This window comes from Triticum aestivum, chromosome 2B (assembly GCF_018294505.1).
Source record: "Triticum aestivum cultivar Chinese Spring chromosome 2B, IWGSC CS RefSeq v2.1, whole genome shotgun sequence".
NCBI classification, from domain to species: Eukaryota; Viridiplantae; Streptophyta; class Magnoliopsida; order Poales; family Poaceae; genus Triticum; species Triticum aestivum.
This window is the reverse complement of record NC_057798.1, coordinates 434551704-434623792: the sequence shown is the minus strand read 5'-3', so window position 1 is coordinate 434623792 and position 72089 is coordinate 434551704.

Here is a 72089-nt window from a genome sequence, read left to right as displayed (position 1 = left end):
ATCTCTATGAGATCTCACTATTGCAAGTGATCATGAAGGGATTGACTACCCCTTTATCGCGTTGGGTGCAAGTGTTTGATTGTTTGTGCAGGTATTGGTGATTTGTGCATTGTTCTCCTACTAGATTGATACCTTGGTTCTCAAACTGAGGGAAATACTTATCTCTACTTTGCTGCATCACCATTTACTCTTCAAGGGAAAAACGAATGCAAGATCAAGAAGTAGCACATGGTAGAGTCGACAGTGGCCTTTAAGGCGAGATGCCCCTCCAAGATCTGGTGGTTGGCAGGCATGGCAGCCATCACGACCTCATCCACATGTGCGGACACAGTTTGCTTCCCCGTTGCCAGATGCTCCCGAGCTCCTCGCTATACTGCGTGTAAAATGGCCGTGGGCGGCGCTTATTTGGAGGATGGGGCAGTGATTTGGTCGGAAGGTGTCTCACCGTCAGTCGGGGCATGTGGGATGGAGAAGGAGGAGGAAGACAGGGATGGGGGTGAATTACTTAACTATATCAACGAGGCCGTGCAGCAAGAAGAAGGGTCGCCGGTGAGGAGGCAGCACTGCAAGTAAGCAGTGAAGGTTTGAACTTGGAAAGGAAGGAGGAACAGTGGAAATGTGGCTTTTGGCCCGGGGAGGGGGCGGAGAGCTAGATATTTCCACGGTTGCCGAAACTTTTCGCTCAGTGCCGCGAGAAAATGGCGCAAAGTGTGGTTGAAGCGCGGGCGATGGACTGTAGACGACGAACCTTCTGGCATAGGCCATACAAGAGGGTGTGCCAAGATATTTTATATCGCATTACACACAATTCTTGCTAGTAAACTGTTTGTAGCGTGCCTTATTTTTTCATTCTGATTTGAAAGACAAAATGATATTACGGAGGGAAAGGACAATGTTCGAATTGCTAGAACGTTTATTTACAGTGAACATGCAACTATATGAGTGTCATGTTAAAATTTTGTATTATTCAGGGTTTGTTTGGCCTTTTTTATACATTAATTTAGTTTCTAGGCATTTAATGTGCATAATTCAAATTTGAACTACAAGCACATGCTCCAGTGTAATGAAATGAGTTTAAAAACATATATGTGTCCTTGGGTGAATGTTTAGGTCCCATGCAAGAAATGGGAATGAATTTCAAACACCTCGGCATCGTGGCTTGGCCGGAAACATTGAGATACTTGGTTTTTAAATTCCTATAAATCCAAAAATTGCCTAAAAATCATAAAACTTGGCATGGTATCATGAAATGGCACCAACATGTTGTGGTAAAAAATTTGTCCGATTTGGATGGTATAAGCTTCTTACAAAATAGAGCTTCTCTCAAGAAGCCTCATGGTTCCAAGAGGGGACGTGTCACCTCTATGTGCAAAATGACATACACCGCCTCTTCTTGCCTTGATTTATTTACAGAGGAAACATAGACGAATAGGAGTATCATGCTAATTTTTTGAACTAATCTGGGTTTGTCTGGCCTATTTTATACATAATTGAGTTTTCTAGGCATTTAGTGTGCATAATTCAAATTTGAACCACAAGCACACGCTCTAGCGCACCAAAATGAGTAATTATATATGTGTCCTTGGGTGAATGTTTAGGTCCGATGCAAGAAATGGGAATGAATTCCAAACACCTCGGCATCATGGCTCGGCCAAAAAAATTGAGATACTTGGTTTTTAAATTCCTGTAAATCCAAAAATCGCCTGAAAATCAAAAAAATCGGCATGGTATCATGAAATGGCACCAACAATGCTATGGTAAATTTTTTGTTTGACTTGGGACAAGTTTTGGTATAAGCTTCTTACAAAACGGAGCTTCTCTCAAGAAGCCTCATGGTTCCGAGAGGGGACGTGTCACCTGTGTTTGCGAAACGACATACACCGCCTCTTCCCGCCTTGTTTTTTTATAGAGGCAACATAGACCAATAGGAGTATCATGCTAATTTTTGGAATTAATCGGGGTTCGTCTGACCTTTTTTATACATTAATTGAGTTTTGTATGCATTTAATGTGCATAATTGAAATTTGAACTACATGCACATGCTCTAGTGCCCCAAAGTTGGTTGAAAAATCATATGTGTGTCCTTCAGTGAATTATTAGGTCCCATGCAAGAAATCGGGAATGAATTTCAAACATCTAGGCGTTGTGGCTCGGTCGGAAACATTGAGAAACTTGGTTTTTTAAATTCCTATAAATCCAAAACTCACCTAAAAATCATGAAACTTAGCATGGTCTCATGACATGGCACCAACATGTTGTGGTAAAAATTTCGTCTGATTTGGTATAAGTTTTGTTATAAGCTTCTTGCAAGCCGGAGCTTCTGTCAAGAAGGCTCATGGTTCCGAGAGGGAACCTGTCACCTCTGTGTGCGAAACAACATACGTTGCCACTTCCCACCTTGATTATTTTTATAGAGGCAACATATACCAATAGGAGTTCCGTGCTAAATTTTGGAATTATTCAGGGTTTTTGCCTTTTTTATACATTATTTGAGTTTTCTAGGAACTTAATGTGCATAATTCAAGTTCGAGCTACATGCACATGCTCCAGTGCACCAAAATGGGTTGAAAAATCATATATGTGTCCTTGGGTGAATGTTTAGGTCCCATGCAAGAAACAGGAATAAATTTCAAACATCTGGGTGTCGTGGCTCGGCCAAAAACATTGAGAAACTTGGTTTTTGAATTCCTATAAATCCAAAACTCGCCTAAAAATCATGAAACTCGGCATGTTGCCTTCACATGGCACCAACATGTTGTGGTAAATTTTTTGTCCGATTTGCAAAGACACACACATTAATAAGCAACAAAGTCATTTTGGAACAAGAGTTGCCACGTTACAATCGGAAACATAAGTATTATTGAAACCGTGGGCGTTCTACTAACCATTTACGTGCCACCACAGGTCCCCTTTTTTTGTTGGCTAGGAGGCGCCGTGCGCGGTAGCTATTGAGGACGGGAGTGATATGTCTCCGGCGTATCTACTTTTCCTAACGCTTTTCCTCTTATTTTGGACTCTAATTTGCATGATTTGAAGGAAACTAACCTGGACCAACGCTGTTTTCAGCATAACTACCATGGTGTTGTTGTTTTTTTGCAGAAATAAAAGTTCTCAGAATGGAACGAAATTTTTTGGAGAATTATTTTAGAATATATAAAAAATATTGGAGCCAAGAACCACCGGAGGAGGGCCCTGGGAGAGCACAGCCCACAAGAGGGCCCCCCTCCAGGCGCGCCCAGGTGGGTTGTGCTCTCCCAGGGGCCCCATCCGGTGGTTCTTGGCTCCAATATTTTTTATATATTCTTAAATAATTCTCCAAAAAATTCGCCCACTTGGTGTCCCCGCAGACCCTGACTCCAACTCTATAAAATCCTATTTTTGGAGAAAAAATTCAGGGAGAAAGAATTATCGCGTTTCACAAGAAGGAGCGACCGCCACCTCCTGTTCTTCATCGGGAGGGCAGATCTGGAGTCCGTTTGGGGCTCCGGAGAGGGGGGTCTTTGATCTTCATCATTCCCAACCCTTCTCCATCGCCAATTCCATGATTCTGCCCACCGGGAGTGAGTAATTCCTTCGTAGGCTCTCTGGTCGGTGAGGAGTTGGATGAGATTCATCATGTAATCGAGTTAATTCTGTCAGGGCTTAATGCCTATGACTTTGGGACTGCGAGTTAATTCTAGTATCCATTATGTTCTGAGATTGATGTTGCTATGACTTTGCCATGCTTAATGCCTATCACTTTGGGACTGCGTGTCATGATTTCAGATCTGAACCGTTTATGTTATCACCATTATACCTATGTTCTTGATCCAATCTTGCAAGTTATAGTCACCTATTACGTGTTATGATCCGTAAACCCCGGAGTGACAGTATTCAGGATACTTTCCGGTGATGACCGTAGTTTGAGGAGTTCATGTATTCACTATGTGCTAATGCTTTGTTCCGTTCTCTATTAAAAGGAGGCCTTAATATCTGTTAGTTTCCATATGGACCCCGCTGCCACGGGAGGGTAGGACAAAAGATGTCATGCAAGTTCTTTCCATAAACATGTATGACTATTTACGGAATACATGCCTACATTATATTTATGAACTGGAGGTAGTTTTGTATCGCCCTAGGTTATGACTATTGTATGATGAATATCATCCAATGAATTCACCGATCCAATGCCTACAAATTTTCCACATATTGTTTCTGCTATGTTACTATTGTTATTGTTGCTGTCACAACTGCTACAAAACCATTGCTATCACTGTTACCGTTACTACTACTGTTACCACTGCTATCAAAGTTATCATATTAATGTGCTACCGATCATATTGCTGTAGATAATTAATCTCCAGGTGTGGTTGAATTGACAACTCAGCTGCTAATACTTGCAAATATTCTTTGGCTCCCCTTGTGTCGAATCAATATTTGGGTTGAATACTGTACCCTCGAAAACTGTTGCGATCCATGTACTTGTGGGTTATCAAGACCTTTTTCTGGCGCCGTTGCTAGGGAGAATAGCTACATTTGTTGAGTCACTTGGGATTATTATGTATTTATCTTTATGAAGAATCTAAAGGATACAAAAACCAAGATCGTTCCCTCTAGGATGAGGGGAGGTAAGGAACTGCCATCACACTCTACACTTGATTCACCTTCTGTTTTGAGTAGACTTGCAACACCACAACATGCTATTAGTCCTGATATGTCGCAAGTTATTGATGATGCTACTTCTATGAATGCTACTCATGATGATGCTATTACCTTGCTTGACGATGGTGTGCCACTAGGTGATTTTCTTGATGAACAAATTGCTAGAGCTAAAGAGAATGAAACTACTGAAACCGATGAGATCATTGAAACTGCTAAAATACTCGAAACTGGAAGTCTTGAAACACCTATTATACCTAGCCCTGATACGTCTCCAACGTATCTATAATTTATGAAGCATTCATGCTATAGTATTATCTGTTTTGGATGTTTATGGGCTTTACTAAGCACTTTTCTATTATTTTTGGGACTAACCTATTAACCAGAGGCCCAGCCCAAATTGTTGTTTTCTTGCCTATTTCAGTGTTTCGAAGAAAAGGAATATCAAATGGAGTCCAGACGGAATGAAACCTCCGAGAAAGTTATTTTTGGAACGAAAGCAATCCAGGGGACTTGGAGTGCACGTAAGGGAAGCTTCGAGGTGTCCACGAGGCAGGGAGGCGCGCCCACCTCCCCTGGGCGCGCCCCCACCCTCGTGGGCCCCTCTTGGCTCCCCTGACCGACTTCTTTCGCCTATATATCTCCATATACCCTAAAAACATTGGGGACAAGAATAGATCGGGAGTTCCGCCGCCGCAAGCCTTTGTAGCCACCAAAAACCAATCGGGACCCTGTTTCGGCAACCTGCCGGAGGGGGGATCCCTCACCGATGGCCATCTTCATCATCCCGGCGCTCTGCATGATGAGGAGGGAGTAGTTCACCCTCGGGGCTGAGGGCATGTACCAGTAGCTATGTGTTTGATCTCTCTCTCTCTCTCTCTCGTGTTCTTAACTCGGCACAATCTTGATGTATAGCGAGCTTTGCTATTATAGTTGGATCTTATGATGTTTCTCCCCCTCTACTCTCTTGTAATGAATTGAGTTTCCCTTTGAAGTTGTCTTGTCGGATTGAGTCTTTAAGGATTTGAGAACACTTGATGTATGTCTTGCCGTGCTTATCTGCGGTGACAATGGGATATTCACGTGATCTACTTGATGTATGTTTTGGTGATCAACTTGTGGGTTCAATGAACTTATGCATAGGGGTTGGCACACGTTTTCGTCTTGACTCTCCAGTAGAAACTTTGGGGCACTCTTTGAAGTACTTTGTGTTGGTTGAATAGATGAATCTGAGATTGTGTGATGCATATCGTATAATCATGCCCACGGATACTTGAGGTGACATTGGAGTATCTAGGTGACATTAGGGTTTTGGTTGATTTGTGTGTTAAGGTGTTATTCTAGTACGAACTCTATGATAGATCGAACGGAAAGAATAGCTTGATGTTATACGGACTCTTGAATAGACCGATCATCTTTTCGTTTGTTCTCTGCTATTAGTGACTTTGGAGTGACTCTTTGTTGCATGTTAAGGGATAGTTATATGATCTAATTATGTTATTATTGTTGAGAGAACTTGCACTAGTGAAAGTATGAACCTTAGGCCTTGTTTCCTACCATTGTAATACCGTTTGAGCTCACTTTTATCATTATTTACCTTGCTGTTTTTATAATTTCATATTACAAAAACCTATATCTACCATCCATATTGCACTTGTATCACCATCTCTTCGCCGAACTAGTGCACCTATACAATTTACCATTGTATTGGGTGTGTTGGGGACACAAGAGACTCTTTGTTATTTGGTTGTAGGGTTGCTTGAGAGAGACCATCTTCATCCTATGCCTCCCACGGATTGATAAACCTTAGGTCATCCACTTGAGGGAAATATGCTACTGTCCTACAAACCTCTGCACTTGGAGGCCCAACAACGTCTACAAGAAGAAGGTTGCATAGTAGACATCAGCCCTCCTAGATATGAAATGCCTATGATACCTGAAGGTTATGTTATGGATGAAGAGACCACTAGGGATTTTCTTGCTTGCAATGATAGGGATGATCTTAAGAAATTATTATGGAAATTGAAAGAGAAATCTTTGAATGCTAGAATGAAATGTGATCCCAAGTTTGCTACTTCACCTATCCTTGTTGATGATAAGGATTATGAATTCTCTGTCGACCTAAGTTGATTACTTTGGTTGAATCTGATCCTTTCCATGGTTATGAAACTGAAACTGTTGTGGCACACCTTACTAAATTAAATGATATAGCCACCCTGTTTGCTCATGATGATAAGATTCGCTACTACAATATCCTCAAATTATTTCCGTTCTCATTAAAGAGTGATGCTAAGATATGGTATAATACTCTTGCTCCTGGTTGTGTGCGTAGTCCCCAACATATGATTTATTACTTCTCTGGAAAAATATTTTCCTGCTCATAAGAAACAAGTTGCCTTATAGGAAATATTTAATTTTGTGCAAATTGAAGAAGAGAGTCTCCCACAAGCTTGGGGGAAGCTTCTCCAATTGCTTAATGCTTTGCCTAATCATCCCCTTAAGAAAAATGAAATACTTGATATCTTCTATAATGGACTAACCGATGCTTCTAGAGATTTCCAAGATAGTTGTGCTGGTTGTGTTTTCAGGGAACGAACTGTTGAAAAAGCTGAGGAATTATTCAATAACATATTGAAAAATTATGATGATTGGACTCTTCCTGAACCACCGCATAAACCCACTCTGAAGAAGAGGGGTATCTAATATCTCAGTCCTGAAGATATGCAAGAGGCAAAGAAATCTATGAAGGAAAAAGGTATTAAGGCGAAGGACATTAAAAATTTACCTCCTATTGAAGAAATACATGGACTTGATACACCACCCCCAAGGTGGTAGAGGTAAACTCCTTAATGAAATTGGATGAAAGGAACAACCCTTATAATATGCATCCTAGTCAATGCCTTTTTGAGTTTTACATTAGAAAGCAAGATCACTTCAATGAAAATGTTATGACACAATTGAAATACAACTCTGATATGATTGCTCTTTTGAGTGACTTGTTATTTAGAATCTCTAATGATGTTAGAGGTGTAGGAAAACAAGCTTCTATGGTTCATACTCAACTAGAACAAGTTGCTAAATCTCAAAGAGAGTTGCTAGAAGAAATGAATAATAATATCAATGATCATGCTATAAGAGTAGTGACTAGAGGAGGTAGAATGACTTAGGAACCACTTTATCCTGATGGACACCCTAAAATAATTGAAAAAGACTCTCAAAGAGTTAACACTAATGCACCTAGTCCTTCTAAAAATAAAAAGAAAAATGATAGGACTTTGCATACCTCTAGTGATCCTAAAATAGAAAAATCTCCTGAAGATAACAATGATGTTTCTATCTCTGATGCTGAAACTCAACCTGGTAATGTCGGTGTACTAGATTAGGGGTACCCTAGTACCCCGAACTTGTGCACGGGCAGTTGCAGCACCCCGCGGCAAAGGCTTGCCGGGTGATCGCCAAGATCCCCCAAGGTTCCCTTGGAGCCATCCAAGAACAAAGTATTTAAGCTAAGGAGACAAGACCCCGGCAAGGGGAGCTTGCCGGGAAGGCCAACCAAGGCGCTCCAATGAACTTGCCACAACGCGCCACGCGCTCCGGCAAGGCAACAAGGCCCCGGCAAGAGGAGCTTGCCGGGAAGACAAACCAAGGCACCTCGAAGCCCGGTGAGCGACAAGCTTCCGGACCCGACAAGATAACAATAGCGGCAAGGCGCTTGCCGCGGCAGGCGGCCACTCTGCGTCCACGCTCCAGCGCATCCACCAACGTGTCGCTCTGGGGGCCTCTCCGGACGTGCGTGGCGGGAGGCTGTGCAGCCAGCGGTGCGCAGTGGCATGCAAAGCTGACAAGATCGCCATCATGGCGAACGGTGGCGCCCCTAACGGTCCTTTTCTGCACTGTTCGGGCGACTCAGACGGGCATTTAATGCCCTTGTCCCCTACCGTCAGGGTTAGGTAGGGTGCACTGTACAAGCAACTGTATCAACTACCTCGCTTTTTACGTTTTTACCCTCCTCTGCGTTGCCACCTGTCGGTGACCCCTTTAGCGTATAAAAGGAGGCCCATGCGCAACGTAGAGAGGGTCGGCTGATAGGTTCGGAGCCTCAGGCAGTTTGCTTCGATCCATTGGTAGCCCAGAGAACATCACACTCTCACTTTGGAGAGCAAGAACACCAGATAATACAACCAGACAAGCAGCAGTAGGAGTGTTATCTCTCCGGAGAGCTCCGAAGCTGGGTAAACTGCTCGTGTGCCTCGCCTCGATCTGCTCTTCATGCGATCTCCGCCCCCCGCCGAACCGAAAGGGGCGCGGTCCGCCGGCCCCATAGGTGTTCGAGGATCAGTTTCCCCGACAGGTAATGAACATTCATCTAGTGATAATGAAAAAGATAATGAGGATGTTCATGAAGACACTCAACCAAACAATGATAAAGAACCAGATAATGATGTTGAGATAGAACCAGCTGTTGATCTTGATAAACCATAACCTAAAAATAAAAGATGTGATAAAAGAGACTTTGTTGCTAGAAAACTGTCACAGCCTGTTTTTTGGCCCTTTCTTTTTCTTTTGATTTTTTGAGTATTTTACTTGAGTTTTATTTTTCTGTGACTAAGTGTTCTGGTAACTAGAGAAGATGACCTCTTCTTCCCTTCCAAAGTGGCTTGTCATCCTCCAATCCATCCCTCGACCCTGTCATTTTCATTCTAGCCCAATCCCAATATTCTTTTTATTGGGAATATTCCTTTTCTATTAAAGGAATTACCCTTTTTGCCCTAGGTTGTGATGCAACCAATATTTCCATCACTCCTAAAATTCCCAAATAATTCTCATAAATTGTTTGGGTCATATCTTCATCAAATATGGCAAAACATTTCATTGCCATGTTCAAAAATATTCCACCAATAATTCTTTTCATATTCTGCCCTAAATGGCACATTATGAAGCAAATGCTATTTATCTTTGCCCAATTGACCCCAAACGTTTTGGACATATTTTCATGTCCAAATAATTGCCCTGTGCCAAAATTCAACTTCATTTCCTTAGCCAATCTTCCTCAGTGATTTTTCAAAGTTCCTATCTAAGGGAAGCCTTTGTGAAGGAAGTGCTAGCTAGGGTTATCCAAATGAGTTGAAATTTTGCACACTCCTTCATGTGCTCATATCATTGCCCTCCTCCAATTTTTAGCCCTATCCCATCATCTATGTGAGCATAGGACCAAATCTTTGTTTCTGGCAATATTTTCAGGTTATGAAGCAAGTATAATTTTTAATGCTTCATTAATTCTGATAAATTACCAAAACATTCTCCTACCCATATACCATCTCTCCACAAAATTTGGGATCATTCCCTTATGCCTTTTTCCCTGCAAATGTTTTACAAGTTTCTGGTCGGTGGGGATGTTTGTGAAGCAAGTACTATTTTGGCATGTCCATTTGGTATGAAACTCTTACAACATCTTCATATGACCAAAGAACTCTGCCTTGCCTACTTTCAGCTCAAGTGGCCACTCCGAGTGAGTGATTCTTCATCATTTCTAAATCTGGTCAGCAGGGTACTTTCTACAGCAACTACTAGCTAAACCCCTCCCCTTGAGCTGAAACCTTGCTATCTTAGTCACCTTAGTGAGTGATCAAACCTGGTCAAAGATCAGACTTAATCTCCAAGCGTGTGAGCCACAACAAACTTCAAACAGCTTGTTGTTCCTTTGTTTTCTTGCTACCTGTGATCACTCCAGTGAGCACTATGCTTGACTCTCTCTTCCTTGGCATCTATCTCTGCCTCCCTTGTCTCCTAGACATAAATTGGCCGACCATCCTGCACTGTGTGCACCAGTGCACATGGTGACCATCGCCTTGGCACACTATGGACGCGAGCTGAGCATCATTTTCTTGGGTTCCTCCTATGTTCATCGGTTTCGCGCGCCTAGCTGTATCCAATAGTTTCCCTGTGATCCCCTGCATCACCCTGCGTAGCTGCCCCGTCCGGACTTGCCCTGGTTTCATCGCTTTTGAGCTCGCCTGTGCCACTAACCTCTCCTGCTCCTCCTTGTCCGGTGCCCGGAGCTCTCTCGAGTCTTCCCAAGCTCGCTCGAGGCCTCCCGCATCCCCGTGAAGCTCCTGGACAAGTCTCCTCTCCCTCCCCGTGCTTATGCTCGCGCCAGCGCGATGTGACATGCGTTACCGCGACCGCGTCCGAGCACCGCGTCGCCCCGCCTATAAATGGCCCTCTCCGAACCATTCCTAGCACTCCATCGCCTCCTCCTCCTTGTAGTACCCCTCAGTAGCATCTTCCCCAAGCTTGAGAGCGTCTCCTTCCCGCCCATTGCCGCATCGGTCGCTTCCTCGGTCGTCCTAAAGTTCGGCGAACCAAGCATTTTCCCTCTGTTCTATCACCACCCGAGCACTCCTCGGACCTCCACGAATCTCCTCGTACCACCACTTCCTCCCAGGAGTGTCCAGAAGCGCGGCGGCAAGATCTGGCGAAGCATCCTGCACCTAGCTGGATGTAGAGCCTGTTCCCGGGGCCAGCGGTGCTGTCACATCGGGCGGAAATGGCCGGAGCCGGCCGGAGCCGGCCGGCCCGTCGCTGGCAACGCGCTTGGCCTTGCCTCTTCTGTGCCCGCGTCTGGAGGAAGAAGAGAAGGATGGGAGAGACAGAGGTCAGTCGTGGGCCCCACTTGTAAGCCTCACGGCATTCACCCCGCCCCAGGCCCGCGGGTGTTAAGTGGAAGCATAGTTTGGGTTTCACGCTTTCATTTTAGTGAAAGGGCAAACTACTACGGCTTTGGCCAGAAATGCGTTTGGACTGTCCCAAAATCGCATTACCTGGAATGCGCCTTCTGTTTGATCCTGCCAGCCGAAACCCTTAGGTTGTGAACGTTCGTCAGATAGCAGCAGAAAATAATACTTTTTGTTTCTTTTTGTGCCTAACAAACAAACGGTCGTAACTCCTTGCTCGAGACTCCGATTGAGGTGAATCCAATGCCCACATCTTTGTCTCGTCGAGCCCGTTCTGTTCCCATCATTTTCACTATGGTTTGACATATGAAAAATGACCATTTTCCCCTTGCACCTAATCAGCCCCCTCCAAGAGAGAATCTTTTCCGGCGAATCTTTCCGCGGCTTCACCGCACTTCTTCCTGGAGCTTTCTTCATCCACATGAAAGCCACAACCACCATTTGCATGATAGCCATGCAGTAGCATTGGTTTTCAACTTGAATCTTTAATAACTGTTTGTTTGTTTCGTTACTGCTATCATTATTTCAGTTGTGCTTATGGATCGGTGGTTACCGTCATGCCATGTTTTCTTGCATGCTGTAATCATGTTCTACCTGCTAGTATTACTTTCATATTGGCCATGCTTGGTAGTAGTACATGTTGGGTTGGTGTTGTTCTTCGGTGCATCACTATTGTCGGTTGCCGAGTACCGTTGGTATGCATTGTTCCTTTGCTGTTAGTTGGTTAAGTGCTTATGCGGTAATGTTATCGATGTGCTCTTGCATGGTATTTATTATTGATGCTAGTGGTCATGTTATGCTATGAGTAGTGTTATACTTGTGATATTCATGCTTTTCATTAGGCCACGCTCATCTGGATAAATGATTCATTGTTGCTATGCTTAAGGTTTATGTGGCACATCCATGTTTATGTTGATATCATCCTCATGCAATGTAGTTGCATCATGTTATTTTATTATGACTCAGCTTATTGCATTCAAGTTTTAATCGGACTTAAATGAATTTGAACAACTGTTGGTTGAGTCATGGTGCCACCATACCGAGCTGACCAGTGCAACCATATTTGCCTTTATGGGAAGGTCTTAACTGGGTCTGTTGTCATGCCTTTCGCTAGTGCCTCCAATGAGGGAAGGTTATGGGAGCATGCTACCCTGATCAGGTAGACGGACATAAGCCTTGTGAGACCGAGTTTGGTTATGTGCACATGTCCCTGTTTGGGACCGTTTATTGTTTTGCCACGATGGTGGCCGTTGAAGCATTTGGTAGGCACGGGGCCACCCATGACTTAGCCCACAGGGGAGTTGGTCGGAGTGTTCGGGAGAGTGTCATGGTAGTAGAGCGGTTTTGTCAGAATGCCATTGGTCCTCCCAAATGGGTATGCGAGGCCCTGGGTTCCATGGTGTGGGTACAGTGTGCTAACCTCTGCAGAGTGTGTGTTACATCTATCAATAGCCGCGCCCGTGGATAAGGGCCCAGTTCATAGTTGGTCACACTATGGGTCAACAGTAATAATAATGATGTGCTTAGTAACAACCCCGGTCCAAGGATGAAAGAAGTTGGTTGATCTTTATGTGATCGTGAGAGGATCACTGTGCTATCGAGGATACCGAGTTGATGGATATTTGTGTTGTTGTGCGAGAATCACGGGTAAAGGTCAAGCTCCTTGTGGTCATGTAATGATTACTACAGTATTGTAATACCAAGATTGATTGGATTCAGAGATGATCGTGTGATGTCCAAGGTTGGTAAGTGATGCATGTGATGGTTACGAGGTAACCCGAGCAGAGTAAGTTGGTGCAGGATAGTGTCATCATGTTGCATGCTAGTTTCATCTTGATCTTATGTTCATGCCATGCTCATATTTTTTTGACTGGGAACTGTGGGGCAAAACCCCTACAACATATCAAAAGCTTTATTAAGAAGAGGTAACAAGTACAAGGCAGAGATTACAAGGGGTAATCAAACAAACTAACCTAAAGAAGAAAGAAACAAAAGGTTACAAAAGAGGGCCTCAAGGGGGTAGAAAAGAAACCCGTCTCAGGAGCTCATCCTTGTATGCAGCTTTCACTCTGTATTGCATAAGACTGATATCATGAATGAAAGAACATCTCCATTTATTAAAATTGGCCCTCTCACTCCTGAAGACTTTAGCATTTCTAATGATCCAGATATTCCAACAAGCAATAAATACCACTTCAGTGAAGAAGGGTTTGTCAAAACTCCTTCTGGCATGGATAACCAAATCAGTCATGGAATCACCAGAAGACCAATCAATTTGCAGATAATTCCACACTCTGACACTGAAATTGTAGTTAAAAAACAGATGGTCTCTGGTTCCCATAGCTTGCAAAAGGCGAAGCACGCAATTCACTCCATCATCCAGATGCCTTTGCCTCCTGTCCACCATATCCTTTGTGTTTAATCTGTCCATAATGAGCATCCAAGCAAACACCTTGATTTTCATGGTACAAGAGGATTTCCAAATCCAAGAGATCAAGGGATTAAAGGATTCAGAAGCAAATGTATATGATTAAAACATCTAGGGTTTGTACTCCTTGGAAGAGCCTTTCCAGAACCAAACATCCTTGGACCCAGGGGTTCTATTGTGGCTATTCATCAGAGACTGCAGGAGGACCAAGTCATCAAAAGCTTGGGCAGACAGAGGAAAATGGAAATGCCGGAAGAGGTCCTGAGAGCCAAAAAACTCATTAACAGTGATCCATGGGTCCTTGGCATAAGAAAAAAGCCTAGGAAATCTGGATTGAAGAGTAGATGCCTCTTACCAAGCTTCCAATGATCAGACCACATACGAGCAGTGTCTCCTTCATCTATCTGGACCCAGGAGCAATCTTGGAAGCTTTGCATAACTTTGCAGATATCTCTCCAGTAGAAGCAACCACAATTAGAGGTTCCCTGGGGCACCCTATCATGGTCATAAGAATCCCATATTAAGGACACCCAAGGTAGATCTTTCCTGTTTAAAAAGTTGTGGGCATGTTTGAGAAGAAGAGCCACATTCTGTACTCCAAGGCTGAGAATGCCAAGACCTCCCCTATTTTTTGGTCTACAAATAAGTTCCCAAGCAGCAAGGGATGGAGAAGGCTCATCTCTGTGCTTCCTCCAGAGGCATTGCCTCTGAATCCTTTCCAGTTGCTTTAAAATTCCCGCAGGGATAGCAATGCTGCAGAGGGAAAAAATGGGCATGGAAGACAAGGCAGAGTTTAAAAACTGTAATCTTTCTCCTTAGTTTAAGGAGGAGCTAGCAGTCATTCTCCTCCCCATGCAGTCCACCAAGGGCATAAAATCAACCATTTTTAGCCTCGTTGTTCCCACAGGCAGCCCAAGATAAGTAAAAGGCATTTTCCCAAATTGACAGCTAAAAGCAGCAGCTAATTCTATCATCTGAGCAGAGTCCACATTGATTGGTATAATAAAGGATTTGTTATAGTTCACATCAAGACTAGTGGACTGAGAGAAAACCATAAGCATGTCCTTCAGAGCAACAAGTTGGTCTTTGTCAGCAGGTAAAATGATCAGGGTGTCATCTACATACCAAATCACAAGGTAATCCTGGTCATGACAAGGAATAGGTAGATGAAGGATGCCTCTTCTAAACATGTCATTAATTACAGTCTGCAAAAGGTCAGCAGCCAGGACAAATAGAAGAGGAGAGACAGGATCCCCCTGCCTAACTCCCTTTTTGTAGATGAATTTCCTTCCAGGAACACCATTAAGAAAAACAGAGGAGGTGCCAGTAGACAAGAGCTGCTTCATCCAAAGTATCCACTTCTCATTGAAACCCTTATATCTCAAAATTTGAATGATAGCCTCATGCTCCAGGGAGTCAAAAGCCTTATCAAAATCCAGCTTAAGAATTACAATTGGTCTCTTGGATTGGTGGCACTGGTGCAGATACTCAAAAGTCCAACCAATGCAATCCTGGATTGTTCTGCTTTTTATGAAACCATACTGATTCTTGTGAACACACCATAATCACATCTTGGAACCTATTAGCTGCCATCTTGGAGAGAAACTTCAGACCCATTCCAGTTAAGGAGCTAGGTCTAAAGTCACCCACTTCTTCAGGTGAGAGTTTTTTGGGCACCAGAGTGATATATGAGTCATTGATATTTTCCAACTTAGCAGAACCATCAAAGAAAGCCTTGCCAGCTCATAAAAATCTTTAGAGATTATGTGCCAGCACTTCTTGAAGAATAGACCATTAAAACCATCAGGACCTGGGGCTTCATCCACAGGCATATGCTTCACAACATTGTCCATTTCATCCTTCTCAAAAGGCCCAGTTAAGTTATCAAGACCCTCCGCAGGAGTGATGAGAGAAGAGAGGTCAAATCCCATCACAATTCCCCTTGAAGAACCCATTCTGTTTTTAAAACAATTCCAGATATTTCTTCCATTTGTGAGTGCTCAATCACCACAGTCCCATCAAATAATTTCAGACTTGCAATAGAATTCCTCATGTGTCTCTCAGTAGCCATTGAATGAAAGAACTTTGTATTTTCACCCCCCACTTTAATGTACCTAATATTACATCTTTTCTTCCAATAAAGGAATTGGAGGTGCAGCAACTTTTCCACTTGGGCCTTAACCACTCTTCTGAAATTTTACTCATGTCTGTAGAGAGATGTGTATTCTTCAAGCTCATCTAAAAGCAGGATTAAATGATTGCATTTACATACCAAGGTTTTCAATTTAGAAATATTCGTTTGCCACCTCTTAAGACACAATCTCAAGGTCTTAAATTTGTCTGCAATCCTAGCAGCGACGTGGCCCTTCCAGGATTGTTTTTGCCAAGATGAATCAACACAATCCATGTAACCATCCAACTCTAACCAATAATTCTCAAACCTAAAGAGGTTTGATTTAGGGATGGATGTTTTGATGGTAACCACACAAGGGACATGGTTAGATGCAGTTTTGGCAAGAGGCAACACCTCAGTCATAGGATAGTCAGATATCCAGTCTACAGAAGTGAAAAACCAGTCGAGTTGCTCAAGGAGTGGAATATCCTGCATGTTTGACCATGTATAAGATCTACCTTTGATAGGTAGTTCCAAAAGTCCCAAGTGTCCAATTATCTCATTGAAGATGAACATGTCATTCAAATCACTACCAGGTAAGTTTCTATTACCCAAGGATCTCAAAAAATTAAAATCCCCTAACAGTAACCAATTCTCTTCCACCGGAATATGTAGATTATATAGCCAATTGACAAAATTATCCCTGGCTATTGTTCTAGCGGTACCATGTTCATTTTGTTCATGCCATAATTTATCTGATAATATCATGTAAATCCTTGTGAATCTGTAATTGCCATGTTGTTGTTTGTCTTGATTGCTCTAGTTGCCGTGAGCTTGCAAGTACATTCAATGTACTGACCTGGCGTGTCATGCTAGTTTGCAGGTCATGCCGGGATTGATTGCTTGTTTGTCGTGGATTCCTTGTTTGCGAGCTAGGATAAGCGTTCTAGCCAGAGTCCCTATGGAGTGGAGTTCACCACCACTGGCGTTGTTCCGCTGCCAGTAATTATTCTGTTGCTTTGTGTTGTTCTGCAGCCTGGATAGAGCAACCGTGGTAGGCATAGTGTCACCGTGCCAATGTAATTCCCTTGCACCCAATATAGATTGTAATAAAGAGCTAATTTGGTCTATGCTAAGCAGTTTCGTATTCCAGAAGACTTCTGCTCGATCTCTGGGCTGGAATACGGTGCGTTCGATTTCTCTGAGCCGGGGTGCCACAATGCTTGGTATCAAAGCAGGTCTGGCTGTAGGATGCCCTAGACCGCACGAACGTCAGAATGCGGTAGTATCGAGCCCTGTTGGTTTTTTGCACTTGATTGCTGCATTTGTTTGTTGCATAGCATGCATATAGATTAGTATCTTGTCACTGACGGTTAATCTTTGAGTGTAGGTGGTTTTGGCTTTGTTCCATGACCTGCACCCTCCTTCTTTGCATGCCCGCCCTTTGGTGTTCGGTGTCATCTCTGTCCCAGCAGAGTGATGCCCTGGTACCCAGTGTTCCAGACACCATTTGCAGAAGTTATGCTCAGGTATCGCGTCGATATCTTTCCGCCACCCACTCATATTATTTCGTTGATAGATATGTCTCTATACCGAATCATTCCATGCATCTCGTCCCTTTGGCAACCCTTACTGATATTTGTTATCTGGAAAGGGCAATGCCATCAAGCCCTTTTTTCCATAGCTATCTGGCCCTGTCATTCCATTCTTTGGACATGTACGGTTCCCTTCGTACGCTTGATGATGATGTGTTCATGACCTTTGTGTTCTGCTACTTGATCACCACGTCCGTCCTCGCCTCTGTATCCATCCAGTTGCAACCGGAGTCCAACCAGCACGTGGTGTAGCCTTGATTACACCAATTCCTTCCGCACATGGATTTCACTTCGTGCACACCGCCACAGCATACTAGATTGTAATCTCGGAGCTTCCACGAGATTTATGTGCTTAGGTGTGCATGCATATAATTGTTGTGAATAGCAGTAATGTGTGATGTTGCTTGATTAGATTATTAAGATTATTTGTGTGCTTTTGTTTTTGACGTTTCTATTGCTTCTTTCTTTGGGCCTTCAGTGCTACATATTTTCCCCTTGTTAAAGTTGCTCGTCAACCGACACCGGACCCGAAGGATCAGTAAGGAATGCATATGTTTGGAAGTTCAGTTAAACAGAATGGAATTATCAGCAGACTGCAGTGAAATTGGGAATATCTTGTCTGATTGCAAAAGAAATCCTGGATGGACTGTCAGTATCAAGATTTCATTAGCGTGCACTCCTCACAACAGTATGGATAATCAAGTTTTCCTTGGTGTGCACCCTTCATAGCATAAGTGATCAAATCAGCAAGAAGATAAATGTGTGCATGATCGACCATATATTATCAGTCAAAGGATGGTTCAGATGCAAGGTTTGATTCTTCTATGAGGATAATTTTGAAACATGATATACCTGGAAGCAAGCGAGAATATGCCCTGTATTCAATACTCAGAAAGGAGGATAGTCCAGCAAACCCCGTTTCATACAAGCAATCAACAGCAGAAATATTAAGGTGGCATATATATGTGGTAATCGGTCCGGATATCACAATGATAAGCTTCTGGTGTAAGCAACCCAGTCTTCCCTTGCAAGCTAGCAGAGAAGCTTCCAAGACAAGATTCCTCGATATGATACATGGATAAATTCCCGTGCAAGGTACTCTGTCTTCTTCAGTAAGCAACTGCGAAAGCTTCCGGCATAAGGTACCAAGTCCTTCCCCAGCAACTCTTTAAGGGGGGAAGCTTCGGAAGCACGCTAAACAGTTTTCCTCAGCAAGATACTCTCGATGGCTTCTAGCATAAGCCATCCAACCCCCTTAGTACGAAATTGGTACAAGCTATGAATTGATAGATTATGGCAGTGCATCCCTAGAATCAGATCCGCAACAGTTTGGTCAGAAGCAAGAATCAGTCAGAACACATGTCTGCCTCGGGAATCAGATTCTCATATATATGCGGTAAGCATACCACCAAGGTCTTGCAAGTCACTCGGACGAGGATCTGACAACCACGTGAGGATTTTTAAGATAAGAAAGCCAGTATACACCATAGTGTGACAAATGATTATGAAGATTGACAACATCAGTGAGCTCAATATAAGTACCTGTGAACCTGGAATATGATCCTGATGAGCCCTTGTCTTCTTTCTCCAGTAACGGCACCACGCTTGTGATCTGAGCTGTTTTTGGCCCTCCGAGGTGGATGCCGATTTTATTTTTCTCTATTCAACAACTGTCACGAGTTTTGAGCTGATTTCCGGCCGTCTCGTATAGATGTTGAGTTTCTTTTTGTGATAGTGGCCCTACGCCTTGAGCTGCTTTTCGGCTATCTTAGGGAGCTGCCACTTTCTTATTATCGACCCGGTCTCATGCTCCAAGTTGTCTTTTTGCCGTCTTGAGCCATGGTTGAGCTATTTCGGTAATGTCCCAGATCTGAGTTGTAAAGACCATTCTGGTGGCTACTGATTTATTTGCCAATTTCTTGCAAGGGTTCGGATGATCATTTCCCTACAATCATAACTTGAGAGGTGATGAACTTGCAATTTAATCAATATTACCCTATCAGAAGATGAGAATAAGAGTACGTCTGTCAGAGTATTGCACCCGACAGAACCTATGGTCACACGGAGAAACAATATGACGCCGCTCCTTCAGCCAAGGATCCAGACAAGGAAAACAGTAATGAAGGAGCAAGACCGGTGATGCAGGTATGAAAATTGTTGCAAGACCCACATGGTCCCGATATCCCGGACATTCTGAGTCAGTATTGATCACCATGGATATTCACCTAAGGGGTCTGCTCAATTTTGGTAAGGACCCCATATACAGACAACCCGCTCAGCCAACAACACGTGCTCAAATTTATTAGTATCGAATATTTGAGTCTGTCAAGTCAGACCGAAAGTTAATTCAACAGTTTGATTCTAAAGACTATGGTAAAGCATCACACAGCCTACTATCCCCATGGATAACCCGATAGGATGAGCAATCAGAATGTTGAATGACAATCTCGAAGCATGAGCCCTGAAATATGAGAATCACCAAAGGATAGCCTGTCATGAACCAAAATTCTTCTGCAAGATTCACAGTCAGTCAAATCTGCCGATACTATCATATAAAGCAGTTCCTGATACGTCTCCAACATATCTATAATTTTTTATTGTTCCATGCTATTATATTATCTGTTTTGTATGTTTAATAGGCTTTTCTATGCTATTTTATATTATTTTTGGGACCAACCTATTAACCGATGGCCCAGTGCCAGTTTCTATTTTTTTGCCTTATTTAGAGTTTCATAGAAAAGGAATACCAAACGGAGTCCAAACGGAATGAAATCTTCGCGATGATCTTTCTTGGACCGAAACAAAACCAAAAGACTTGGAGATGAAGTCGGAGACGCAACGAGGAAGCCACGAGGCAGGAGGGCGCGCCTAGGGGGGTAGGGCGGCCCCCCACCCTTGTGGGCCCCTCGTAGCTCCCCTGACCTAGTTCCTTTGCCTATATATACTCTTATACCCTGAAAACATCCAAGAGAGCAACAAAACCACTTTTCCACCGCCACAAACTTATGTACCCGTGAGATCCCATCTAGGGACATTTCTCGGCGTCCTATCGGAGGGGATTCGATCACAAAGGGCTTCTACATCAACACCATTACCTCTCCGATGAAGCATGAGTAGTTTACCATAGACCTTCGGGTCCATAGTTATTATCTAGATGGCTTCTTCTCTCTCTTTGATTCTCAATACCATGTTCTCCTCAATGTTCATGGAGATCCATTCGATGTAATATTCTTTTGGTGTGTTTGCCGAGATCTGACGAATTGTGGATTTATGATTAGACTATCTATGAATATTATTTGGTTCTTCACTCAATTCTTATATGCATGATTTGATATCTTTGCAAGTTTCTTCGAATTATCGGTTTAGTTTGGCCTACTAGATGGATCTTTGTTTTAATGGGAGAAGTGCTTAGCTTTGGGTTCAATCTTGCGGTGTACTTTCCCAGTGATAGTAGGGGTAGCAAGGCATGTATTGTATTGTTGCCATCGAGGATAAAAAGATGGGTTTTTCATCATATTTCTTGAGTTAATTCCTCTACATCATGTCATCTTACTTAATGCGTTACTCCGTTCTTTATGAACTTAATACTCTAGATGCATGCTGGATAGAGGTCGATGTGTGGAGTAATAGTAGTAGATGCAGGCAGGAGTCGGTCTACTTGACATGGACATGATGCCTATGTTCATGATCATTGCCTTAGAGATCATCATAACTATGCGCTTTTCTATCAATTGCTCGGCAGTAATTTGTTCACCCATCGTAATCTTTGCTATATCGAGAGAAGTCACTAGTGAAACATATGGCCCCCGGGTCTCTTTTCCATTATATTGAATCTCGTTTACATCTTACTAGTTTCTGATCTACTATTTTGTAATCTTTTACTTTCTGATCTATAAACTAATAATACCAAAAATATTTACTTTACCGTTTTTCAATCTCTATTAGATCTCACTTTTGCAAGTGACCGTGAAGGGATTGAAAACCCCTTTATTGCGTTGGGTGCAAGTTGTTGATTGTTTGTGCATGTATTTGGTGACTTGTGCGTTGTCTCCTACTGGATTGATACCTTGGTTCTCAAAACTAAGTGAAATACTTATGCTACTTTGCTACATCACCCTTTCCTCTTCAAGGGAAAACCAATGCAAGATCAAGAGGTACCAGTGCCCCTTCATGCGGGCCATGGCAGGCGACAATCAAATATTTGGTATGAATCTGATACTCAAGACAGTGGAGCCAGTCAGGACGATTCAAAAATTCCCGCGATGAGTCAGGATCTATCAGAAAAATGGTTATGCCTCAACTCACTATTTGGAACCCGAAGGACATGCATTTAGTGGAGGAACCCAATGCAAGGAGTCAGAGCTTGGGTGTTCATCAGGAAAATCTGATCACAACTTCATGAAAGGTTGTAGTGTTAGATGGCACACTCATCAGAAATCACTCTCAGACTGGTGAGACAGGCATATATTTTAGTCATGATAATCTACCACAGTCAGCTAAGTTAGCAGATATGAGAATAATTGGAGCCTGTATAAGCATGAACAAGCAAGGTAAGATCTGTCAGAACGTGGATACAGTAAAACAAACCACCCTAGAGCCAGTCAGATAAAGATTTAGTGGTAACAACAATAAAGGAAAAAATGATACCCAATTTAGAAACAATTTCCTTAAGTTCGTATATTCATACTTGTTCCCTAAGTAACAAAATCTCGATGAGAGATTTATTTAAGAGGGAAGGTTTGTCACACCCTGATTTTTGGCCCTTTCTTTTTCTTTCGATTTTCTGAGTATTTTGCTTGAGTTTTCTTTTTCCGTGACTACGTGGTCTGGAAACTGGACAAGATGACATTTTCTTCCCTTCTAAAGTGGCTTGTCATCCTCCAATCCATCCCTAGACCTTGTCATTTTCATTCTAGCCCAAATCCCAATATTCTTTTTATTGGGAATATTCCTTTTCTATTAAAGGAATTACCCTTTTTGCCCTAGGTTATGAAGCGACCTATATTTCCATCACTCCTAAAATTCCCAAATAATTCTCATAAATTGTTTGGGTCATATCTTCATCAAATATGGCAAAAACAATTCATTGCCATGTTCATAAATATTCCACCAATAATTCTTTTCCTATTTTGCCCTAAATGGCACATTGTGAAGCAAGTGCTATTTATCTTTGCCCAATTGACCCCAAACTTCTTGGACATCTTTTCCTGTCCAAATAATTGCCCTGTGCCAAAATTGAACTTCATTTGCTTAGCCAATCTTCCTTGATGATTTTTCAAAGTTCTTGTCTAAGGGAAGCCTTTGTGAAGGAAGTGCTAGCTAGGGTTATCCAAATGAGTTGAAATTTTGCACACTCCTTCATATGCTCATATCATTGCCCTCCTTAAATTTGTAGCCCTATCCCATCATCTATGTGAGCACATGACCAAACCTTTGTTTCTGGCAATATTTTCAAGTTATGAAGCAAGTATAATTTTTAATGCTTCATTAATTCTGATAAACTACCAAAACATTCTCCTACCCATATAACATCTCTCCACAAAATTTGGGATCATTCCCTTAAGCCTTTTTCCCTTCAAATTTTTTGCAAGTTTCTGGTCAGTGGGGATGTTTGTGAAGCAAGTACTATTTTGGCATGTCCATTTGGTATGAAACTTCTACAGCATCTTCATATGACCAAATATCTCTGCCTTGCCCAATTTTAGCTCAAGTGGCCACTCCTAGTGAGTGATTCTTCATCATTTCTAAATCTGGTCAGTATGGTACTTTCTACAGTAACTACTAGCTAAACCCCTCCCCTTGAGCTGAAACCTTGCTATCTTAGTCACCTTAGTGAGTGATCAAACCCGGTCAAAGATTAGCCTTAATCTCCAAGCGTGTGAGCCACAGCAAACTCCAAACAACTTGCTGTTCCTTTGTTTTCTTGCTACCTATGATCACTCCAGTGAGCACTATGCTTGGCTCTCTCTTCCTTGGCATCTATCTCTACCTGCCTTGTCTCCTAGACATAGATTGGCTGACCATCGTGCACTGTGTGCACTAGTGCACGTGGTGACCACCACCCTGGCATGCCATGGACGCGAGCTGAGCGTCGTTTGCTCGGGCCCCTCCTTTATTCATCGGTTTCGCATGCCTAGCCATGTCCAATAGTTTCCCCGTGATCCCCTGGGTCACCCTGCGTAGCTGCCCAGTCCGGCTCGCCCTGGTTGCATCGCTTTCAAGCTCGCCCGTGCCAGTAACCTCTCATGCTCCTTCCCTGGTGCTCGGAGCTCTCCCGAGTCTTCCCGAGGTTGCTCGAGGCCTCCCGCGTCCCCGTGAAGCTCCTGGAAAAGTCTCCTCTCCCTCCCTATGCCTATGCTCGCGCCAGCGCGATGGCACACGCGTCACCACGGCCGCGTCTGAGCAGCACGTCGCCCTGCCTATAAATGACCCTCCCCGAGCCATTCCTAGCACTCCATCGCCTCCTCCTCCTCCCAGTACCCCTCTGTAGCCTCTTACCCAAGCTTTAGAGCCTATCCTTCCCACCCATTGCCGCCTCAGCCGTCTTAAATTCTGGTGAACCAAGCATTTACCCTCCATTCTATCACCACATGAGCACTCCTCGGACCTCCACGAATCTCCTCATACCCCCACTTCCTCCTCGGAGTGTCTAGAAGCGCGACGGAAAGATCTAGCCAATGGCCTCCGCCGCAGACCTCCGAGCCGCTGTTGCCATGTTCCCCCTCGGCGCGCGTGCTACACCTAGCTGGATGCAGAGCCCCTTCCCGGAGCCAGCAGTGCTCTCACCTCAGGCAGAGATGGCCGGAGCCGGTCGGCCCGTCGCCGGCAACGCGCCTGGCCTCGCCTCCTCTGTGCCCGCGTCAGGTGGAAGAAGAGAAGGACGGGAGAGAGAGAGAGGTTAGCCGTGGGCCCCGTTGGTAAGCCTCATGGAGTTGACCCCACCACAGGCCCGCGGGTTTTAAGTGGAAGCGTAGTTTGGGTTTCACGCTTTCGTTTCAGTGAGGGCGCAAACTGCTACGGCTTTGGCCAGAAATGCGTTTTCACTGTCCCGAAAGCTTATTACCTGGAATGCGCCTTCTGTTTGACCCCGCCAGCCGAAACCCTTAGTTTGTGAACGTTCGTCGGTTAGCAGCAGAAAAGAATACTTTTTGTTTCTTTCTCTGCCTAACGAACGAACGACCGTAACTTTTTGCTCGAGATTCCGATTGAGGTTAATCCAACGCCCATGTCTTTGTCTCATCGAGCCCGTTCTGTTTCCATCATTTTCACTATGGCCTGACATACTAGAAATGGACATTTTCCCCTTGCCTCTAATCAGCCCCCTCCGAGAGAGAATCTTTTCCAACGAATCTTTCTGGCTTCACTGCACTTCTTCCTGGAGCTTTCTTCATCCCCAGGCAAGCCACAACCACCATTTGCATGATAGCCATGAAGTAGCATTGGTTTTCAACTTGAATCTTCAATAACTGTCTATTTGTTTTGCTACTGCTGTCATTATTTCGGTTATGCATATGGATCGGTGGTTACCGTCATGCCATGTTTTCTTGCATGCTGTTATCATGTTCTACCTGCTAGTATTACTTTCATATTGGCCATGCTTGGTAGTGGTACATGTTGGGTTGGTCATGTTCTTCGGTGCATGACTATTGTCGGTTGCCGAGTACCGTTGGTATGCATGGTTCCTTTGCTGTTAGTTGGTTAAGTGCTTACGCGGTAATGTTATCAATGTGTTCTTGCATGGTATTTATTGTTGATGCTAGTGGTCATGTTATGCTATGAGTAGTGTTATAATTGTGATATTCATGCTCTTAATTATGCCACGCTCATCTGGATAAATGATTCATTATTGCTATGCTTAAAGTTTATGTGGCACATCCATGTTTATGTTGATATCATGCTTATGCATTGTAGTTGCATCATGTTGTTTTATTATGACTCAGCTTATTGCATTCAAGTTTTAACCGGACTTAAATGAACTTGAGTAACTGTTGGTTCAGTCATGGTGCCACCATATCGAGCTGACCAGTGCAACCACATTTGCCTTTATGGGAAGGTCTTAACTGGGTCTGTTGTCTTACCTCTCACTGGTGCCTCCAACGAGGGAAGGTTATGGGCGTGCTCTACCCTGATCAGGTAGGCGGACATAAGCCTTGTGAGCCCGAGTTTGGTTATGTGCACATGTCCCCGTTTGGGACCGTTTATTGTTTTGCCACGATGGTGGTCGTTGATGCCTTTGGTCAGAGTGGACGGGAGAGTGTAGTAGAGCGGTTTTGTCAAGACGCCGTTGGTCCACCCGAATAGGAGTGTGAGACCTTGGGTTCCGTGGTGTGGGTACAGTGTGCTAACCTCTGCAGAGTGTGTGTTAAATCTATCGATAGCCTCACCGCGGATAAGGGCCCAGTTCGTAGTTGGTCACACTATGGGTCAACACTAATAATAATGATGTGCTTAGTAACAACCCTGGTCCAAGGATAAAAGAAGTTAGTTGATCTTTATGTGATCATGAGAGGATCACCGTGGTATCGAGGATGCCGAGTTGATGGATATTTGTCTTGTTGTGCGAGAATCACGGGTAAAGGTCAAGCTCCTTGTGGTCATGTAATGATTACTATGGTATTGTACTACCAAGCTTGATTGGATTCAGAGATGATCGTGTGATGTCTGAGGTTGGTAAGTGATACATGTGATGGTTACGAGGTAACCCGAGCAGAGTAAGTTGGTGCAGGATAGTGCCATCATGTTGCATGCTAGTTTCATCTTGATCTTATGTTCATGCCATGCTCATATTGTTCTAGCGGTACCACTTTCATTTTGTTCATGCTATAATTGATCACATAATATCATGTAAATCCTTGTGAATCTGTAATTTCCATGCTATTGTTTGTCTTGATTGCTTCTGCTTGCTGTGAGCTTGCAAGTACATTCAATGTACTGACCTGGCGTGTCATGCCAGTTTGCAGGTCATGCCGGTATTGATAAGCGTTCCACCCAGAGTCCCTGCGGAGTGGAGTTCACCACCACCGTTGTTGTTTCGCTGCCAATAATTATTCCTCTGCTTCATGTTGTTCTGCTGCTTGCATAGAGCAACCGTGGCAAGCATAGTGTCGCTGTGCCAATGTAATTACCTTGTAGCCAATATAGATTGTAATAAAGAGCCAATTTGTTCTATGCTAAGTAGTGCCGTATTCCAGAAGACTTCTCCTCGATCTCTGGGCTAGAATACAGGGCGTTCCGATTTCTCTGAGCCGGGGTTCCACAAAAACATGGTAAAGAAAGAGAACCATGGGCTCAAAAACCCATGCCCTTTCCACTTAAATCAACTTAGAAGAAAGATGATGAAGAATTTGAACACTTTGCTGAAATGCATAGGCCAGTATTTTGCGCACTCACTTGACTGATATTTTAAAGATGGCCCCTTATGAAAAATACATGAAAGACATCATCTGTAATAAAAGAAAGATACCTGAAGCTGAAATCTCCACCATGCTTGCTAATTATTCTTTTAAGGATGGAGTGCCTAAAAAACTTGGAGATCCGGGAATACCAACTATACCTTGCTCCACCAAAAGAAACTATGTTAAAAGTGCTTTGTGTGATTTAGGAGCCGGTGTTAGTTATGCCTTTCTCCTAATATAAAAGACTTGATTTGAATAAACTCACACCTACTGAAATATCTTTGCAAATGGATGACAAATGAACTTCTATACCTATCGGTATTTGTGAGGATGTGCCTGTTGTTGTTGCAAATGTCACCATCTTAACTGGTTTGTTATACTTGAGATGCCCGAGGACGACAACATGTCGATTATCCTTGGTAGACCCTTTTTGAATACTACAGGGGCTATTATTGATTGCAATAAAAGTGATACGTCTCCGTCATATCTATAATTTTTGATTGTTCCATGCCAATATTCTACAACTTCTACATACTTTTGGCAACTTTTTATACTATTTTTGGGACTAACATATTAATCTAGTGCCCAGTGCTAGTTCCTGTTTGTTGCATTTTTTTCCATAGAAAATCCATATCAAACGGATTCCAAATGCGTAAACTTACGGATATTTTTTTGTAATATATGTGATTTTGGGAAAAATAATCAACGTGAGACGATGCCCGTGGGGGCCACAAGGCAGGGGGCATGCCCCAGGGGGTAGGGCGCGCCCTGGGCCCTTGTAGCCACCCCGTAAGGCGGTTGGTGACCTTATTTCGCTGGAAAGCTAATATCTGGATAAAAATCGTGTTAAAATTTCAGCCCAATCAGGGTTACAGATCTCTGGGAATTTAGGAAACGGTGAAAGGCCAGAATCTAGGAACACAGAAACAAAAGGAAACATGGAGAGAGAGAGAGAGATCCAATCTCGGAGGGGCTCTCGCCCCTCCGCCGCCATGGAGGCCATGTACCAGAGGGGAAACCCTTCTCCCATATAGGAGGAAGGTCAAGGAAGAAGAAGAAGGAGGGGGCTCTCTCCCCCTCTCTCTCGGTGGCACCAGAACGCCGCTGGGGCCATCATCGTGACGGCGATCTACACCAACAACTTCACCGCCGTCATCACCAACTCTCTCCCCCTCCATGCAGGGGTGTAATGATACGTCTCCAGCGTATCTATAATTTTTTATTGTTCCATGCTGTTATATTATCATCCTTGGATGTTTCACAATCATTTTATATCAACTTTATATCATTTTGGGACTAACATATTGACATAGTGCCAAGTGCCAGTTGTTGTTTTCTGCTTGTTTTTTACATCGCAGGAAATCAATATCAAACGGAGTCCAAATGCAACGAAACTTTTTGTGGATTTTTTTGCACCAGAAGACATCCACTGGGCCAAAGAAGCACCGAAGAGAGGGGGGGGGGGTGAGGTGAGCACAAGACACCTGGGCGCGCCTGGAGGCCCAGGCGCGCCCTGGTGGGTTGTGTCCACCTTGGTGGCCTCCCGCATCGCCTCTTTGCTCTATAAATACCCCAATATTCCAGAATCTCTAGGGGAGTCGACGAAAATCAATTACAACCGCCGCAAGTCCCAGAACCACCAGATCCAATCTAAACACCATCACAGAGGGGTTCATTATCCTCATTGGTGCCTCTCCAATGATGTGTGAGTAGTTCATTGTAGACCTACGGGTCCGTAGTTAGTAGCTAGATGGCTTCCCCCCTCTCTCTCTCTCTCTCTCGATTGTCAGTACAATGGTCTCTTAGATATCTATTTGATGTAACTCTTTTTGCGGTGTGTTTGTTGAGATCCGACGGACTTCGAGTTTATGATCAGATTATGTTTTTATCCATGGAAGTTATTTGAGTCTTCTTGATCTCTTGTATGCATGACTACTTATAGCCTTGTATTTCTTCTCCGAATCTTTGGTTTATTTAGGCCAACTAGATTGATTTTTCTTGCCATGGGAAGAGGTGCTTTGTGATGGGTTCGATCTTATGGTGCTTGATCCCAGTGACAAAAGGGGAACCAACACGTATGTATCGTTGCTATTAAGGATAACAAGACGGGGTCTATTTCTATATAAATAGATTTTGTCTACATCATGTCATCGTTCTTATTGCATTACTTCATTTTTTTCATGAACTTAATACACTAGATGCATGCTGGACAGCAGTCGATGTGTGGAGTAATAGTAATAGATGCAGGCAGGAGTTGGTCTACTAATCTTGGATGTTATGCCTATATAATGATCATTGCCTGGATATCGTCATGATTATTTGAAGTTCTATCAATTGCCCAACGGTAATTTGTTTACCCACTATATGCTATTTTTCTCAAGAGAAACCACTAGTGAAATCTACGCCCCCCAGGTCTCTTCTTATCATATTTGCCTTCGAGATCTATTTTTATTTGCTTTTATTTCCAGTTCTATTAATCCAAAAATACAAAAATACCTTGCTGCAATTTTTAGTAATTTATTTTATCTCGCGTTCCCGCGAGATCTATTTATCCAATCTACTATAATTTTATCCATCTTTCTACCCATGCGGGATTGACAACCCCCCTCTTACGCCGGGTTGCAAGTATTTGTTCTTTGTGTGTAGGAGTTGTTTACGTGGTATTGCATGGTTCTCCTACTGGTTCGATAACCTTGGTCTTATCACTGAGGGAAATACCTACCATAGCTGTATTGCATCATCCCTTCCTCTTTGGGGAAATACCGACGTAGTTCAAGAAACATCAAAAGGAATTTCTGGCGCCATTGCCGGGGAGACATCATCAACATCTACCATGTTCCTAATCACAAATCTCATCTCCTTGCAATTTTCATTATTTTCCATTTGCCTCTCATTTTGCTCTCTCCCACTTCATAAAAAATTTCCATTTTATTCGCCCTCTTTTTCGTTTGCCTTTTTCTCGTCAGATCTCATGTTTGCTTGTGTGGCCATGTGCCTTCTATTTGCTTGCATCTTCGCTTGCTAAAAATCTATTGATATGGATCCTCATCCACTTGCTAATATTTTCAAGAGATCCATTTATGATGAACCAATTGCTAGCGAATTGAGTTCACTAGATTATCTTTATGAAGTTTTGCTTGAGATTTATTAATCTAAAAATTGTGATGAAGTGTTGAAGGAAGAAATTGATGAAGTGATTCATGATAGCTCCTTGAATGAAAAGCATGATTGCGTTGATGTTATTATAAATTCTATTAATGTCCACTATGTTAATGATATGGAAAACCACAATCTTGGGGATGCTAATTTTACTATGTCCGCTACTTATTCTAATGATCATGATTGGGGTGATTCTTCTTATGATCTTGAAAATTTATTTAAGCCTCATGATGAATATGATATTGATAATAGTGTTGGCAATAATATTGAAAGTGGGTTTGGAAGAGTGACAACTCCAGGTAATAATAGCCCCACTACTTTGGAGAATGATCAATCTTATGAAATATTTGATAAAAGTGGGCTTGGAGAGGTCATGACTTTATTTGATGATAACCCCAGTATTTTGGAAGAATGACAACTTTGCATGCATGTGGACCGTGAAGAGAATATTTTATGTGATAGTTATATTGTTGAATTTGATAATGATCCTACATGTAATTATTATGAGAGAGGAAAATATGGTTGTAGAAACTTTCATGTTACTAAACTACCTCTTGCTATGTTGAGATTGGTATTGTTCCTTTCTTCTTCCTTGCATATGTTAGTTTTTGCTTGCCTTGATCATTCACTTGCTTATAAAATACCTATGCATAGGAAGTATGTTATACATAAATATGTTGGTCACATGTTTTATGATGCTCTCTTTGTGTTTCAATAATTATATTTCATGTGAGCATCAATAAAATATTATGCCTAGCTAGGGGCGTAAAACGATAATGCTCGTTGGGAGGCAACCCAACTTGTATCTTTTTTCTTTTTGGTTTTATTGTTGTTTTAAATAAATTACCCAATTATGCATCTTCTTAGATGTGTTTTGTGGTTTGAATTAGTGTTTGTGCCAAGCAAAGCCTTTGGGATGATTTGGGTGATAGTTGATTTGATCTTGCTGAAAAACAGAAACTTTTATGCTCAGTAAAAAATCCCATTTTATTTTACACAAGAGAGCTTTTGGTTTGATTCGTTTTGTAGACGATTTATATACAAATTGCCCACGTTTTCCTAATTTTTCAGAATTTTTGGAGTTACAGAAGTATATGAAGTTCCCTGATTACTACAGACTGTTCTCTTTTTGACAGATTCTATTTTTGTTGTGTTATGTGCTTGTTTTGATGATTCTATGGTTTCCTTTAAGAGTTTTTTCCATGGAAAAGTTAAAATACAGTATATATAATACAATAAAAAATATGAATGGGTTTGCAATAGTACTTAAAGTAGTGATTTGCTTTCTTATACTAACGGATCTCATGATGGTTTTGTTGAGTTTTGTGTGATTGAAGTTTTCAGGTTTTGGGTGAGATCGCGATGGATGACGAAATAAGGATTACCAAAAGGCTAAGCTTGGGGATGCCCGAGGAACCCCAAGATAATAAAGAAGTATGAAGCAACTAAGCTTGGGGATGCCCCCGAGTGGCATCCCCTCTTTCTTCCTACAACCACAGGTATTTTACTTGGAGCTATATTTTTATTCGTCGCATATTATGAGTTTTGCTTGGAGTGTCTTGTATGATATGAGTCTTTACTTGTTTTGCTATGTGTTTTAAGTCATCAATCCTTTCTGGACACACCTAGTTGAGGGAGTCAAAATTATGCTATGACTTGTTAGAATTGCTCTCTATGCTTCACTTGAATCTTTATGAGCTATGGAATTGCTCAAGAGCTTCACTTATATCTTTTTGAGTATGGTGTGCTTTGCTATTTTTGAAGAAATGCTCTCATGCCTCACTTAGATTTATTTGAGAGTTAGTAAAAAATTTAAGAAATTTTCTCTTGCTTCACTTAAATCATTTTGAGAGAAGAAAATTTTTATGCTCATGATCTTCACTTAAATTTGTTTGAGCTATCAAAAGCAACATATGAAATTAGTCCCAAAGTGATAGATATTTAAGAGGGATATAATAAAAACTTTCATGAAGACAATTGGACAAAATAAACTTGATTCTTTGCAATAGTTTTGAGATATGATGATAGTGACATGTGAGTCATGTTGATGAGTAATTATGCTTTAGTAAGAATATCAGTGTTAAGGTTTGTGATTCCCTATGCAAGCATGAAAGTCAATAGTTATGCATTTGAAATTACATCCTACTTGTGATGCATTATTCGGTGTTAGTTATGCTTAATTCTCGCTTATGAGATTTTTCGTTTCTTGGTTGGATGCTTCCCAATCTTTTGCTAGCCTTCATTTGCACTAAGTATGATCACTACTTGTGCAGACAAAATCCTTTAAATCAGTTTTTGCCACATGAGCCCACTATACCTACCTATATGTGGTATTCTCTTACCGTTCTAAGCAAATTTGTATGTGCCATCTCTAAATTTCAAAATAAATTTCTCTTTTGTGTGCTTGTACCGCTCATGAAACAGTAGGGGGTGGCTGATATATTTCCATGCTAGATATGTTATTCTCAAGATGAGTGTTTATTCACTTGTCATTGCACGAGAGTACCGCAAAGGTATTAGGGATGCCCAGTCCCGAAATAAAATATGAATTTACTTTATGTTGTCAAATAATAAATTCCTTGGAAAGTGTTGGTATGGAAGGCACCCGTGGATACGGTTAGCCATGGAAAGTGAAAGTATGGTGGAAAAAGGAATAAACTTTATTTTCTGTTTGGGAACCACCTATGATATATCTAGCATGGAAAGTATTGGGAACTACTCGATCATTTTCGTCTACAGGAAAAGCATGCCACCCAAAAAAATTATCTACTTTTTTCGCTTTGAGCTCTGGCACCTCTACAAATCCCTACTTCCCTCTGCGAAGGGCCTTTCTTTTACTTTATGCAATTTTTATTTTACTTGAGTCTCCATCTTCTCTTATAAAGCACCAACTAACACTAATGTAGGATGCTTCTAACGCGACACTACGATCAGAGACCCTTCGAGAAACTATGTGTGATGCAATAATCGCAAACGGTGGTGTCAGAGAACCGTCTAAAATGTGAAAAACGTCCGTGATGACGGATGCATCAAACACGGTTCGAATTTTAGTTGCGTGTGCTATGAGGGGCATACGGTTGATCCAGCAGAAATGTTTGCGATGAGGAAGAACAACAAAAATAGGCAGCCATATGAATGTGTGTGCGATATATGGCATACAGTTCCCTCCGATGAACTGTGTGCTATTAGGGAATGCAATAGAAACGGTCAGCCATATCAAGGTGTGTGTGATATATGGCATACGGTTCACTCGGACAAACTGTTTTCGATTAGGCAAGAGAACAGAAATGGTTCATCTTAACAAGATGTGTGTGATATGCGGCATTTGCATCAGCCAAAAGAATACAAACGATTCGTGTAAACTAGATGTGTGTGATACACAACAAACAACCCACTCGGATGAACTATTTGGGATGAGAAATTATGACACAGATGGTTACTATAGTAAGTTCGTGTGTGATTCTGTTCGTATAGAAAACTTTTAAAAATGCAAACTAGTTGCTTGCGGTGGCTAGGAGTATCGCACACGATGCATCTGCGAGTACTCGTGTGCGATGATAAGTAAGTTACACATAATGAATGGCCGCAAAGGTGATATGCTAATCATGGAGTCCGAGAAGACTGTCGTTGGAAGGCAGTCGGCTCATCTTTTTAGCCTATATTTTATTATAATTGTATGCATAAGTAGGTCGTGATTGTTTTGTGCCTTGCCAGATGTGGCATTTTAAGTTATCTTGAATATGTAAGACAATTATTAACCATTGCCATTGTAAATTTGCCTCAAAGGCGAGAAGAGCGCGCGCAGGGACACCACAGACCCGCAAAAAAGAAAAAAAAGCAGGGACGCCACAGCGAGCAACCACATGGTCAACCTTCTGGCACCCCGTGGAAGACGCGACGACGCATTCATAGGACACGATGGTGATATCATGACCGTGTGTGATAGTGGGCAGACACGTACATGTACATCCGAGAACAAGGGCCCACGTTTCGGGCTTATGATGCGTGGCTTACAGTTGATCCAAAAGAACTGTTTGCAATGAGACGGAACAACAAAAACAGGGCTTTGTGGGCCTAGAACCATCAATAAATTTTGACTTTGTTTCTCCTCACATTGCAGATTACAACACAATAAGTAATTGCAAATCTGTTCACACAGATCAAACTAATATGTGCTCACACCGATCAAACTAATATGTGTTCACACTTAGCACCGGGCTATAAAACTACCCACTCGAAAATTACTTCACAGTTCCTCTCCTCATCACCTACAAAACTGGCCTTTCGCGTCAAGTCGTTCCGCCATGACCGGTAGGAGGAGTTTCGGGTGGGCATATAACTAGGCAGCAAAGACCAAGGTCACGGAAGCACTAGAGAGGTCCCGTCGCGAAGCGGCAGCCGTAGCAGAGATGTCCCGGCGCGCCGCGGAGCCCTCGAATAAGGGCTCATGGGTATGTGAGAGCTCTTGTCAGGACCCCGATCCTAAGTCACACCGATCTATCATGTAACACATCATATCACTTTGCGGCCTCACGCACGGTATTCCCACGGGTGCCAGCTTACCTGGCCCGGGACCGTTTGCGCCTTTTGGCTCACGTATATGATAGTGCCACTAGCATCCATATGACAAAGAACCCGGGCTGACATGGCTAGTCGTGAACCCAAAGTGGCACTAACTTACAGGGACAGGCATACATGTCCCAACAACGAACGTGTCGGCCATCAGCGAGTGAATCCAGGCTGTAGCACTGGGCTAGAAGGACTCCGGTGAACCGGGCTGTAGCGGGCTAACAGGACTCTGGAATTCATCGCGTGACATTTCCCCGAGGGGACAGACACAGGAATGAAGAAGGACACATGCCGCCAGCCTAAGTGTTTTGGAGCAGTAGCAAGCTACCATGGCTCAGTGGAAACACTAGGAGACATTTCCCGGTAAGAGAGGCTACTAAGGATAAACAACTAGATAGTCAGATCCCACACATACCAAGCATTTCAATAACATACACACAATATGCTCGATATGTGCAAATACAACATGGCATCACAACATGACTCTACAACTCAAGTATTTTATTCAATAGGCTCCAAGGAGCGAGATATTACAAACATGGTCTCATGACCCAACATTCAGAGCATACAAGTCAAAGCACAAGCGGAAGCTTAACATGTCTGAGTACAGACATCTACAAATGGAAAAGGCTAAGAAGCCTGACTATCTACCAGATCCTGCCGAGGGCACAAGATCGTAGCTGAGGTAACAAGCTAAACGTTGAAGTCCACACGGTACTACTAGTGAGACTGAAGTCTCTCTGCAAAAACGTAAAATAGGCAAACGTGTGTACAATTGTACCCAGCACGACTTACATAAGAACTAACTACATATGCATCATTATCAACAAAGGGGGTGGTGGGGTTTAACTGTAGCAAGCCAGCTTTGACTCGGTGGCTAACCTGTACTACGACTTCAAGTAACTCTTTTGAGGTGGCGCACACGAGTCCACATATTAACCATATCAATACACCACTATGGATCCGCTCTCGTATCCCTACGGGAACGCCATCCATAGCACTCACGCTTATCTTGCGTATTTTAGAGTATCCACTTCAAGTTATCTATGAACTGTACAGGCAACCCAGAAGTCCTTTACCGCGGACATGACTATTCGAAAAGATTATATTAACCCTGCAGGGGTGTACTTCTTCACACACGCTCTCACCACTTACCGCCGTTTACAGGTCATGTACTCGGCAACCTTCAAGAGGAAGCCCAGCAAGGGTGTCGGCCACGACCTGACTAACCACACAAGTCTCTCGTCCAGGTTTATCGCCTATTTGGGTTCCATCCGCAAGGAGATCCGGCCGGGGTGTCGCTCACGGCCCAAAACGATGTGAGCAGGGTTCCAAAGCACACCATCCGGGTGCCACTTGGTACACCGTGCCACTGTGCCTAGTCTGTCCCAAGCCCACCTGTACCGGGTGCCACTTGGTAGACTACTGGCACTACCTACAAACACCAGAAACTAGTTGCAACTCCTGGACAGAGATCATGTTGATTAATAAGTCGAGAGAGTCAATTATGGATCCCAATGTGTGGTAGTAGTTGTTCATGGATCACAAACACAGAACTCAGTTCCTGAGGACGGCTGCAATGAGACAACCCACCATGTACTCCTACATGGCCTCTCACCGCTACCTTTACCAAATCGTGTTCACACACTTAGCTCACACACAGTAGGACATGTTTACACACGTCCGATTCAACCCCGATGAATCAGACCTGACTCAACTCTAAGAAGTAGCAGGCATGACAAACAAGCATGAATGAGTAGGCACATCAGGGCTCAAACAACTCCTACTCATGCTAGTGGGTTTCATCTATTTACTGTGGCAATGACAGGTCATGCAAAGGAAAGGGGTTCAACTACCGCAACATGTAACAGTTGAGTCGTTGTTGTCCTAATGCAGTAAAAGAGAGCAGGAGCGAGAGAGTGGGATTGTATTGGAATGAACAAGGGTTTTTTGCTTGCCTGGCACTTCTGAAGATAGAAATAGTTCTTCATCGGTGTCATCGATCTTATCGTCGGTATCACGTCTATCGAGAGGGGACAAATACCAGCAACACAGAAGGGAACACAATCAATGCAATGCACAATATGATGCATGATAATGACATGGCAAAATGAGTGTGTTGGGCTAATGCAACTATAAACCAGATTAAATGAAGTTGGTTTGAACCAAGGGTTCAAATTCCAACTCCACATGTGATTATTTAAATGCCATTCATTTCATTTGTCCTAAACAGTAGTGATAAGTTGTTCTAACATGTATGAAAATGGTACAGATGGATAGATTGGATTTTTCTGATCATTTTTCATATATAAATTATTTCATTTGGAGTTACGGTTGATTTTATATGATTTGTAGAAGTTTAAGCCTTTTTCTGGAATTTCCTTAATTAAATAAATCCAGAAAAGGTTATCTGCGTCAGCATGACATCGGGCTGACGTCAGCAGGTCAAGGCACCAGCCCAGGTCAAACCTGTCGGCTGGGACCCACATGTCAGTGTAACAACTAACTAACAGGGTTAGTTAGTGTTACGTTAGCACTAACCTAGGTTAATTAGGGCCTGTGCCCACTGGTCAGTGACTAACCTAACTAACCTAGATAGGATTAGCCCTAACTAACTTAGTTAGACGGGAGGGGCCCGCATGTCAGTGAGAGAGAGGGGTCAAACGTCTGGTCAGCCGGGGTCAAACGTCGCCGGTTAACAAGGTCAGCCCGCCGGCGTTTAGCCGCCGGCGACGACAGAGACGGCGGGGCGGCTCGGAAATGCTCTACAGGGCACCATTAGATGCGCGGGTTGCACCTACGGGTTCCTGGGAGTGAGGCGCATCCATTGGTGGCGGTGGTAGGAGCTGCGGTGGTCGGGATCGATGACGGCGACCAAATCGGCGGCGGTCGGAGTTCGGATAGGTTCGGTTTGGCGCTAGGGGGCACAACAGGTCGAACAGGCGGGCACGCCCGGCTCCTGGGAGAGTGCTGAGCACTAGGCAACACTCGGACGCGGGTGGCAGCAGTTGTGGCCGTGGCGGGGATGAGGTATGGCGCCGGCAAGCTTCAGCGTCCGCGCAACTACGGCCTAGAGGAGGCGGCGAGCAACGGGGTTCGGGGGAGAAGGAAGAGAAGCTCACCGCGAGCACGATGGGAAGGTCAGTGGGCGCGGGGGATGTCCGGAGCGAGCAGGGCGACGATAGCGATCTCGGGGACTCGAGGAGGAAGAAGAGGTCAGGGCCGGCGCTTCAGGGAGTTTGGCATTGTGTGAGTCAACAGAGAGGCGTAGACGATGGCGGCGGTGCTCCTGGGCATGTAGGAGAGGCGAGGGGGAGGCGGTGGCCGCGGTGGCGGCGAGTGGCTTACGGGCGTGTCGGCCGTAGCGGGAGAGGACGAGGGAGAGGGCAGAGGAGGGGAGAGTGGTGTTCAGGGGGTCTAGAGCGGCGCTGAGGAGAAGGCCCAAGGCGTCGTGGTGGCCTTAGTGACGCAGGCGAGCAGGGAGGTGCGTGGCGCCGCAAGCGCGCGTGCGCTGTCTCCCTCCTTTGCCTACTGGCAGAGGTAGGTGATGACTGGCACGGCCAGGTGGGCCGGCCTAGCCAGGGGTTTGGCCAGGTAAGTGGGCTGCCAGGTAAACACCCTCTCTTTTTATTTCCATTTTCTATTTTTCTATAATTGTGTTTGGCTTTAATAAAAATGCTAGGGCATTTCCAAAAATCATGAAACTGCTCAATGTCACTGTTTGGAATATTTCCAACAACAAACATTTCAGTTTGTGATTATTTGAGCGCTTAAAATATTATTTAGCAATTAAATGCCCAAATGCAAATACCATATGATTTAATTCAAAAATCCAGAATGGACTAGAAAAATGTGCACCATTTTTGGGAGAGGTTCTAGACCAATCCAAAAATAATGAACTTTTCTAAAGAGCATTTTGGGTTCATTGAAAATATTTTTATTTGAACCTAGTTGATTTGATCTGGTGCTAGGGTTTGAGAAATCCCCATTTCAACTTAAATAAAATTTAAACATGATGCACACATGAAGGGCTAGTCTAGTGCATACCAGAACTAGGGATGTGACAACTCACCCCCACTAGGCAAGAATCTCGTCCCGAGATTCAAGCATGAGGTAAGAAGACAAAGGGCACAAACTATCACAATCTTCTCGATCCAGGTTGCACTTCATAAGGGCATTAATTCGATCACCATCTTTGTCTTGTCATCTTGTTCTGAGAACTCAAGCTAACATGACAAGGAGAGAAGAAGGAGACTCTAGAAGGATCGATCTTCTCGAAGATCGAATAACTCGGGATTAACTCACAGAATGAGACATAACAACATCTCTCGAACTGAGACACGAAGCACACATCTAGAGGGATGGAGTGGAACAGATGACGAGGGTTCACTTGGTAGACAACAATTCCACACCTAAGAGGGTGGTGAACTATTGTCAATGTAGCGAGGAGTTGAGTTGCCATGATACCACAACGAGACACCTTAGGGATGGTGACTCTTAGATATATCCCCTTAAGTGGCAAAAAGAATTACCTTTGATTCAGAGATCATTGAAACTCTTTATACTAGCCTAAGGCAATTCTCGAGCGATCGTTTGGAGGGTTTCGGTAGAATGGCATACCCGGATTAGAATAGATGATGTGGATTACCTTGTTGAAAACAACACATGGGATGATTTTTCTTGCGCATGCTCTCCAGAACTTGAGCATTTCCATATTCATCAAGGTTTTACCGACATCAGTGAAAAGAATGTTAATACAACTACATACTACCATGATGAATAGTGATGGACGATGCAGATGCAAACGAAGATAACACCTTCTCAGACTTCACCTTAGCGAGGCCAAGGAAACAGAATCTGGATGATCGACCGAGAGACATTTAGCATTGCACTTCTAATGTTCTCCTTGATGTGCTAGCGTATCCCATTCATTGAAATGGTTTGGTAACTAGAACATCAAGTAAAAGGCCGGACTTCGGGAACACAAAAATCCATAAGGAACAGCTAGGGAGTAAATCCTATGAAGTCCTTATGGGGAGGTGGCCAACTTTCTCAATCAAGATACTACAATAGTAGGTCTTCCGGCTGGGTGTGTTGGCCACAACATCCACCTTACCGGTTTAGAAAGACCAACATTATAATTCCTGGGAAAAGGTCCAACCATCATATCTGCCTGAGATTCAGATCTGGTTGGTGTCAGAATAATCCAGACTCATCGAGTCTAGGAAGAAAAATGAAAGTTTGCAACACAAATCAACGAGATGACGTTGCGAGATTCTTGGGGAATGAACTACAATAGCAAGCTCCAAAACATGAACTGGTTCTACTACAACATGTGAACACGTTGTCCCAGACAAACATGATCACATGGTAGTCTTACAATAAAACACTACCGAGTTCAAGTTGGGAATCATCATCGAGGATATCGAAGTATTGTGCATGAACTAGTATTTGCACAGCAACTCCTTTTCCTTGAACAAATCAGTCAGTGGCTAGGTGTGCTACAAAATTCATATGGAACGAAGATGATCAGTCTAACAGACCACAGAATTCTTCGCACGTGCATGACTGACTTGGGATGATTCCAGAGGAAGCAAAACTAACTTTCTCGAATTCACGGCGGCAACTTGCACCAATTGCACATGAATTAGGGGAAGTCACTTCTTTCATCCAAGCATATCCTTCATGAACGGAACACGAAGATAATGCTTACACAACTTTCCAACACTAGCCTGATGTTCATCACGAATTGTGGAGGAGATAAAATGCTGCTGATGGGCTCAACAACAATTCATATAGGTTTCCATATAAGTGGAATACCACAATTATGTGAACAAGGTGATAGCATTGGTCAGAACCAAAGAATATAATGGTGTATGCTCGAGGAACAACCACGAGTAAGACAACATTATGAGTATTGTTGGTTCTTATTTGATTTGACGATAGCCCACACTCAAATCAAAGTTTTGATAAGACAATAGGTCCAACAACTGACCACAGGGACCAATCGATGAACATATCATCTTTCTTCAACATACATATAAGATATCCCTTAAAATGAACTAAGTCGGACAAGATTTTATCTTCCAACTCTCCAAGTTGTTGTCCAGCTTAACCAACTAGCTCAGGGTATCCAGCAGAGATTCTTGGAGAAGGGGTGGTTACAAGAAACCAACTTCATCACGAGCTCAACATAGCGGACATGTAACAATCCGGTGACACCTCCGAGAAGACATTCGGAGAATCACGAACGACCGATATGTTACTAAGCTCGCGAACAATCTTGCTTTTCAGGGCAAGACGATATGATCACAAGAGCGAGGGATTGGCACAATCCTAACTCATTGATCGAGGAGTGCACCGGAGATAAGGACTAGGTAGCACGATTAGTCTTAGAATGATGATTCAAGAACCAACACGCTAAGAATGAAATTATTGTCCTTTAACTACCAAGCAACAAGGTTGCTAGGAGTATTGATTTCACACATCATGATTCACTTGTCGACATTCCAGTTGCAATAACACGGGAACCGAGAAATGAATAATGATGGAGAGAGTATCACTGTATCAAGAGTTCATAGGATGGTGTGCAATTCCCATGATATTCTTGATATAAAGATGGTAATACTCCAAGGTGGAGCAGAACAAAAGCTGGATTAGTATTTGATCTGTGGAGCACAACTGCTTTGACCGAATCCTGGATATGGATGAGGTACTGGAGTTTGTTTCTCCTAGTCATTCTAAACTAGAATGGCTTGACGGACCAAATAATGATAGGCACCGATGAACGAATGCACGCATACTCTTGACTATCAATTGATAGGTGAAGGTCAGAAGACAACTAAAGAGGGACAACTCAAGGAACATATAACTTTCTGAGTTGTGGATGCATAGATTAGTATGTCGAACCAAGTTCAACAGGTTCCTTCCGGATAACCCATGCAGAGAAGGTAGATCTGACAGAGTCGCAACATAGAATGGAGAACTCATTGAGAGCACTCTTGTTGTGATCTTTTGGTTCTAACAAACATCTGCCATAAGTGGTTCATAGTATTTGTAAGAAGGAAATACCACGGACCTCGAGGACTAATGCAAAGGTTACTAATATCCTAAAGGAACGAGCAAAGACTACCAACATGAGGTAAGTGGAGTGAATCTCGGGTTCAAGAACCCAGAAGTAGAATACCTACTACTAAGTGGCATCACAGGATACTTTCGAGAATGATGGCCAGAGTCATCACACTAGGACACAGAACATGGCTAGATTACTTGATGACCCCCTAAGACACCTAGGGTCATAATAATAATTCCAACATATATGTCGAGGCAAAAAAATACCTCAACTCAACAATTAATGTGATTAACTTGGCTTAAAGGAACATCGAAACCAGAGGGAAAGGATTTTGCAAATGCATCAGATTATTTAGAAACCTGGGATGACTCGGACAACATAACGGCTGTAAATGCTCAAAAAGATTTGAGACATCCTGTAAAATGGTGGCATAGCCACTCGATCACCACAATATCAAGATTCTGAGGCCAGCTATAAATACACGGAAGTAGTAGGAACTGAATTGAGGCTTGAAAACATCAATCCTATAAGTCTATAGATTAGTAACACGTGATCCTAATAGAAAGAAGAGAAAGCCTAGTTCCTTAACCCCGTAGGAAAGATAAGATGACTCGGATCAGAACGACATAAGGTATAAGGAGTAAAAAGAGCCTTACGTTCCCACCCACAATCAATTCCCCTACATAACTAAAGAATTTCTAGACTCAACTTCGACTAGTTTGGCTTGGTAATCCTACAGGCAATCAAGCTCTGATACCAAAACTGTCAGGACCCCGATCCTAAGTCACACCGATCTATCATGTAACACATCATATCACTTTGTGGCCTCACACACGGTATTCCCACGGGTGCCACCTTACCTGGCCCGGGACCATTTGCGCCTTTTGGCTCACGTATATGATAGTGCCGCTAGCATCCATATGACAAAGAACCCGGTCTGACATGGCTAGTCGTGAACCCAAAGTGGCACTAACTTACAGGGACAAGCATACATGTCCCAACAACGAACATGTCGGTCATCAGCGAGTGAATCCAGGCTGTAGCACTAGGCTAGCAGGACTCCGGTGAACTGGGTTGTAGCGGGCTAACAGGACTCCAGAATTCATCGCGTGACATTTCCCCGAGGGGACAGACATAGGAACGAAGAAGGACACATGCCGGCCAGCCTAAGTGTTCCGGAGCAGTAGCAAGCTACCATGGCTCAGTGGAAACACTAGGAGACATGTCCCGGTAGGAGAGGCTACTAAGGATAAACAACTAGATATTCAGATCCCACACATACCAAGCATTTCAATAACATACACACAATATGCTCGATATGTGCAAATACAACATGGCATCACAACATGACTCTACAACTCAAGTATTTTATTCAATAGGCTCTAAGGAGTGAGATATTACAAATATGGTCTCATGACCCAACATTCAGAGCATACAAGTCAAAGCACAAGCGGAAGCTTAACATGTCTGAGTACAGACATCTACAAATGGAAAAGGCTGAGAAGCCTGACTATCTACCAGATCCTGCCGAGGGCACAAGATCGTAGCTGAGGTAAGAAGCTAAACGTCGAAGTCCACACGGTACTACTAGTGAGACTGAAGTCTCTCTGCAAAAACGTAAACTAGGCAAACGTGAGTACAAATGTACCCAGCAGGACTTACATCAGAACTAACTACATACTTATCATTATCAACAAGGGGGGAGGTGGGGTTTAACTTCAGCAAGCCAGCTTTGACTCGGCGGCTAACCTGTACTACGACTGCAAGTAACTCTTTTGAGGTGGCGCTCACGAGTCCGCATATTCACCATATCAATACACCACTATGGATCCGCTCTCGTCTCCCTACGAGAACGCCATCCATAGCACTCACGCTTATCTTGCGTATTTTAGAGTATCCACTTCAAGTTATCTATGAACTGTACAGGCAACCCAGAAGTCCTTTACCACAGACACGGCTATTCGAATAGATCATATTAACCCTGCAGGGGTGTACTTCTTCACGCACACTCTCACCACTTACCGCCGTTTACACGTCATGTACTCGGCAACCTTCAAGCGGAAGCCCAGCAAGGGTGTCGGCCACGACCTGACTAACCACACAAGTCTCTCGTCCAGGTTTATCGCCTATTCGGGTTCCAGCCACAAGGAGATCCGGCCGGGGTGTCGCTCACGGCCCCAAATGATGTGAGCAGAGTTCCCAAGCCCACCATCCGGGTGCCACTTGGTACACCGTGCCACTGTGCCTAGTCTGTCACAAACCCACCTGTGCCGGCTGCCACTTGGTAGACTACTAGCACTACCTACAAACACCAGAAACTAGTTGCAACTCCTGGACAAAGATCATGTTGATTAATAAGTCGAGAGAGTCAATTAAGGATCCCAATGTGTGGTAGTAGCTGTTCATGGATCACAAACACAGAACTCAGTTCCTGAGGACGGCTGCAATTAGACAACCCACCATGTACTCCTACATGGCCTCTCACCGCTACCTTTACCAAATCATGTTCACACACTTAGCTCACACACAGTAGGACATGTTTACACACCTCCGATTCATCCCCGATGAATCAGACCTGACTCAACTCTAAGCAGTAGCAGGCATGACAAACAAGCATGAATGAGTAGGCACATCAGGGCTCAAACAACTCCTACTCATGCTAGTGGGTTTCATCTATTTACTGTGGCAATGACAGGTCATGCAAAGGAAAGGGGTTCAACTACCACAGCATGTAACAGTTGAGTCGTTGTTGTCCTAATGCAGTAAAAGACAGCAGGAGCGAGAGAGTGGGATTGTATTGGAATGAACAAGGGGTTTTTGCTTGCCTGTCACTTCTGAAGATAGAAATAGTTCTTCATCGGTGTCATCGATCTTATCGTCGGTATCACGTCTATTGAGAGGGGACAAATACCGGCAACACAGAAGGGAACACAATCAATGCAATGCACAATATGATGCATGATAATGACATGGCAAAATGAGTGTGTTGGGCTAATGCAACTATAAACCAGATTAAATGAAGTTGGTTTGAACCAAGGGTTCAAATTCCAACTCCACATGTGATTATTTAAATGCCATTCATTTCATTTGTCCTAAACAGTAGTGATAAGTTGTTCTAACATGCATGAAAATGGTACAGATGGATAGATTGGATTTTTCTAATCATTTTTCAGATATAAATTATTTCATTTGGAGTTACGGTTGATTTTATATGATTTTTAGAAGTTTAAGCCTTTTTGTGGAATTTCCTGAATTAAATAAATCCAGAAAAGGTTATCTGCGTCAGCATGACGTTGAGGTGACGTCAGCAGGTCAAGGCGCCAGCCCAGGTCAAACCTGTCGGCTGGGACCCACATGTTAGTGTAACAACTAACTAACAGGGTTAGTTAGTGTTACGTTAGCACTAACCTAGGTTAATTAGGGCCTGGGCCCACTGGTCAGTGACTAACCTAACTAACCAAGATAGGATTAGCCCTAACTAACTTAGTTAACCGGGCAGGGCCCTCATGTTAGTGAGAGAGAGGGGTCAAACCTCTGGTCAGCCGGGGTCAAACGTCGCTGGTCAACACGATCAACCCGCCGGCGTTTAGCCGCCGGCGACGACAAAGACGGTGGGGCGGATCAGAAATGCTCTACAGGGCACCGTTAGATGCGCGGGTTGCACCTACGGGTTCCTGGGAGTGAGGCGCATCCATTGGTGGTGGTGGTAGGAGCTGCGGTGGTCAGGATCGACGGCAGCGACCCAATCAGCGGCGGTCAGAGTTCGGATAGGTTCGGTTTGGCGCTAGGGGGCACAACAGGTCGAACAGGTGGGTGCGCCCGGCTCCTGGGAGAGTGCTGAGCACGGGGCAACGCTTGGACACGGGTGGCAGCAGCTGTGGCCGCGGCGGCGATGAGGTACGACGCCGGCGAGCTTCGACGTCCGCACAACTACGGCCTAGAGGAGGCGGCGAGCAACGGGGTTTGGGGGAGAAGGAAGAGAAGCTCACCGCGAGCACGATGGGAAGGTCAGTGGGCGCGGGGGAGGTCCGAAGCAAGCAGGGCGACGGTGGCGATCTCGCCAACCCGAGGAGGAAGAAGAGGTCAGGGCCGGCGCTTCGGGGAGTTTGGCGTCGCGTGAGTCGACAGAGAGGCGTAGACAACGGTGGCGGAGCTCCTGGGCATGTAGGAGAGGCGAGGGGGAGGCGGTGGCCGCGGTGGCGGCGAGCGGCTTACGGGCGTGTCAGCCGTAGCAGGAGAGGACGAGGGAGAGGGCAGAGGAGGGGAGAGTGGTGTTCAGGGGGTCCAAAGCGGCACCAAGGAGAAGGCCCGAGGCATCGTGGTGGCCTCAGTGATGCAGGCGAGTAGGAAGGTGCGTGGCGCCACGGGCGCACGTGCGCTGTCTCCCTCCTCTGCCTACTGGTAGAGGTAGGTGATGACTCGCACGGCCAGGTGGGCCGGCCCAGCCAGGGGTTTGGCCAGGTATGTGGGCTGCCAGGTAAACACCCTCTCTTTTTATTTCCATTTTCTATTTTTCTATAATTGTGTTTGGCTTTAATAAAAATGCCAGGGCAGTTCCAAAAATCATGAAACTGCTCAATGTCATTGTTTGGAATATTTCCAACAGCAAATATTTCAGTTTGTGATTATTTGAGCGCTTAAAATATTATTTAGCAATTAAATGCCCAATGCAAATACCATATGATTTAATTGAAAAATCCAGAATGGCCTAGAAAAATGTGCACCATTTTTGGGAGAGGTTCTAGACCAATCCAAAAATAATGAACTTTTCTGAAGAGCATTTTGGGTTCATTGAAAATATTTTTATTTGAACCTAGTTGATTTGATCTGGTGCTAGGGTTTGAGCAATCCCCATTTCAACTTAAATAAAATATAAACATGATGCACACATGAAGGGCTAGTCTAGTGCATACCAGAACTAGGGATGTGACAGCTCTCACAAGCGCACTCGCCGCGTCGGCGATCGCGATGAGCTGGTGTTGCTGAAGTCCTTGGCCGGCAACGACGCCATTCTCGTTGGCCTCATTAAGCAGCAGGAGCTGGTCGACAGCTTGATAAAGCTGCTTGAGATCAGCAATGCCTCGGTTGACAAGGCGACCGGCCTCGTCGAGCAACTCATGGGTGACAATGCGAAGCTCCTCAAGGCACTCACTGAGAAGGAGGAGGAGGCCGCTGGCTAGAAGAAGTTGCATGGGCAGAGCAGTGCCTTGGGGATGACGCTGACAACGGTCGTCGAGGAACTGATGGGTCACTTGAGGAAGATCTGGATCGAGCGCGAGCAGGAGGTGGATGAATCCGTGGCTGCTTTCAAGCAAAGCCGTGAGGAAACGAGGAAGGAGCTGGAGGATGTCATCGCCTGGCGATCCATCTAAGAGTAGATACAATAGCGATCTAGATCGTTTCCTATGATTTCCTTATTCTCTTGCCCCCGTGTCTTCCGAACATTGCAGCATGTCGCATTTCAAATTATCCGAAATATGTAAGACAATTATTATCTGCACCATTGTAAATTTGTCGTCGTACTATCCATTGCCATTTTGTTTGTCGTCGTATTATCCGTTGCCCTATGTGACAATTTAAATTAGGCTGGGATACGAGTTGAAAACACGAACAAAGCAAATGCTTCCATGGGATCACAACCAAACACCCTCCGTCCACCCCTAAAAAATACCTCCTTCCAGGCTCTTTAATTAACCCATTAATGGCAAAGTTTTGAGCGAGGCGGGCGGCGGCTGGTGCATGGAGGTCAAAGAGCTCGCTTCCCAGTCAGCATGGGCGGCCTTGCTACTCGCACGTGTCCCGTCGAGCCTGCGAGGTGGACATGATGCACGCATCCCGTCGAGCCTGCACGGCGGAATTCTCGCGCTCGTCCAATCTAATCAAACAGCTGCACACACGCCACTGAGTATGATTAAATATTGACACGATTCATATAATACAACCGTTTGTGATATTAATGTGTCAGCTTATTGTTTCAAAAAGGACTTTGTTGGCTACTAAAGTGTGCGCCTCTTCTCAAACTAGACGATTTTTTACCACGTTAGATATGTGCCATGTCATTAAACCATGCCAAGTTTCATGTTTTTTGGGGTGAGTTTTCAGTTTACTAGGATTTAAAAACCGAGATTCTCAATGTTCTTGACAATGACAAGTTTATAATTCCTTCCCATTCCGTAAATGAGACCTAAACATGCACCCAATGACACATGTGCGATTTCCCACCCATTATGTGCTTGTAGCTCTAATTTGAATTATGGACTACATTTGATGCGTAGAAAACTTAATTAGTAATATATACAATGGCCAAACGAACCCTAAAAATGCACCCAAGGACACATGTACGTTTTTTCTAGCCATTTTGGTGCACTGGAGCATGTATTTGTAGTTCGGATTTGAATTATGGACATTAAATGCCTAGAAAACTCAATTAATGAATAAAAAGGGTAAAACGAACCCTGAATAATTTCAAAGTTCAGCATGAATCTCCCGTTGTTCCGTGCGTGTTGGGTGTATAAAAAATACGAGGCTAGAAGAGGGAGTGATTATCGTTTGGCCCACAAGGGGACACGTTTCCCTATCGAAACCACGAGGGTTCTTGCGACATGCTTCGGTTTGTAAGAGGTTTGTAATAAAGCTTGGCCCAAATTGGCAATGTTTTTACCACGACATATATGTGCCATGATGTGACACCATGTCACCTTTAATGACTTTCTGATGAGTTTTGGATTTATGGGGATTTAAAAACCGAGATTCCAAATGTTTGAGGATGAGCCAAGACGCCGGTCAGGTTTTAATTCGTTCCCATTCCTTGCATGGGACCTAAACATGCACCCAAGGACACATGCATGTATAATTTTTCTAGCCATTTTGGTGAACTAGAGCATGTCTTTGTACTTCAGATTTGAATTATGGACATTAAATGCCTAGGAAACTCAATTAGTGTATAAAAAAGCCAAAAGACCCTAAATAAGTTTAAATTTCAGCATGGATATCATGTAGTTCCATGTTGCCCGTAGAAGAAAATACAAGGTGAAAAGAGGCCATGATTATGTTTCGACAACAAGGGGAACATGTTTCCCTATCGGAACCACAAGGCTTCTTGTTGAGAGAAGCTCTGATTTGTAAGAGGTTTGTAATAAAGCTTGCCCAAATTGGCAATGTTTTTACCACGACATATATGTGCCATGACGTGACACCATGCCACCTTTGATAACTTTCTGGTGATTTTTGGATTTTATGGGGATTTAACCCCGAGATTCCAAATGTTTGATGATGAGCCAGGACGCCGATACGGTTCTAATTCGTTCCCATTCCTAGCATGGGATCTAATTAAACATGCACCCAGGGACACATGCATGTACAATGTTTCTAGCCATTTTGGTGAACTTGAGCATGTATGTGTAGTTCAAATTTGAATTATGGACATTAAATGCCTAGGAAACTCAATTAGTGTATAATAAGGCCAAACGAACCCTGAATAAGTTTAAATTTCAGCATGGATATCATGTAGTTCCATGTTGCCCTTAGAGGAAAATACTAGGCGAAAAGAGGTCGTTATTACATTTCGACAACAAGGGGAACATGTTTCCCTATCGGAACCACAAGGCTTCCTGTTTAGAGAAGCTCTAGTTCGTAAGAGGTTCATAATAAAGCTTCGCCTAAATTGGACAATGTTTTTACTACAACATATATGTGCCATGACGTGACACCATGCCATCGAAAGAGATAGTCCATTTTGCACACGAAGTGCATCCAGTTTTTGCCTTAACCCTCTCAACATTTTGGAACATACTATGCAGGAGAAATGATGATACAATGCCAACTTTCAACCTTTCAGAGTTCATTTCATGTGCTTTTCAATTTCAGGGTCATTTAGCTCAAAAAAATCAGTAAATCCATGAAAAATACCAAATGAAGTCAGAAAGGGTTGAAAATTGATGACGTAGCTTTGAATGGTGCATTTTGAACACATAAAAAGTCTGGAGTTCAAATAAGTTCAAAAAATGAAATCCCTTTGTAACAGATGAGTTTTCGTTTGAAACCCTCATACTTCGAAAGAGATTGTCCATTTTGCACACGAAGTGCATCCAGTTTTTGCCATAACCCTCTCAACCTTTTAGAACATGCTATGTGGGTGAAATGATGATACCATGCCAACTTTCAGCCTTTTCAGAGTTCATTTGAGGTTTTTAATAAAGCTTGGCCCAAATTGGACAATGTTTTTACCACGACATATATGCGCTATGACCTGACACCATGCCAACTTTCATGACTTTCTGGTGAGTTTACGATTTACGAGGATTTAAAAACTGAGACTCTAAATGTTTTAGGAAGAGCCAGGACGCCGGTACGGTTGTAATTCGTTCCCATTCCTGGCATGGGACCTAAACATGCACCCAAGGACACATGTATAATTTTTTCTAGCCATTTTGGTGAACTAGAGCATGTATTTGAAGTTCAGATTTGAATTATGGACATTAAATGCCTAGGAAACTCAATTAGTGTTTAAAAAGGCCAAACGAAAGCCATGTGCCTACCAAACTGTGGCCGATGCCGCCCGCGATCTGAGTCATGCGTTCTGATTTGGCCAGAACCCAAACCCCATGGATCGCACGTCTTCACTGTTGGATGCTCCCAGATCGAACGGCAACCCTCAGCCCTTTCGACAGCACATGCAGTACATGGGTAAGCACTCTGCGCATGCGTCGTGCTAGCTCACACTTCCTTCTCTTATACCTTTTCTAAATAGGCTACTGTTTCCCGCCACTCGTCTCATCGGTTTCCCGTTACTAGTGTTAGTGCTCATTGAAGGCTAGGTGGCGACACACCAGCCATCGCACACAGTTTCTAAAAGAGCAAATGTGCGCGAGCGAACTGGTGCAGGTACTGGCTTAACCGTGTGCGATGCAAGTGCGCTGTAAAATCACCACGAATGTGCAAGTGCGAGCAAATGGTGGAGGTACTGGTTTAACCACGTGTGATGCAAGTGCGCTATGAAATCACCACGACTGTGCAAGCGCGAGGAAAATGGTGCAGGTACTGGCTTAACCGTGTGCGATGCAAGTGCGCTGTAAAATCACCATGACTGCGCAAGCACGAGCAAAATGGTGCAGGTACTGGCTTAACCGTGTGCGATGCAAGTGCACTGTAAAATCACCACGATTGCGCAAGCTAAAGGCAAGTGAGTTTATTTACAAATTAGGACGAACCGTGTGCTATAGACCAGCGAACTAGAAATATAAAAACAAACTACCCGCCTTGAGCGTTGCAAAAATCGGCGGTGCCGCCACTTTTCCTTATAATCATACACACATATTCTTATTGGACCGTGCGTGATCTTGGGCACTCCCACCCCGCATCAATTCCTTTACCTGAATTTTAGTAGCCTCGTACTTCAACCGTTGCCCACACTCCTCCAACACCGACCTTATAGTAAAATTGTTGTAGCTGAGGCATTTGAACCATCACCCTCCCTCGTCCACCACCATCTCCGCCCACCATTACTAAAAATTTCAGTAGCCACGGCGTATCCTCAAACACCACAACCCCCCCCCCCAACACCATAGTCCCCCACCCGCCCCCCGGAACCCTAGCTTGCGGCAGCCGCCTGTGCTACCGCCAACCCATGCCGTTCTGCCCATTCCTCCTAGCTTAGATAATAAAGTTCAGGTTACCCAACGATTCACATACAGTCGCCCCACTCCCCTGAATTTTTAGATGAGGCATGCGGTGTCCCTCCCTGCTAGATCCACATCCCCTGCTCCAGAATGTCGCAGCCTAAGCTCGACCATGTATCCCGGGGAGCCCGACGAGCGTTCGGCCAAGAAGTTGTTTATCATGGCCTCTCCGGCAGATGTTGACGAGGTGGCCGCCGTTCACCCCGACCTATCGATCCTGGAGCAACACTTCACCGCGGAAGCCGGCGAAGATGTTGACTATGCTTCCTTGTCAAAGGCTTCATGTCAGTGGGCTTGCGTATTACTGTATCTTGGGAAAGCTGGCTACGACATCAAGCTCGTCGGGAGCGACGGCTTCACAGGGGCCATGTCACAGGTTATGTGGTCCATCCCCAACCCCTCTAGTTCAACAGTCGTCGATCTCTTCGACGGCCCTATTGCTGATCTCCTCTGGCAAGCGGTCAAGGATTTGTGATCCTTATACGCCATCAAGCCCATTTTATCATTTCTGAAGGACACGTTGTACGGCGGCGGCTTGGAATCCTCAATTGCCAAGTCAGATCTCATCGACACGACCACGACCACGAGGAGGGCACCCACAAAGGTTCTTCCACCATGGGTATGTGCTCTTCCAACTGGAAGGATCCCGTCCATGAAAAGCGAGGCAACATCCTATTAGCAAATCTTACCTTTCCTAGCTTGCCAACCCATACCCTTTGTTGTAGTAGCTTTTGTCGTGCGGTGCTATAACTGTGCCGTGTTTAATTATTTCAGTTATGCAAAAATGTATTGTTCAATAGGGATATGTGATGTTTAAGTATGAATTGTCCACTTCAGTTTCACGAATCCTGATATTTGGTTGTTTAGTGAGTAGATGCCTTGTTTATCTGTGTTAGGTTGTTAGGTTGGTTGCAGTGAGCATTTTTCCAGTTATTGAGCCAATGCCTTGTTTATATGTATTTTGTCTTAGTTTGGTTGCAGTCAGCATTTGTCCAGTTATCAAGCAGATGCCTGTTGCTTTTTTAGCATTTGTCCAGTTTTCAAGGAGATGCCTTGTTTATCTGTATTTGCTTGTTATGTTGGTTGCAGCGAGCATTTGTCCCGTTTTCAAGCATATGCCCTATTTATCTTTATTTGCTTGTTAGGTTGGTTCCAGTAAGACTCTGTCCACTTTTCAATGACTATATTTGGTTGTTCTACTGATGATTTATGCCTTGTTTATTTCAGTCATTCACAATGTGTTGTTCATTATGTTCAAGTCGGAACTGTGCCGCTCGACTGCATCAATACCAGTTTGAACGGCTTTATTTTGGTTCCAGTTATGCCTAGTGTAGTTAACACATGCCCTTTATTTCAGTTTTACACATTTATCGAGTGATGTTTAAGCATTACCTACGTTCTATTCATTTTCAACAATACCAGTTTGAATTGCAATAGTTGATGGATGTTAAGCCTGCTGTCGATGACATTGCCTTCCATTTTACATATGCTTTAACAACATGTTGAATCCAACACATTCAAGCTATCATTTGGAGATGATATTGTTTACCTTTGCTATATTTGTTTGATGTTAAGGTTGCCGTACTTATCATGCCTTTCCACTACTTATGCAGGACAATAACGGGAGTGGCCACGATTTTCCGCTGAGCTTAGCTTCATCCCTCGGCTTGTACTCCCCCATCGTTCCATAATTTAGTGCATATAGATCCAGGCCTGGACACTTGTTAGCTTCTAATATTGACTTGTTGCTTGTAGGTACATATGCCCTTGGCAAGGATCCACGCATCGACCCTTTTTGCGTATGGGGCAATGAGATATTCATGAACAAGCATCAAGTGGGGAAACTGATAAGGATTATTAGCAAAAAGATACGAATGATGGCAAGCAAATTATTTGTTTTTCCTCTATCCAACACAATAGTGAGTTGTAGGATGGTAACTACAAACTCTGCAGCCTTCTCTTTTTACTGCCCATAATGAGTTGTTAGACAACAATGTCTGAATCTTTTTCGTTCGCAGTGGTTCCCGAAGCAGTTCGGTCAAGATTACCTCGCAAAGTACATGATTGGTGGGCACACAATGAAGGTTAAAGTATTTCATCCAGACTACAATGAGCATCGAGAAGTTGTAATGAAGACAGTGAAGGATGGACGGGCAGCCATCACAAGGGGTTGGCCTAGAGTCGTGCACGCGTTACGCATGGAGGAGGGCACAATATGGGCATTCCGCTTCAGCTTCTCCAGCAACCAGAATGTCTTTCGCCTCTCTCTTTACAGTCTATTGTACAACTGTGGTTCATCGTTCTTTACTTGGTGCTTCTGTAGTTCTTCAGTATATGTACACGTGCATAAAATTATGCAGTCGTGGTTGAACCTATATTTGTAATAAACTTGGTGGGATATGAAATAAGTGATTGCCTACTTTCAAATTCAAAAAGGTGATTTTAAATTAGGGATTAATTAGGGATTAAATAGGGAGTAATTAGATATTACACTGCAGACGGTTTGCAAAAGTGAAACGTTTGCGATAGACGTGGAGATCAGACACGTTTCTAGGATCAACTACGTGTGCGATCAATCTCCACCGCACACACGATCAGCCAGGAAAAATATTGTGCGATCAATCTCCACTGCACACACGATCAGCCAAGAAAAAACTTGTGCGATTAACAACAGCAACACACACAGTTCTTTCTTATTGAATGTTTGCGATAGTCACCTTATCACACACCCTTCGAAATTATTGACTGTTTGTGATGTTCATACTGAAGGAAAGGTATTCCTTGGATGGAATGTGTGGAATGTACATACGAATGGAAACGTTTAGAGGGGGCTGACTGTGAGGGATGTACTTATGACGGGAAATGATTTCACTTGTATAATTGTATTTTTTGAGCACTACTGTATGTATAACCACATTTGCTCGCTCGCCGGTCACACACGACCTCATTTTGCCGAGCGTGTGTGCCAGGAGGGCATATCCCCGACGGTTTCTGGGTCATGTGGGAAGGATCCCCTATCGCCCACATTCACTTGGCGACGTGATGCGGAGCATCCCTCGCTCATCCCCATGGACTCTACTACAACTCGTCAAGCACCTCGAGGACCAATGACAAGAGCACGTCCAAACACCATCGAAACCAAGGTCACTTCTTTCCTCTCCGAGTTTCCTCCGGATTCACTTGAGAATGAGATTCTACCTCAAAGAGACGCATTGTGATTTCTTAGGTACTTTGGAGATGATCGCGAGGAAGCATGGAGGGATCACCAAGTTCACCCGAAGATTCCAGCATGCACTAAGTCTCTCGGGAAGGACAAGAAGGAAGAAGGAAACGTGAAGAGGGAGAAGCCCGGTGCACCCCGGTGCCGGGGGCGATGCTGATTCCCGCCAACACCTATGGGGACAGGGCCCCTTTTCGGTTCGGGGGGGGGGGGGGCGGAGAGCGCACAAAGAGCGGATCGAGGCAGCGCACGCGGGGCGATTTTACCCAGCTTCGGGCCGCACGGATGCGTAAAACCCTACTGCTGCTTGTTTGTGTATATTAGATTCTTGCTCAGGAGCGATGGATGCTGCCGAACTGAGCAAGAGAGTGTTCCTGGTGTTGAACGAGCCGGAATGGCCTAGCCTCTGAGCTTCCGAACCTCCCCCAACCCCCCAACCCCTTCTACGTTGCGCTTGGGCCTCCTTTTATACTCTCAAGGGGTTACCCACAGGTGGCAACGTAGACTAGAAGGGTAAAAATGGAAAAGGATGGGTAGGTGCAGCTACCGCTACTGTGGATACAGTGTGCCCTACCTAACTCTGACGGCAGGGGACAAGGGCATTAAATGCCTGTCTGAGTCTCCTAAACAGTGCAAAAGGGTGACCGTTAGGAGAGCCACCGTTTTCCACGATGGGCTTCTCTTCATCTCTGCTAGCCACCACGTACCCCTAGCTGCACAGCCTCCCGCCACGTGTGCTTGGGAGAGTCCCAGAGCGACACGTTAGCAGGTGAGCTGGAGCGTGGGCACGAAGTGGAGGTTTTCCGCGGCAAGCTGCTTGCCACGGCCGTCGTCTTGTCGCGTCTGAAAGCTTGTCGCTCGCTGGATCTTGCCGGGACGCAGGGCGCGTCGCGGCAAGCTTTCTTGGTATGTCTTGAGTGGCCTTCCCGGCAAGCTCCTCTTGGCGGGGTCTTGTCTCTTCCCGGCAAGCTCCTCTTGCCGGGGCCTTGCTTGGCCTTCCCGGCAAGCTCCTCTTGCCGGGGCCTTGGTTGGCCTTCCCGGCAAGCTCCTCTTCCGGGGCCTCGACTTGAATACTTTGTTCTTGAATGGTCTTCAAGGGAACCACGGAGGGTCCTGGCGGTCACCCGGCAAGCCTTGCCGCGGGGCGCTGCAACTGCCCGTGCACGAGTTCGGGGTAATAGGGTACCCCTACTCTAGTACACCGACACCCGGGTGCCCGGCCCCTTGCTGGTGCTAGTGGTGGCCGCCCGGGTGCCAGGACAAATGGCCCCGGGTGCCCGGCCCTGCTGCTGGGAGCAGCCCAGCCCGCCCGGGTGCCCGGGCCACCAACCCCGGGTGCCCGCCCCCCTTCACCGCCCGCCTGGTGCCACCCTGGGTGCCCAGGCCTTGGACCCCCGGGTGCCCGGCCTCCTCCCTACAGCCACCAGCGGCCACCCCAGGTGCCCGGGCCTAGGACCCCCGGGTGCCCGGTCCTCCTACAGCCGGCGCCCCTAACCGGTCCGGGTGCCCGGTCCACTCCGAGGGCCTGCATGCCTCTTTGGGTTTTTACCCATGTATCCCCCTCCTCCTCTTATTTGGTCCCTAGACTATATAAACACCTCCCCTAGCTCATTTAGAGGACAGGAAAGTATATGTGAGATATTGAGAGAGCTTTTTCTCATCTTCGTCCTCTTGGAGATCTAGACCTCCTCTTGGGAGAAGCTCCTCTTGGAGATCAAGCCCTCCTCTTGGAGAAGCTCCTCTTGGAGAAGATCCCTAGGGATTCAAGCCCTCATCTCCTTCATAGGATTTGGGATGAACTCTACCAGGTATCTTGTTTCCATTTGATTGTTCATGTACCTTGTGGATCTTGTGTGTTTGTTGGTCTAGTGGATGTGTGATTGGACTTGTTCTTCAGTGTTCCTTTTGTTTTCTCTCTTGTGTTCATCTTGTTCTTGGGGATTCCCCCTCCAATTAGTGAAAGATCTTCACTTAGGGTTCCACCCTACATCATCTTGGTATCATGAGCCATGGTTTCTCACGAAATTGGAGCCCCCCATCTTGTTCTCTAGCCTAATTTTGTTGTGTTCTTCCCCAATTTCGGAAATTCCCCACCAAAAATAGCCCCATTTTTTTGTGATTTGTTGGATTGATGAGATTTTGTTGGATTTGATCCATGGATTTGCTTGGTTTCAAGTGGATCTAGCATTCCCCCCATCCATCTCCATCTTTCCCTCCACGAAATCCACAATTTTCTTCCATTTATCCATGAATTTCCGCCCAAATCCGACACCCCCGGGCACCCGGACCTCAAACCCCGGGCACCCCCCCCCCCGCCCACCCCCGCTGACCACCCCGGGTGCCTGCACCCCAGATCCCGGGCACCCGCACCCCCGGGCTGTTTGCCTCGGACCACCCCGGGTGCCCGCACCTTCCACCCCCGGGCACCCGCACCCCCAGAATCAGCCGCATGCAGTTTACGTTTTCACTCATAACTTTCACTCCCGAACTCCGTTTTGGTTGTTCTTTGGCTCGTTGAAAAGCTAGCGACGTGACCAAGCTTCTCATCTTGGTTTTACCACCATTTGACTCCATAAAAAATTTGGCATTTTGGCATCTTTGTCTCCGCCATCCACCATATCATCCGCAAAACCACCATAACGTTCCGCAACCTAACCCATTTTTGCTCCATATAGCATTTGTGGTTGCTTGAGTGGTGACTTGAGTCTCCTAAGGTGTTTCGGCTAATTAGGGACTGTAGCTTCATCATCAACCACCACCACCACATCCACATTGCTAACTCCGGAACCACCAACGCATTCCGCTACCACCATTTGACATTTTCCTTCAGATTTTGAGTTCGCGGTTTTTTACCGTTTCCTAAGGTGTTTCGGCAAATTAGGGATGGGTCTACATCATCTTGGCATCTACATCAAGAACACCACCACGAGGTCGTCATCGACATTGACCACTTCACCATTTTGACAACCTAACCGTAAGCAAGAACGGTAACCTCTGTATCACCTTGGTATTGTGGTATCCCTTCATTGTACATTCTTGCCATTACATTGTTAACCCTTTAGCCCATTTTGTGTCACTTGCCTATTGAGACTAGCCATTGAGTATTGCTGGCAACGTTACTTGTGCACATTAGTGATCCATGCCTTCCATTACATACATACCATATCATATTGGTATCATCTTGGTATCATCATATCATCCCTTGTGCCACAAGATCGTTCCCGCATATACACAATTGCTATCTTGGTTTGTGCATTTCGCATAAGTGGCCATATCAAAAAAAAGAGAATAAGCTTTTAAGCAAAAGGAAAAGAGAGCAAACAGCTCTTGAGCAAGAGCCATAGCATCATACCACATTGCACATAAGATTGTCATATCCGATCATCTTGGATCATCTTGAGAAGAACATCGGGAACATCATACACATAGCATACTTGGGATAGAAATCTCATACATTTTGCATCTTCTAGGTTGTGCACAAGTGTCGTGTCCGCCTATTGAGCAATCGTGCTAGCGTCTCTCTTGAGTTGTGCAACACAAACGTTTTCCGTGGATTCCACATTTTGTGCTCATTCCTTGGTTGCACGACCCCATTTATCTATCCGTGTGTGTGTGTTTATGTGCGCCACATATTGCTATTGGTCTACTTGTTTCACTTGTGAATTTGTGAATCTTTTCCAACATTATTGACTCTTGCTGATATTTTGCATCAAGTTTTTGTGCCACTATCCTCACCGAGCTCCACTATAAGCTTTACTTGATAGGTGTGAGTGAACAAGTCCGGTACCAATTTCACTATTCTTTCATCTCACATTGAGTGAAACGGGATACATCCTCAACTTTGGGAAAAGGTCACTTGGTATTGTTTATCTCATTTCCTACTCACCTCTACTTGAGTCTTGTGATGGATAGGCAAGGCATTGCATCTCCGGTCTTCCACGACAATGACAACGCGAACAACTACATCACCAAAATGTCCATCTTCGGACTACAATGAGCAATGCAAGGCATTGAGCAACTCGCCATCAACATTCGCCAAAACAAAGCAAGGATAAGGGACTACCTCGACACCAAGTTGGCCGAACAAAGGGATCAAGTACGAGACATGATGGGCAACTACAAGTCTTCTTCCCCTTCGTCATCTTCAAGGTGGCGGCGCTCAAGTGGCCAATCATCAAAACGTCATCGAGCTCAAGCACTACAACACCATCAAGATGAAGGTGCTCGCGATGCGTACACCTACAAGTCCCAAAAAGCTCTACATCAAGCTACGACCAAACTTCATGAGCACAAGAGAAGACCGCGAGACGAGCACCAACAAGACAGAGTCACGACTACTACCACCACCTCGGCATCTTCGCCAAGTGTTCTCAAGGCCATCCACGATGACGACGACGAGATGATCGAGCATGGGATTTTCCCTTCGGTCATGGAGGAGAGCGATGATGTGCCATCTTCGGCCTTCATCCACGGCGACGACGACGAGATGGTTGAGCATGGGATTTTCCCTTCGACCACGGTGACGTATGATGACTTGAGTGACTTGTGCCACCATATTGAGAGTGAGCGTGACTTCACCACTAGCCCCATATATGATGAGTTGCCACGATTCCCATGTGAGGAGAGCCACCAACACCACCACTTGAGTGATTTGAGTGACTACACCATATGTGACATTGAGTGCACCTACCTTGAGGGAGTGAGTGAGCCACCACCATATAGAGAGAGTGAGGTAGTTGATAGGGCATGCGAGGCCATTTCAATTTCTAAGAACTTAACCTCTACCTCTATTGTGTCTTCTCATTTGGTGCTAGGTCCCATATATGATGATGCGCCGATCCACGATGACTTCGTCCTTCCTATGGACAAGACGATGGCCATGGTGGACTATGATGCACCTCCCACATGGTTCCATAACGATGATGATGTTGACCACGCTTTGTTCTTTCCCACATCACCTACACCACTTGAGTGGAACGAGAAAGGTAACATAGGAGAAGGTGATGCTCTTGTTCCACTAGTGGACATCCTTGGTATTGATTGCTTGCATGATGTTGATCCACCTATTGGCATGCTTCATTCTAGTTCGACTTCCCCATGTGATGATTTACCCATTTATGTTGAGTTTGATGATTGCCACGTGGAGTCTATTAGTTGTGATGCCATGTTACATAGGATTTCTTGTGATAATTCTTTTGGTCACATCATGTTTGACAATCCTCTTGACTTGTCATATGCTATGCATGAGATCAACAATATGTCATATTTGCAATCTCATCTTAGTGACTATGCATATGCCATCAACATAAACCCAATTGGCACATATGGCATAGATGACAAGCCCATGGTTATTGGCATTTGTTTTTCTTGTGATGATATTGATATGCTTCCTTTGCATCATTTATCTCATATGCCATTCCATGACCACCTAGCTTAGGATATGCATTGTTTTGGATGTTCTCCATTTTCTCCATATGATGTTTCCGCTATTGCTCATGAGGAGACCCCCATAGTTTCCTCATACATTTTAGGAGATTTTGATCAATCCTATCCTTTGCATGATCCCAATACTTGGGTGCACCATATGCTCCCTATGAATGAAAATGCTATTGATGTGCCATATACTTGTATGCTAGATTTGCATCCCCATCATGTCATACATAACAACTATTCTTTCATGATGGATGACATGTTCTTATACCATGCATCAAATTTCTTTGAGCGATGCTTATCGTGACTAACTCACACGTGCACATACACATCATGATGGATGATGTGTACATTTACCACGAACACAATTTCTTTGGTTCGTGTCTCTTTTGTGTAGGTACACATGAATAATTGTCAACCTCGCAATCCCACGAGTTGACAAAGCAAGCTCTAAAGAGCAACGATGACTTCAGATCCCTTGGAGTGTCTTTCCCACCGCTCTCTTCGCGCATTTCTTCTACATGGACCTCACTTGGCTATGGGTTATTGTTCATTACATATTCTATGCCCATCTTGCCATGTTCACTTTGCATGATATGCTCATTCCTATGTCTTTGCCATGCATTTGTGACCCATGATTTTCATTACACATGATGATTGATTCTACTACTTCTATGTGTATTTGCAAGCTTGGTGGAGATATTGCTTGTTATTGCCATGTTTCATTTATGCCACATTCCTATGATGATACTATGATCTTGCTTTGTGATCGTGCTTGTGATATGCCATGTGCATTGCCTATGCCTACCCTTTTCTCACATGACATGATTGCCATGATTTCCTCTAGTGTGTTGCATCTTTGCTCCACTAGTATGCACGACTTGATTTTTATGCTTTCTCATGTTGCATCAACTTCTTGGATTACTTGCTCCTATCACATGTTTGGTTGCAACAATGCCATTCCTTCACATATGCCATGTCCCATTGATTGCTATATGCTTGCCTTGATTGCCTCACACACGATGAACAATTGCTCTTTCTATTGTGTTGAGTGCCACTCGTTTTTCACTACACCCTATGCACATTATGCTTGGATAGTCTTACACTTGCATGTGTTTAGTCATATCATCTTCTTGGGTGTTGTGAATGATTATTATGCATACCATAGACCATTTATTGAGCACTTTATGCATGCTTGCTATGACATTGAGGTAGATGCTTATTCACTTGTCCCACATATTAGCACATTTACCTCACCCTTGCATGATTGTTTCCTTGATACTTTTCCATGTGCTCAAGTTATGTGCTTACATGCCATGCCACCCTCCCTTGTCACACCATATGATATGCTTGATGACGACACTTGTTTGGTGAATCACCTCTTGAATGCTTGGTGTTGCTCTAATACTAACCGCATTTGTTTTTCCAAGTGTTTGTTCTACTTGCTCCTTTTGAAGGAATCACGAGACGGTGCGAGATTGGAGAGTGCCCATTTCAAGCTTGACGATGATGAATACTTGGTGGTTGTCGGCGAGGCCGTCTCTTTCCCATGGTGATGAAGATCATGATCCATGGACGGATCTCTCCCAAGGGGGGGAGAGATGATGCGGAGCATCCCTCGCTCATCCCCATGGACTCTACTACAACTCGTGAAGCACCTCGAGGACCAATGACAAGAGCACGTGCAAACACCGTCGAAACCGAGGTCACTTCTTTCCTCCCCGAGTTTCCTCTGGATTCACTTGAGAATGTGATTCTACCTCAAAGAGACGCATTGTGTTTTCTTAGGTACTTCAGAGATGATCGCGAGGAAGCATGGAGGGATCACCAAGTTCACCTGAAGATTCAAGCACGCACAAAGTCTCTCGGGAAGGAGAAGAAGGAAGAAGGAACCATGAAGAGGGAGAAGCCCTGTGCACCCCGGGTGTCCGGCTAGGAAGGCCCCGGGTGCCCGGCCCCATGTTGGCGTTGGTGGTGGCCGCCCAGGTGCCCGGCCAAAGGGGCCCGGGTGCCCGGGCCCTGCTACTGGGAGCAGCCCAGCCCGCCCGGGTGCCCGGGCCACCAACTCCGGGTGCCCGGCCCCCTTCACCGCCCGCCTGGTGCCACCCCGGGTGCTCGGGCCTTGGACCCCCGGGTGCCCGGCCTCCTCCCTACAGCCACCAGCGGCCACCCTGGGTGCCCGGTCCTCCTACAGCCGGCGTCTGTGACCGGTCCGGGTGCCCGGTGCACTCTGAGGGCCTGCGTGCCTCTTTGGGTTTTTACCCATGTATGCCCCCTCCTCCTCTTATTTGGTCCCTATACTATATAAAAACCTCCCCTAGCTCATTTCGAGGACAAGAAAGTATATGTGAGATATTGAGAGAGCTTTTGCTCATATTCCTCCTTTTGGAGATCTAGACCTCCTCTTGAGAGAAGCTCCGCTTGGAGATCAAAGCCTCCTCTTGGAGAAGATCCTCTTGGAGATCAAGCCCTCCTCTTGGAGAAGATCCCTAGGGATTCAAGCCCTCATCTCCTTCATAGGATTTGGGATGAACTCTACCATGCATCTTGTTTCCCTTTGATTGTTCATGTACCTTGTGGATCTTGTGTGTTTGTTGGTCTAGTGGATGTGGGATTGGACTTGTTGTTGAGTGTTCCTCTTGTTTTCTCTCTTGTGTTCATCTTGTTCTTGGGGATTCCCCCTCCAATTCGTTAAAGATCTTTACTTAGGGTTCCACCCTACAACACGACGGTTCCAAATGCCGTCGCGGAAAGGTGTTTAAAACCGTTTGTATAGCACCGACGCGTACTAGTGTAAGAGGCACTATGATCGTACTTGAACATTGGGTGTAGCTATTATCCGATTGTGTTTCATGAATGGATCAATGATTGAGCATCATTGTCTCGGGATAACTTGCTTCAGTGTTGATATTTTGAAAGACATGGTTGGTTGTCGATATGCTTGAGTATTAAAGTATTCATGTAAAAACTAGACTATTTCTTTGAACCATATAAAATTCCAAATGTCCATGCTACAAAGAAAATAATATGTGATGAACATGTTAGGCCACATTCCATATAAAAAATTCTATTTTTATCATTTACCTACTCGAGGACGAGCAGGAATTAAGCTTGGATGTTTTACCAACGTGTCTATAATTTTTGATTGTTCCATGTTGTTAAATTATCATTCTTGGATGTTTTACAATCATTTTATAGAAACTTTATATCATTTTTGGGACTAACCTATTGACATGGTGCCAAGTGCCAGTTGTTCTTTTTTGCTTGTTTTTTACATTGCAGGAAATCAATATAAAACAGAGTCCAAACGCAGCGAAACTTTTTGTGGATTTTTTTGGACCAGAAGACATCCAGTGGGACAAAGAAGTACCAAAGAGGGGGCCCGAAGTGAGCACAAGACATCTGGGCGTGCCTGGGACTGGTGGGTTGTGCCCACCTCGGTGGCCTCCTGCACCACCTCTTTGCTCTATAAATACCCCAATATTCTAGAAACCCTAGGGGAGTTGAGGAAAATCAATTCTAGCCGCCACAAGTTCCAGAACCACCAGATCCAATCTAAACACCATCACGGAGGGGTTCATCATCCTCATTGGTGCCTCTCCGATGATGCATGAGTAGTTCATTGTAGACCTACGGGTCCGTAGTTAGTAGCTAGATGGCTTCCTCTCTCTCATGATTCTCAATACAATGGTCTCTTGGAGATCTATTTGATGTAACTCTTTTTGCGGTGTGTTTGTTGGGGTCCGATGAACTTTGAGTTTATGATCAGATCTATGTTTTTATCCACGAAAGTTATTTGAGTCTTCTTGATCTCTTATATGCATGATTACTTATAGCTTCGTATTTGTTCTCCGAATCTTTGGTTTAGTTAGGCCAACTAGGTCGATTTTCTTGCCATGGGAAGAGGTGTTTTGTGATGGGTTTGATCTTACGGTGCTTGATCCCAGTGACAAAACGGGAACCGACACGTATATATCGCTGCTATTAAGGATAACAAGATGGGGTCTATTTCTACATAAATAGATCTTGTCTACATCATGTCATCGTTCTTATTGCATTACTCTGTTTTTCCATGAACTTAATACACTAGATGCATGCTGGATAGCTGTCGATGTGTGGAGTAGTAGTAGTAGATGCAGGCAGGAGTTGGTCTACTAATCTTGGACGTCATGCCTATATAATGATCATTGCCTGGATATCGTCATGATTATTTTGAAGTTCTATTGATTACCCAACAATAATTTGTTTACCCACCGTATGCTATTTTTCTCGAGAGAAGCCACTAGTGAAATCTATGGCCCCCGGGTCTCTTCTTATCATATTTGCCTTCGAGATCTATTTTTATTTGCTTTTATTTTCAGTTCTATTAATCCAAAAATACAAAAATACCTTGCTGCAATTTTTATTAATTTATTTTATCTCGCATTCCCGTGAGATCTATTTATCCAATTTACTACAAGATTATCCATCTTTTTACCCCTGAGCGATTGACAACCCCTCTCTTACGTCGGGTTGCAAGTACTTGTTCTTTGTATGTAGGAGATATTTACGTGGTGTTGCGTGGTTCTCCTACTGGTTCGATAACCTTGGTCTCATCACTGAGGGAAATACCTACCATTGATGTGCTGCATCATCCCTTCCTCTTTGGGGAAATACCGATGTAGTTCAAGCAAACATCATGTAACACCTCTTCTCCCTGCTGTAATCTCTACTTGAACATGGTGCTCAATGCTATATATTATTTCACAATTATGTATGGCTATCCTATGATGTTTGAGTAGATCTGTTTTGTCCTATGGGTTGATTGATCATCGTGATTGGTTTGAGTTGTATCTTTTATTATTGGTGTTGTCCTATGGTGCTCTCCATGTCGCGCAAGCATGAGGGATCCCTGCTATAGGGTTTGCAATATGTTCATGATTTTCTTATGGTGGGTGGCATGAGTGACAGAAGCACAAACCCGAGTAAGTAGGTTGTTTGCGTATGGGAATAAAGAGGACTTGATACTTTAATGATATGGTTGGGTTTTACCTTAATGATCTTTAGTAGTTACGGATGTTTGCTAGAGTTCCAATCATAAGTGCATATGATCCAAGAAGAGAAAGTATGGTAGCTTATGACTCTCCCTCATATAAAATTGCAATAACGATTACCGGTCTAGCTATCGATTGCCTAGGGACAAATAAGTTTCTTATGACAAAAAGCTCTCTACTAAAACTAACTTAGTTGTTTCTTTATCTAAACAGCCCCTAGCTTTTATTTATGTGTTCTTTATTATCTTGCAAACCTATCTTACAACACCTACAAAGTATTTCTAGTTTCATACTTGTTCTAGGTAAAGCAAATGTTAAGCGTGCATAGAGTTGTATCGGTGGTCGATATAACTTGAGGGAATATTTGTTCTACCTTTACCTCCTCATTGGGTATGACACTCTTACTTATCGAAAGAGGCTACAACTGATCCCCTATACTTGTTGGTTATCAAAAAGCAAGGTCACTTTTCATATCAATGATAATGAGCATACTGTGCACTTTCCAAAGAAACATTTCCAAGTAAATGGTATTAATGTTATTGAAAAATCTCCGACAATCACTATTGGAAGTTTTCAACTACCTCTACCTACTGCCAAAAAGAAATATGAAATGCTTATTGTTGGGGACATGCATATCCCCGTTGAGGTAACTTAGTGTTATATGAAAGTTCTTTGGTTTCGTGCTAATCAAAAGTGGTTGTCAATAAGACTTGATCAACCTTATTAATGGATCATTTTTTAGAAGTATGAAGTTGATGAATTTAGTAGGCACTACCTTCTGTCCTTACCTTTTGTTTTCTATTTTTCTTATTTAAATAAAATAAAATGCCATGTTTATCATGTTTTCTGGATTTTCCATGCAATAAAAAAATGACTCAAAAATAAAAGTTCTCAGAATGCCCTGAAAATTTAATACAATTTTTTCTGAATATTTCTTAATTTCTAGTGCAAATAACATCAGAGGGGGTGCACCAGGTGGGCACAACCCACATGGGCGCGGCAGCTGCCCCAGGCGAGCCCTGGTGGGTTGTGATCCCCACATGGGCCCATTCACTTATCTCTTTAGCCCATGTCATCACCTACCTAAAGAAAAAAATCACCATTGCTCTCTTTCCCGTGTTCTTGCACTCAAACCCGTGGATTTCAATCTCTTTGCTCGAAGCTCCGTTTCCAAAACTGTTTTGGGGGATTGCTACTTGGTATGTGACTCCTCCATTGGTCCAATTAGGTTTTTCTTTAGTGGTTTATATTTTTAGCTACTCTTGGTGCTGCTGTAGATGAGCTTGCATGTTGAATTCTTAGAGTTCTAAGTAGTTTGAATGCTTAAAATGGCCTCTATGCATCTCTATGAGTAGTTGCTATCAATCTTGTGAAGTTTTGTTGACAAAGATTTTGTGGACTAAAAATTTCAGAATTTTATTTATAGGAATAAGATGAGTTTATTTAGGAAGTTTGCTTCCAAGATGAACTCTAAGGGGGTCATTTGGGCATCAATGGATAGAGACCTCCATACTCAGAGAATGGCAGAAGTGCGCTCATGCGAATGGCTGCACAACCCCTTCATGGATGGAGCCGGAATTTGTCAAGAGTTCGCAAAATTTGCTGCTAATGCTGGCCTCGCCGACTTCATCGCAGCTTAGTGTGAACAATACCATCTCCTTACAAACTCTGTAGTGCAAAGCTTCCATTTTCTGAGTAGGAATAACCCTCCTGAGGTGCATTTTAATTTATATGCTAAAACCCGTCAGATACCACTTACTAAATTTTGTGACATATGCTTGATCCCTTCTGACGGGGAAATAAGAGAGCCTAGGCCTGCAGAGTTTGAGGACTTTGATCATATTCTGTCTGTGGGAGATGAGAGAGGGGTGTCGAGTGTCGCCGCCACTAGCTTGCAGTTTCCTTCTATGCATTATTTTTCTCTATTCATTGCAAAGTGTTTACTTGCTAGAGAGAAGGTTGGTGCACTTAGTGCCTCCGATTTCGCTGTCTGATGCCGCGCATTATACGACAATAACATTTATATCTTAGGAGCTATTATTGCATGTCGTCTGCACCTTAACAGAACCAAGGCTAAAATTCATGGCGGTATTTATGCCACTCATTTAGCTAGTCACTTTAACATTCAGATACACCAACATGATTCGCTCGCCCAAGGTTTACTTGGATCGCCAGGCTATGTCAGCTCATCAATTTATTGATGGCAAGAACACTGATATTCATAATCCATACAACCTTGTTTTCAGTGAGGATACCCGTGATATTATTCCGCTGCATGCACCTACTTTGTTGGATTCTATTGCCAGGGGCGGATACAGGATCATGCCAGATGACATCATTGCCTACCAGAACGCCCAGGCGGTAGCAGCGGAGCAACCACAGGAGTGGGACGCTCGGGTGGCTGCCCCCCAGCACTTCAACGTGGGACCTGATGGCTCACTACTGCAGGATGCTGCTGACGCGACACTACGATCAGAGACCCTTTGATGAAACTGTGTGCGATGCAATAATTGCAAATGGTGGTGTAAAAAACCGTCAAAAAAGGTGAAAAACTTTTGTGACAACGGATGCATCAAACACGGTTCAGATTTTAGTTGTGTGTGCGATGCATGACATATGGTTCAGTTCAATGAACTGTTTGCGATGAGGAGGAAGAACGGAAACGGGCAGCCAGATGAAGGCATGTGCGATATATGGCATACAGTTCAATTGGATTAACTGTTTGTGATGAGGCAGAACAACAGAAATGGACAGCTAGATAAAGGCGTGTGCGATTGAGGGCATACGCTTCAGAAGGATTAACTGTTTGCGATTAGGCAAAAGAATAGAAACAGTCGGCCAGATCAAAGGTGTGTGCGATAGATGGCATACACTTCACACGGATGAACTGTTTGCGATTAGCCACAACAAACAGAAACAGATAGATAGATCAACGTGTGTGCGCTAGACGGGCACACATTCTAATTAAAAGAAGCGTGTGTGATGGTAATAACGAGCGCACACGGTTCTTGGAACAAGATGTGTGCTGACATTGCCTATTGCGGCGCACCAAACGCCACGTACGCGGCCGAGAAAGCGTGCCCATGTTACGTCGTCCGGGAATAGTGCCGCACTTAGAAATTATAGAACCGTCAATAAATTTTGAGCCTACGTCCCATCACTTTCCAAATTGCAAACCTGTTCACACCGATCAAAACCTAAATGGTTTCCCACTTAGGAGCTTACTAGTACTCGGTTATAAATACTAGTACTCCAAGATGACTGCACATTCCTCCTCAACTCCTCATCCACAAAAAACAAACAAGTCATTCATCATCATTCCCTTCCGTCTGCATTGGCCAGCGTGAGTTCTGGGTCGAGAGATTGCCACCAGGAAGAGGCGAGCATGGAAGCAGAAGCACGACAGATGTCCCGCCTCACCATGAAAGCAGCCAACATGTCCCGCTGTGTAGCCCTAGCAGCATAGAGGTCTCGCCGCGCCACCGAAGCAACACGAAGGTCCCGCTGCACTGTTGATGCAGCAGAGTGGTGCGGCCGCGCCGCGGAAGCAGCAGAGATGTCCTCCCGCGCCGCGGAAGCAGCAGAGATGTCCTCCCGCATCGCGGTGGCCTGGGAAAATGTCTCGCGGACAGGCGAGGACTCTTACAAGCGCACGCATGCGATCGTCCATAGCCAGATGGATCAGATCTCTGGCTGGGCGAGGTTGCAGGATGACATGAAAGCCTCGTTTGAACAGGCTACCGGCGTCATCTGAAAACTAAGGGAGAGCAATGAGAAGCTCCAGGACGAGCGCGACTTGCTGAGGGAGAAGATCGTCGGAAGTGCAGGGCAGCAGGAGGAGACCACTGCCTTGTTGAACAAGACCAGCATCATCATCGAGAAACTTATGGACGAGAATGTTGTGCTGCGCATGAAGCGCAAAAGGCTGGTGGAGGAATCCGTGGGTGCTTTCAAGCAGCATATTGAGGACAGGAAAGGTTCATCGCCACTCGCCGTGGTGACTAGTTCCCGTAGCGTGCAACAACACATCAAGAAACTAGAGATCAACGAGCCGGATCGTTGTCTTCCTTCTTCTTTTGCCCTTGTGTATTTGGGGCATTGCCGCATGTGGCTTTTTAATTATATTCCTAAATATGTAAGACAATTATTATCCACTGTCATCGTCCTATATTCATCATGCTTGCTATAATTCGCAGTCGATGCTATATAGGTCCGTCGGATCTTACTAATGTGTGCTAGAACTATGTCGGTATTTCCCAAAAGAGGAAGGGATGATGCAGTATAGCGACGGTATGTATTTCCCTCAGTGATGATACCAAGGTTATCAAACTAGTAGGAGAACCTCCTCACACCACATAAACAACACCTGCACACAAATAACAAATACTCGCACCCCCACGTGTTAAAGGGGTTGTCAATCCCTTCCGGGTACGGGGCCTCAAGATAGGCAAATAACGTGAGGTAAAAGTGGTAGATAGGATAAATATATCGCGGAACAAATAAATTGCAGCAAGGTATTTTTGTATTTTTGGTTTAATAGATCTGAAAATAAATGCAAGGGAAAATAGATCGCAAAGGCAAATATGACGAAAAGAGACCCTGGGGGCGTAGGTTTCACTAGTGGCTTCTTTCGAGGAAAATACAAATGGTGGGAAAACAATTACTGTTGGTTAATTGATAGAACTTCAAATAATCATGACGATATCTAGGCAATGATCATTATATAGGCATCACATCCAAGATTAGTAGACCGACTCCTGCCTGCATCTACTACTATTACTCCACACTTCGACCGCTATCCAACATGCATCTAGTGTATTAAGTTCATGAGAAAATGGAGTAATGCAATAAGAACGATGACATAATGTAGACGGGATCCGTTTATATATTGAAGAGAGATATAGATCCCATCTTGTTATCCTTAGTAGCAACAATACATACGTGTCAGTTCCCCTTCTGTCACTGGGATCAAGCACCGTAAGATCGAACCCACTACAAAGCACCTCTTCCCATGGCAAGATAAATAGATCAAGTTGGCCAAACAAAACTCAAATATCGGATAAGAAATACGAGGTTGTAAGCAATCATGCATATAAGAGATCAAAGAAGACTCAAATAACTTTCTTGGATAAAAACATAGATCTGATCATAAACTCAAAGTTCATCGGATCCCAACAAACACACCGCAAAAAGACTTACATCATATGGATCTCCAAGAGACCATTGTATTGATAATCAAGAGAGAGAGAGAGAGAGGAAGCCATCTATCTACTAACTACGGACTCGTAGGTCTACAAAGAACTACTCACGCATCATAGGAGAGGCACCAATGGAAGTGGTGAACCCCTCCATGATGGTGTCTAGATTGGATCTGGTGGTTCTGGACTCTGCGGCGGCTGGAATTGATTTTCGTCGACTCCACTAGGGTTTCTGTAATATTGTGGTATTTATAGAGCGAAGAGGCGGTTCAAGGGGCACCCGAGGTGGGCAGCACCCACCAGGGTGCGCCTGGGGCTTCTGGCGTGCCCTGGTGGGTGCTTCTCCCCTCAAGCAGCCCCCCAGGTGCTTCCTTGGCTCATTGGCTTTCTTTTGGCCCAAAAAAGCCTCCAGGAGTTTCGTTGCGTTTGGACTCCGTTTGATATTAATTTCCTACATTGTAAAAAACGTGCAGAAAACAGCAACTGGCGCTGGGCACTATGTCAATAGGTTAGTACAAAAAATTATATAAAATGACTATAGAATGATTGTAAAACATCCAAGAATGATAATATAACAGCATGGAATAATAAAAAATTATAGATACGTTGGAGACGTATTAGCATCCCCAAGCTTAAGTCCTGCTCGTCCTCGAGTAGGTAAATGATAAAAACAGATTTTTTTATGTGGAATGCTGCCTAACATGTTCATCACATTTCTTTTCTTTATAGCATGGACATATGGACTTTTATATGATTCAAAGCAATAGTCTTGTTTTGACATGAAGACTTTAGTACTCAAGCATACCAACAAGCAACCATATCTTTCAGAATATCAACACTAAAGCAAGTTATCGCTAGCCCATCATGCTCAATCGTTGATCCATTCATGAAACACACTCGAATATTAGCTACACCCAAAGCTCAAATACGATCATTGTACCCCTTAGTTGGTGCTTTATAAGAGAAGATGGAGACTCAAATTCAAAATAAAAATTGCGTAAGTAAAAGAAAGGCCCTTCGCGGTGGGAAGTAGGGATTTGTAGAGGTGCCAGAGCTCAAAGCTTAAATTGAGAGATAAAAAATATATTTTTGGAGGCATAGTTTTCCCACCAACGAAAATGACTTGGAGCGTCCCAACACTTTTCATGCTAGATACATCATAGCCGGTTCCCAAACAGAAAATAAAGTTTATTCCTTTTTCCACCATTACTTTCACTTTCCATGGCTAACCATATCCAGGGGTGCCCTCCATACCAACACTTTCGAAGGAATTTATTATTGGACAACATAAATTAAATTCATTTTTCATTTCGGGACTGGGCATCCCTAATACCATTGACGTACTCTTGTGCAATGACAAGTGAATAAACACTCATCGTGAGAATAACACATTTAGCATGAAAAATATTGTCTACCCTTTATCGTTTCGCGAGCGGTTGAGCACACAAAGAGAAATTTATTTTGAAAATTAGATATGGCACATGCAAATTTTCTTGAAACGGCATGGAAATACCACATATAGGTGGGTATAGTGGACACATATGGCAAAACTGGTTTAAAGGGTTTTCGATGCACAAGTAGTGATCATACTTAGTGGAAAATGAAGGCTAGCAAAAAGATTGAGAAGCGACCAACAAAAAAGCAAAAAATCTTGTACCCAAGCATTAAGCATAAGTAACACTGAATAATGCACCATAAGTAGGATATAAATTTCAGTGCATAACTATTGACTTGCGTGCTTGCATAGGGAGTCACAAACCTTAACATCAATATTCTTACTAAAGAACAATTACTCATCAACATGACTCACATATCATATCATCATATC